General features: G+C 41.7%; 1 protein-coding gene across 2 annotated transcripts; it reads right to left on the reverse strand.

Annotated features, from left to right (window-relative positions):
* Positions 1 to 20,497: 20,497 nt before the first annotated feature.
* Positions 20,498 to 41,960, reverse strand: LOC134344276 (transmembrane protein 106B-like). 2 transcript variants are annotated; one of them, XM_063043784.1, is made up of 8 exons: positions 41,791 to 41,960; positions 37,433 to 37,639; positions 34,428 to 34,491; positions 30,969 to 31,128; positions 28,521 to 28,661; positions 28,153 to 28,202; positions 24,176 to 24,229; positions 20,498 to 22,894 (listed from the first exon to the last, which is right to left on the reverse strand). In XM_063043784.1, exons 2-8 carry the CDS (start codon positions 37,626 to 37,628, stop codon positions 22,768 to 22,770), a joined length of 792 nt encoding a protein of 263 aa, XP_062899854.1. In that variant the 5' UTR covers positions 37,629 to 37,639; positions 41,791 to 41,960; the 3' UTR covers positions 20,498 to 22,767. The 2 variants fall into 2 exon arrangements, with proteins under 2 accessions (XP_062899854.1, XP_062899853.1); XM_063043783.1 differs by having other exon boundaries at positions 37,433 to 37,691.
* Positions 41,961 to 72,089: the final 30,129 nt, after the last annotated feature.

Consider the following 72,089-nt stretch of genomic DNA (forward strand, 5'->3'; position numbering starts at 1 on the left):
GTAATAGAAGATCAATGGAATCTGGTCTCCTCTTGCCTGCCTTTTTCCAAATGTAACTCAGCAGATGAGTTGTACAATCTTAGCCATAAATGAGATACTCTAAAATAAAGTTCTCTAAAAATAGTACAAGGGCAGTCTGAGCATTTTGGGAATTGTGTGATTACACTCCAGTGAGCTTTAGAGCTGCTTGGTGAACAGCCCCTTAAATGCCATAGTGCTTCAAATGACATCATAATGTATATCTCAATGGGCTGTGCTGCTTCAGTTTTCTGGGACTGGACCTGGGAGCTCCAATTTATGCCAAGAAGACTTCAGACACACTTTCATTATCAAATGAGAACTTTACATGAGCTTCAGACGCTGAGAAAAACAGATGTGATAGCATGGGTCCTGACGAAAAGTGCTATTTTGACCAAGGTCATGATTTTACCTGGAAATGATCACCAAGATGGGTTACTCAGACAGAACAATTTTGTATCACAGAGTATTGAAAGACCATGCTGTGTGATCTGATTGTAGCAACTATGCCACAAGTGATTTGACTTCAAATAATCTGGAGTGAGGTTTAAATGGCTGTCTGAGTACTTCTGAAAGCAGTAAGGTAATGCATTGGCAATATACTTACCGATCAGGAGATGGTTTTAGAAACCAAGTTTCTGCTAAAGTTAAGCTAAGATAGGACATGTGTGCTTGTTAGACCAAGCTAGTCCATGAACTGCGTATGTGTCCCTCAAGGATATAGACAGCCAGCTTCCACAGGCATTAGCACTGGCAGTGTGCTGAAAGGAAATTGGAGTTCAGAGGAATCACAAATGGATTCAATTAGGGATGAATAAAGGGGGGGGGAGGGTGGAATTAATTGCAAAAGAACAGGGCCAATTGAGAAAGCACAATTCAGAAATGTATATCAGTAAAAGACTACGTGGTAGGCATTGAGGAGGAGGAGGGACAGTAAAGGTAATGGAAGTAGCTGAGGATAATAAAAGAAAAATATATGGGTGGGGCATCTCACTGAAACCAATTGAATATTGAAAGGCTTCAACAGAGTGGATGTGGAAAGCATGTTTCCTATTGTGGGGGAGTCTAAGACCAGAGGATACAGCCTCAAAATAGAGAGATATTCATTTAGAACAGAGATGAGCCGGAGTATCTTTAGCCAGAATGATAAATCTGTGGAATTTGTTGCCACAGGCAGCTGTGGAGGCCAAGTCATTGGGTATATTTAAGTCAGAGGTTGATTGATTCTTGATTTTACAGGGCATGAAGGGATATGGGGAGAACGCAAGAGACTGGAGATGAGAGGGAAATGGATCAGCCATGATGAAATGGTGGAGTGGATTTGATGGGCCATATGGCCTAATTCTGCTCCTATATCTTATAGTCTTGTGATCTTAAAAAGCTAGTGAGAACATGAATGTGACCACCTTAAAAATAATTTCTTGGTGAGAGCAGAGGGGCAGTTTCTGGAAATGAGGCTAAAATATAGCATTGTGAACTGGAGTGGAGGCAAAGATATCTTGTTTTTAATATTTGACATTAATCTGAATTGCATCAGATGAGGACATAATTACATTTCTTCACATGCCTTCTTCTACAAACCAGATGGCAAATCTGCTGCAATTATTGAACAAAAAAAAACTAATCAATTCTATTGTACAAATTATTTTTCTCATTGGGTAGTATTCATACTAGATGACCTTGTAGGCAATTTTTGGAGAGTAATAACATTGACTTCATTATTTAGAGCAAGCTATATACCCTTCATTCTTCATGAGACATGACATTTGCTGACCACAAACTCAAATAGTCTTGAAGTGGGCCTTCCTTAAGTATTAAGACAGTAAGGGCTAGAAATTGTTTAATTACATTTTAGTAGTATTAAAACTATGTTTTTAGTTACCCTAATGATTTTATGTGATATTCATTTTAAGATTCTGTTGCTGCTAACTCCTACCAAATTTCATTGATTTATTTACTGCTCGGTTAGGAAAATCACCCAGACTCCATCATTAAGAAAACAATAATTCACTTAAAGATTAATATATTCAAAACTGTGAAGTCTTTGTAGCTTTCTCATTAGATCTGTTGCAAATTCTGTTAGCCGTAATCATCTATTAGCAGAACTTAATACATTAATAGTAGCAAAGCAGCTAGGACAATGCTATTACATCTCGGGGTGTTCTAGAGTTTGGAGTCAATTCCAGCACCATTCTGTAAGTGGTCTCTGTACATTTTCCCCATGAAATGCTTGGGTTTTCCCAAGATTCTCCGGTTTCCTCCCACAGTCTGAGGACATACCAGGTAGGTTAAATGGTCACAAACACAAGAAAATCTGCAGCTGCTGAAAATCCAGAGCAACTCATGCAAACTGCTTGAGGAACTCAGAAGATCAGGCAGCATCTGTAGAAAAAGAGTAAACAGTCTGAGACCCTTCATTGGGTTAATTGGTCATTGCAAATTGCCCTGTGATTGGGTTAGGGTTGCTGGGTAGTGTGATTCAAAGGACTGGAAGGACCTACTCGCGCTGTATCGCTAAATAAATTAATTAAAAGAAACATACATATAGTTAGTTACTGGAGAAGGTTGCTGTTAAATGAATGAACGAACAAATGATGGAACTGATTTGTAAGTGTCCACCCAAGGTGTTGAATGGATCGGGATAGCGCTGAGAGGAAAGCAGATGAAATCTTGTTATTGAAATAGTGGAGTTGGGTGACCTTTCAAAATGCAGCAAAACTCTGAGAAGTAACCGATATCGGGAACAGCAGCAAACAGGCATCACTTCTGAGGCTGTGATTTTGTGACTATATCCTCAACCTTTAATGGCAATGTGATAGGATCTTTTAAGAGACTCCTGGGCAGGTATATGGAGCTCAGAAAAATAGAGGGCTATGGGTAACCCTAGGTAATTTCTCAGGTAAGGACATGTTCGGCACAGCTTTGAGGGCCGAAGGGCCTGTATTGTGCTGTAGGTTTTCTATGTTCTATGTTCTAAACTACACAATGAAATTTATATTTGAGGCGATGTGAGGCAACAGATCTTAGGGACACAACATAACAACAATTTCAGTGTTGGATCTTTAAGTAACATGCTTTCAGGAAAGACAGTAAAATATGTTGCTATGCCAGTATGCAAGACCAGCGTAGCTGAAAGTATCACAGCAGCTGAATTTGTGTTGGACACTGCTGATGTCATTTGGGGGCGTTTGTGGAAAGGAAGGGGGTAGAAACCAGAAGAAGGTGGTGATGGGGAAGGAAAGGAGAACAAGTACATGAATGGACAGATTCTTGAAACAGTCACCCACCACCCATTTCTTGGGGTTGAAATTAGCAAGGATCTTAACTGGGCATGCCACATCAATCAGATTACAACCACAGCAAATAAAATGCTGGGTATCCTGAGAAGAAACCTCCACTCCTGTAGTAAATCCGTCAAGGACATGGTATACAAGACACTCGTCCGTCCAAAGCTTGAGTATTGCGTGGCCATATGGGATCCCCATCAAGCTAACAATAAGAAGTCCATTGAAAAAATCCAATGTTGTGCTGCTCGCTTTGTGTTAAACGATTACGGCAGGAAATTCAGTGTCACCAACACACTCTCTAAACTTCAATGGGAACCACTTGAAAACCGACATATTAAACTACGGTTAATTTTCATTTTCAAAGAAGTTCACAACATCACTCCATCAAACATCCAATTTCGTCACAGGGTCAGTTAAACTCGACAGCAAACTGGACCTTACATATTGGAAACTCCTTCATTCAATAAGATTTACTGCCAATACTCCCTCTACCCAAGATCAACAAGAGAGTGGAATCTTCTGCCGCCTGACCGGCGCAGTATTTCCGATATTAACATATTTAAAGATAGACTCAATCAAATCAGTTTAGGGGATCTAGTCAAAAAAGCTTACTTTACAATTTAATTCCCATACCGTTCACACCGCCCGCACGTTATAACAGCCGTCCGGCAGTGCTTGCGCAGTACCAAGCAGAAGCAGAAGCTACAAAATGATAGGTAAAGCCAGGTGGGGAGCAGGTAGCTGGGTGGGAAGGGGGGAATAAAGTGAGAATCTTTCCTTTTATTTCCAATCCTGATGAGGAGTCTCAGCCCAAAACAACAACTATTTATTCCTTTTCATAAATGCTACCTAACCTGCTGAGTTCCTCTAGCATTTTGTACATTACTCAACAAATACATAAGTACATGCAAAACTGCACCACAAGAATGGTCAACTGTACAGCACGTTTTCCAATTGTGCTAATGATTTCTTAGCCTGGGTTTCATTCATGTTGCTGTCAACAAGCTGGGATTTTACAACAATCCAATAGTTTCATGGTTCCTCTTACTGTGGAGGGGTTGAGACTTAAAAGCCAAAGTATAGATCTCCTAAAGCAAGTGGATTGATATAAAAATTGATTGTTCAAAGGTTCAAAGGTCCAATTTAATGTCAGAGAAATGTATACAATATACATCCTGAAATGCTTTTGCTTCGCCAACATCCACGAAAACAGAGAAGTGCCCCAAAGAATGAAGAACAGTTAAACGTGAGAACCCCAAATTCCCCCCAAGCTCCCACCTCCAGCGCATAAGTGACAGCGAGCAACAAAACAAAGCAATGCTTGCTTTTATTTCATTCTGACTGGAATACAAGGAATAGATTTTGCAAATCTACACAATTCCACTTGGACCCTATTTAGAGTCAGCCATTTTGTTTCTCAGCAAACATACCTCAAAAAATATATTCATTTGAAAAATAGGTGTAGTGCAGTTCACAAGAACAGTGCTCGGAGTGAAACTGTGAAATCATGAAGCAAATCTGCAAAACTTAAGAGACAGGATAGTCACACAGCAGTTAGTGCAATCTTGTATTTCAGTAACTTCCCTTCAAACCTGATCTCAGATGAGATGACATATTTAAACTCAGTGGAGTTTGCATGTTCTCCTAAAAACCAAGTTCTTCCCAGGTTCTCTGGTTTCCTACTGTATTCTCATGCTGTGCCGGTTAATTAATTGGCTCTTGCAAAGGATCTCTAGAACAGGCAAAAAAAAAAGTTAGAGGAGGTGATAGATACGCAAGGGAGAATATTTTGCAGTGCTACTGGGAAATGAGGGGAATAGGCCTAGTACTTGAACTGATGGGAAGAGACCTGATGGGCTAAATAGCCTCCCTTTCTGATGCAATAAGTTGTTTTCCTCCTATTTAGGCAAACCCTCAGAATAGAGAAATTGCTTCCACTTTTTTTCTCTGATTGTAGCTGAAGCTAGTGAGGAAACAAACATTTATAGATAAGAAAGGTGGCTACTAGAATAGATGGGTAGGTCATTTGTGAAGTGGTCTGTTTCTTAGGGCCTCTTTCTGGAATCTGGTGGCAGGCATGTAAATAACAAGATCTGCCCAAGATTTACGAGGATGTTTCTGAGACTCAAGGCATTCAGTTATGGAGAAGAGCTGTGCAGGTTGTGTCTTGTTTTTACAATGATGTGCAAGAGAATGAAGGGTGATCTATCAGAGTTTATCAAAATCATGAAGGGTATAGATAGAGTCAATACCTATATAGTCCTTTGCTTAGGCTTGGGGAAATCGAGAACTAGAGGACATCATTTTAAGGAGGGAGGGTACAGTTTTAATAAGAACCTGAGGGGCAACTTCTTCTATTCAGAGGGTGGTGGAATGAGTTGCCAAAGGAAGTGATTGATTAACAACATTTTAAAAAGCTATTTAGACAGGTACATGGATAGAAAAGGAATATGGACCAAATGGGACTCACTTAGATGGGAATTTTGGTCAGTGTTGACCAGTTAGGCCAAAGAGCCCATTTCCACACTGTATGACTAAAAATGCGTGGATATTGCTTTCCATGGAATAAATCAGAACCGGAATAAAGGGGCGCCCACTTAAAACTAAAATCAGGATAATTTCTCCGAAGGCCTATGTCAATGGTGCTGTTTGCCAGAAAAATGCAGGGCAAGCCTTGATATAAGGCCAAGGTAGATATATTTCTAAAAAGGGATTTGAAGGTTGAGAAAAGAGATGAAAAGTGTATTTCAGGACTGTTGGTTCATGCATAATCCTATTGATGGACAGAGCACGTTTGGATTTTGTGGTCTTACAGAAAACAGAATTATATACACCTGGTATCGCAAGGCACTGGAACATTGTAAAAAATCTTTCAAGTTCACTAGGATAGGCATACCAAGGTCAGTCCACACCCAGGCCAAGATTCCAGATATTAATAACCTAGTTACACTTAGCTGTCTACAGTGAGCTACCTACATCATTCACATCCTGATTCTAGCTGGCCTCAATCATAGCAGTACCCAAGAAGAAAGTGGTAACCTGCCTCTGTGACTATCGTCCAGTAGCACTTATATCCACCGTGATGAAGTGTTTCAAGAATCTGGTCATGAAGCCTGAGAAGTGGCCTGGATTCACTCCAATTTGCCACCACAATAGGTCAACAGCAGATGTTCTTCACTCAGCTCTAGAACACTGGGACAACCTCAGGATGTTTTTCATTGATGAAAACATTCAACACTATCATCTCCTTGCAGCTCTTCAAAAAGATCTAAGATCTCGGCTTTGGTACATCCCTTTGCAACTGGATCCTCAATTTCCTCACTGGTAGACCCCAGAAAATATGGATTGGCAAAAATATCTCCTCCACATTCACCATCAGCCCTCATGCACCACAGTCCTCGGCTTCATTCACTTTATACCTATGACTGTGCAGCTAAGTACAGCTTCAATGCTGTATTTAAGGTTATGACTGACACCACCATTGTTGGCACATGAATCAGTGCATAGGAGGGAGATTGAAATTCTGATTGAATGGTGCCACAACCATCACTCATTCACCATCAGCAAGGCTAAAGAGCTGATTATTGAATAAAGGATAAAGATCCAAGGGTCCATGAGCCAGTCCCCATCGAGGGAATGGAGATACAGAGGATTAGTAGCCTTAAATTTCTTATGTTAACAGTGGATTTGTCCTGGGACCAGCAGATAATTAGCCTCACAAAGAGGCACAACACCATCTCTGTTTTCTTAGAAATTTGCATAAATTCAGTATGTCACCAGAAACTCTGACAAACTTCTATAGATGCACAGTGGAGAGTGTCCTAATTGGTTGCATCATGGCCTGGTTTGCAAACACTGATGTCCAGGAACAGAAAAGGACACAGAAAGTGGTGGATTCAGCCAGTCCAACACTGAATATATTTACATGGAGCACTGCCACAAGAAAGCAGCATCCATCATCCAAGGCCCTCAGCATCCAGGCCATGCCCTCTTTTCATGACTACTATCGGGCAAGAGGTACAGAACCCCTGGGTCCCACAACACAATGCTGAGGAACAGTATTACTCCATAACCATCAGGCTCCTGAGCCACTAATCTCAACTATTTCTATAACCTCCAGACTCACTCTTAAGAATTCTTCAAAACTTGCGTCCTCAGTATTATCTTTATTTGCAGTTTGTCTTCTTTTGCACACTGTTTGTCAGTCCTTGTCTTTTTATGTATAGACTTTCATAACATTCTATTGTAATTATTTTTTCCTGTAAATGCCTGCAAGAAGAACCTCAAGGTGGAGTATGGAAACAGATACATACTTAGTTAATAAATTTACTTCGAACACACCAAGAAACAGACACACAAATCAGACTGCTGCCACTTGTCAATAAGTAGTACGAGACCTGGAATGACAGGAGTTCCATGGACAGCCTGAGTAGGAACAATCTAAGCTATGCTCCACTGTCATAGACACTGTCTTGAGTATCTGTACAATAGCAGGAATAAACTCCATTGCATAAACTAGATTGAGATAGAGAACTAATACAACAGCACCATCCACTGGCTGTGCAGAACACAACTGATCACAAAAGTCTGCTGTTATCCTGAATAGCTTGGAATAGAGAGAAAATTTTTAAAAAATCAGTGAAACTCAAAGGTGCATTTAACTCAATTCCTAGGTATTCCAATGGAGGTACAACCAATATCCAGCGAGGTAGATGAACAAGAGTTTCTTACAGTCATATAGTGGAAAGACTGAAGTAAATGTTCTGCGGCAAACGGTATTATTACCCAAATGCTAATTTAATTTTTTATTTCTTCCTGACAACCAACAAGGGACAGAAATAGAGTGGCTTACAACCCCTAAATTATATCAGACCACATTCAGCTTCTAAAAGTGGACCTTGCAACCCCCACTCCACCTCATCAATCAATGCCGTCATCAATTCAGCTGCCATCACTTTTAAATTATACTTTTGGAACAACAAAACCTAGAACAAGCAACAGATTCTTGACCACCGCAACTTTCTACTCTCAGTGACAACTCATCTAAAACCATTATTGAAAGATCTCAACTTATTGTCCCACTTAACCATCATCCCTGATTTAAACAAACCCTGATACTTTTTCCTCAAAATCTCCACAAAAATCTATAATCACTCACTTCATCTTCTCCCAATGATAGCACATCACATACCATCTCTGGGTAAAAGATTGTTCCTGAACTGTATTTAGGATTTGTGTTTATCTTGCAATAATTACATTGAATTTTGCTATCACCAAATTGGCCCCAAAATTTAATAACTATTTTAAAGTATAGGTAAACAACAGGAATTCTGCAGATGCTGGAAATTCAAGCAGAACAAGTGCTACACATGCCCTTACACTTCCTCCCTTACCACCATTCAGGGCCCCAAACAGTCCTTCCAGGTGAGGCAACACTTCACCTGTGAGTCGGCTGGGGTGATATACTGCGTCCGGTGCTCCGAATGTGGCCTTTTATATATTGGCGAGACCCGACGCACACTGGGAGACCGCTTTGCTGAACACCTACGCTCTATCCGCCAGATAAAGCAGGATCTCCCAGTGGCCACACATTTTAATTCCACATCCCATTCCCATTCTGACATGTCTATCCACAGTCTCCTCTACTGTAAAGATGAAGTCACACTCAGGTTGGAGGGACAACACCTTATATTCCGTCTGGGTAGCCTCCAACCTGATGGCATGAACATCGACTTCTCTAACTTCCGCTAATGTCCCACCTCCCCCTCGTACCCCATCTGTTACTTATTCTTATACACACATTCTTTCTCTCACTCTCCTTTTTCTCCCTCTGTCCCTCTGACTATACCCCTTGCCCATCCTCTGGGTTCCCCCGACCCTTGTCTTTCTTCCCAGACCTCCTGCCCCATGATCCTCTCATATCCCTTTTGCCAATCACCTGTCCAGCTCTTGGCTTCATCCCTCCCCCTCCTGTCTGCTCCTATCATTTTGGATCTCCTCCTCCCCCTCCAATTTTCAAATCTCTTACTAACTCTTCCTTCAGTTAGTCCTGACGAAGGGTCTCAGCCTGAAACGTCGACTGTACCTCTTCCTAGAGATGCTGCCTGGCCTGCTGCGTTCACCAGCAACTTTGATTTAAAGTATAGGTACATTGGTCTAATTCACAAGTAGGGCACATACAGTTTCACATGCAATTTTTCCTTGTGACACTTAATACCTTTATACACCAACTTTAAAAAAAATATTTTGGTTGTGATCTAGCATCTAAACAATGCAGGAAAGATCTCAGGGTTACTACATTCATATGTAAGGGGGTTTCAACTTTTATGTTACTGCGGAGGCTAATTAAAATGGCGTCTTTGTTCTGTTAATCTGGGGAATGCGGGTTTCTTGTGTTAAACGCTGAGAAATTTTGTGCTAGCAGTTTGTTTTTGCTTTAGAGTGTGATAAGAGAGTGCTATTAACCAATTGGGATAGTTGTTATGGTTTTGGTTTATTTGAAGATACTGTATGCACGGGGTTTTGGGGCAGAAGGCGGGAGAGCGAGACAGAGGATGGACCAGGTGCTGTGAGTCCGCTAACGGGGTCGGACCCCGAGCGGGACGTTCGGCGAGGAGACGGAGACGGACTCGTCTGGAGCGTCTGGTTAACCACCTTTGTTGGTCCTAGGCGGCCGGTCGAGGTGGTCCAAGGGGGTCGCAGGGTGAAGAAGAAGATAAGTGTGGCACCTTTTATTTTCCTTTTATATTTTATTCTCTTTTAATTATATAGTTCCAGTAATATCTATAAACTGTAAATCATTTAATTGCATCTGGTGTATTGTCTGTTATTTGGGCGGGGTGGGGTACCTCACACAGCATCCACACAAACGAATTACCCAGTTTGCCGGGGCCGAGGCTGTTTCCCTAGACGACAGCGAGCCGAGCGACCCTGAGGGTGGCCGGGGGGGCTACATTGTGGGGGCTCGTCCGGTATTGAGTCTGCTGGTATGCTGTGTGGGTACCCTGTTTAAATCTGTAATGTGTGTCTCTGTGGGTTATTTGCTGGTGATTGCTGTATGCGTGGTGGGTGAGGTCTTTGTTTGAGGTCGGGCTGGCATTGGCGAGTTGGAGGTGGCACTTGGAGCTGCCCATGCGTTTGGGAGAGAGAGGGAAGAGTAGTCTGATTTGTAGGTAGGGTCTGCGAATAAATGTTCTAGCTCTGGCAGGCTCCGTCTGGCACTTGGGATAGTGTCCACCCCAAGAGGGGCGGAGACGTGCAAGACGTGGGCGGAGCGGATCTCTCAGTTGTTAGATGAGTGGCAGGCTCGGTGGAGGGAGAGCGACAGGGATTGGTTGAAAGTTTGAGTAGGCGGGCTGGTGGCGGTGTTAGAGCTGTCAGGTTCACTTACACCATAGTGACAGCTGTCAGTTATTTGAAAGGGGGGGAAAGTTTTCAGTGTGTCTTCTCTGGCGAGGAGGGCCGCTAAATTGCTTGCAGTGCCGGGGGGGATCATTTCAGGGGATCAGTTGTTCAGCTGATCAGAGAGGTGTCGGGAAACTTAGTGGAGGCCCAGTGGGGGAATGGCTTGGGGTCTCTGGGGAAGCACATTCCCAGCAATGTACCAATGAACTTCCGCAAGGAAAAGACCCTATTCCTGAAGGCTTAGAGGGACCAAGCCCCAGGGTGTCACTATGGATAGAGGGAAGCGATGCTAAAGCTATCCTCAACCCCGGGGCACATATCAAGTTGTTGTACAGTTCGTTTTACAACCGGTGTCTGAAGCATTTATCCTTGACAACCGCAAGGGCTCCGGAGACTTTGGGTACTAGTGGCAGTAGTTATCCAGAAGACGATGATTGATTAATGACCCTGGAGTTCATGGGGGCATTGTCTGGGCACCCAGCGTGTCGAGTTGCTTCTGAGGACGTGTGTAGCAGCCTTGAGCCAGGACCGAATTTAAACGAGACCCAGCGGTGGTAAGGCCTGGGGAAAGTAGCTGAGGGTGAAACCCTCTTAGTAGATGCTCCGAACTACCATGAGGGAGGGGAGTTGACCGCTGAAGACACCTCAGTGAGAGAGAGGTCGCGGCAACTGGACCCTGGCACCGTGGAAGATGAAGGCAGCGTGCGTGGGGATGATGCGATGTGGTTTAATGTGCATCTGAGGGGTGGATGTTGCCAGATCCTGAGGAGTGCGGCTGTTGAGCTGAAGATGGCCTTTACTAATTCCCTAGGATTTTTCCGATCCGAAAAGATGCCCAAGGGCATATCCGGAGCCCCTGCATCCTTCCCGCGGGGCATGAGGAAGACCATGGGGGAAGTGAAGGTGTGTGGAGTTTTGACGTATGTGGATGACTGCCTAGAGCTTGGATTCGCCTGGGGGGACTATGAGGTGAGGCGAGTGGCTGAGCCCGGGCGACCGAAGCGAAGTGTCAAATGTGGAGGAGTTTTTGGCCGGAGGAGTTTGTTGCAATGTGAGGAAAATGACCCGACATACCAGTTGACCTTCCTGGTGTTGGGACAGATGGTGGTGGACCGGGGGATGGAAACCCAGGTCGTCAATCTGAATGAGACACAGGGAAGAGAGGGGATTTGCACCACACTGCGGTCATGTACTGATGAATTAATCCAGTGAGAAGAAACAATGACCCACCTTCGAAGGGATCAGCAGAAACTCAAGATGTCGATTCAGAACAGATTGGAAGACTTGCAAGTTGGGGAAGATCAAGGAAGTGGTCTGACTAAGGTCAACAGAAAACCGAGAGCCCTGGGAGGGGAGTTTGACTACACTCCCAAGGAGGTAAAGAAATGGAGGACAGATCTCGGAAAAGGGAGACGGACGCTTGAAAGGAACCTGAAGGTGACTATCACGAGTTTAAATGAAGTGGAAAAACTGAAAGTTGACCTGGAAGACGTCCTCAGGAAGAAACAACCGGAGGCTGAACATTCTTTAACTGCTGCTTTTCAGGTCAGGGTGGAAGAAGCTGGTGGGATAATTGCGTCCCAGATTGAGATGACCAAGAACCCTGAGTCAGAACTGCGGAGGCTGTGGCGAGAGTTGAAGGAGTCCCCGAAGAAGCTGACGTCTCGACTGCAGGAGGCTGAAGGGGTAGCCCCGGCTAAATATTTCAGTTAGGAGAAACTCAAACAGCAACTACCGATCGAAGGAATGAGGAAGGATACAGATTCGAAGGATGATGTGCCGCACATGTGGAACATGCTGCCTTTCGCTAACTTCCCCGTGATTGAGGAAGAGACCTTTGGCCCTTCTCCCACTGAGTCAGGTGTAGTGGGGAGGGCTAGCTGTGGGCAGTCTGAGTTACAGCAGGATCAGGAAGGAGGAGAGGCGGGGCCCTGGACACGGGACAGGGGGCTCCGAGCTGTAGTGGTGGCCTGAGTGAGAGAGGAGTGGGCAAGCAGGCCCGAGGTATCCCTAGTAGTGTCTGAGCCTTTTGGGTTTAGGCGAGGGGGTACAGAGGTCTTGGAGGGTTAAGAAGCTCCCAGATAGGTTGGCCTATGTAGCGCCCGTGGGACGGGAGTAAGGTCCACTGTTTGGGGAGCACTGTCACTGTGTGTATCTGTGTATGTGTGTGTTGTGTGTCTGCAGGACTGGTTGGCAAGTTATTTAGCAGTCATGAGGACATGACTTTATTTGGTGGGGGGAGAGTGTAAGGGGGTTTCGACTTTTATGTTACTGCAGAGGCTAATTAAAATGGCGTCTTTGTTATGTTAATCTGGGGAATGCGACTTTGTTGTGTTAAACGCTGAGAAAGTTTGCGCTAGCAGTTTGTTTTTGCTTTAGAGTGTGATAAGAGAGTGCTATTAACCAATTAGGATAGTTGTTATGGTTTCGGTGTATTTGAAGATACTGTATGCGTGGGGTTTTGGGGCAGAAGGCGGGAGAGCGAGACAGAGGATGGACCAGGTGCGGTGAGTCCGCTAACGGGGTCGGACCCCGAGCAGGACGATCGGTAAGGAGAGGAGACTCGTGTGCAGTGTCTGGTCGACCACCATTGTTAGTCCCAGGCGGCCGGTTGAGGTGGTCCGAGGGGGTCGCAGGGTGAAGAAGAAGGTCCTTGAGCTCCAACGGTTTTTTGTGCACGAAGAGATTGAACTTTGATAAGTGTGGCGCCTTTTATTTTCCTTTTATATTTTATTCTCTTTTAATTATATAGTTCCAGTAATATCTATAAACTGTATATCATTTAATCATATCTGGTGTATTGTCTGTTAGTTGGGCGGGGTGGGGTACATCACGCAGCATCCACACAAACTAATTACCCAGTTTGCCGGGGCCGAGGCTGTTTCCCTAAATGACAGCGAGCTGAGCGACCCTGAGGGTGGCCGGGGGGGGGCTACACATAGTTTGGATTATTCAAGCAATTTTTTTAATTCAATAGATTAACTATGCCAAATGGTAACAAGTCAAATTGCACATGATTTATAATCACTGTTTATTTTCCAGAAAGTACTTGTACTTTAAAATAGTTTATCATGAATTATGCATTTACATATCACGAACAGCAGAGGTCCCTCTTCTAATCCCCGTGGAACACTAGCCCAGCTAGAATAAATCCTATTGACCATTACACTGTCTTCAATAGGCAAGCTAACTCTTAATCCAAATGGCCATACATTTCAATCTTCTGGATAAGTATACTATGGCGCTCTGGGGGCGTGGTCGACAGCTCGCCCCAGCATTCCTAGCAGCCAGCTCCACGTATCGCTTTTGTTTAAAAATGCTTTTGCAGTGTTCGTGTTCAATAGAATTATGGTGAGATGTTCTTCATTTCTTTTAGCTCAGGTTATACAGTTGTTCACTTGTGTGTTTGTGTTCCACTCTGAATGTAACCGAGATGTGTAATGATCACCTCCCCTGTCTGTATGTGACTGAGTTACTTGTCACTGAGCTGTGTCACCCAGCTTATATTGTGCTTGTCGCTATAAAAATGGCAGTTGGGATAAACGAGCTCTTCTCATCTGTCATCATGGACCGAACACTTGCCAGATTGGAGTCAGGAGTGGGATCAGAAATTTAGCCTCCACCCCCATCCCCCACAGTCGTTCCAGCATTGCCCCACACCAGCGCCACACCACAGCCCTGCACAGCCATTGGGAAATACCAAACGGGTGGTGCGTAAGAGAAACACTAGCAGAGACCTCCAGCAGAATTCCTCCATTGTTGCCTCCCCAGATAGGCCATTTGGGTGAAGAGCAAGGCTTATACATGAACTGCATGGTGGAGGGCATCAGATGTTGTGCATTAGTGGACACCAGCTCAACCATCACTATGATCTGGGTGTCCTCCCCAACACAGATCAGCCACCTCCGCCTGGGTGGACAATAACGGCAGTCTAGATGGCTACGATCACCGGCAACTGTGCGACAATGAAAGGGAAGAGTTGGCTGCACTTTGCACTTTGTAGGGAGGAAACATACAGCAGAGTACAAGACATGGCCTGCTGGACATCCGCAACTCCTGTACCGTTGGCCTGCCTGCTGTCCCACTGGGGGGGGGGGCTGTGGGGATGTGCTGGGGTCAACACTCGACCTCCACGCTGAAGCCGTACCTCTCCGACGGGGCAACTGTGGGAAACGAGCAGGCGGGTGCAGCAACAACCTCCACCGGTCCCACGGTGGCCCACTACAGTGCAGCACACCCTGCAGCCACCCAACGCAACACAGAGCAACACACCGAAGCCTGCAACAGAACGGCCTTCTACAGCCCTGTCCACCCCAGTGCTGCTCACCACGTCCCTGTCATCAGCAACCGTATTAGTGCAGCATGATGACATTGGCAGCACCCTCCAGTGAGACCTTCCAGCAGGTGCTGAAGCTGTGGCAGCAGAGCAACAAGGGCTTGTATCAGGACCAGCGGCAGTGGCTGGAAGACCTCTTGGACCAGCACCTTGACAACTTTGCAGCCAGGAACAAGGAGTGCAGACATGTGGGTCTGGTCCAAAAGCACATTAGCACCAGGGTCGACCAGCCCATCTGCCTGTGGCCCCATCGCCTGGCCCTTGCCAAACACCAGGCAGCGGATCAAAGAGAAGGCAGCAGCTAGCATCATCAAGCTGTCCGACAGCCATTGGGCAACCCCAGCAGTGTTGGTCAGGAAATTCTGCATAGACTTTCGCTGCCTCAATGCCGTGACCCAGAAGGACTGCTACCCACTGCCCCGAACTGAACACAGGTTCAACTGGTTCAGCTCTCTCAGTCTCCGCAGCGGCTACTGGCAAGTCCAACTGGCCCCGGAGGTCTGGCCCAGGACTTCCTTCACCATTGGTCAAGGGCTCTGGCACTTTGGTGAATTACGTTTGGCCTGTATAATGTATCAACCACATTTTAGATTATTAGATTAAATTATGAGGACACGCAGTCCTCTTTTATTCTCATTTAATAATGCGTGCATTAAGAAATGATACAATGTTTCTCCAGAATGATCACAGAAACACATGACAAACCGACTGAAAAACTGACAAAAACCAGATAATTATAACATATAGTTACAACAGTGCAAAGCAATACCGTAATTTGATAAAGAACAGACCACGGGCACGGTAAAAAGTCTTAAAGTCTCTCAAAAGTCCCATCATCTCACTCAGACGGTGAACCTCCAGCGCTGCAAACTTGCCGATGCAGCATCCTGGAAGCATCCGACCACAGTCCGACTCCGAGTCCGTCTGAAAACTCTGAGTTGCTGATCAGCTCTCCGACACCGAGCACCATCTCTGGCGAGCGCTTCGACCCTGGCCCTGGCAACAGGCAACAGGCAATAGGCAAAGCCGAGGATTTGGGACCTTCCCCTTTGGAGATTCTTGATCGTACAGCAGCAGTGGCAGCGAAGCCGGCGTTTCAGAAGTTTCTCCAGGTGTTGCTCTGTGCTTCTCAAGGCTGTCTCCATCAAATCAGGATTGTGCACGGTCCCCTAGTGAACACATACGACATCATTCAGAACAGCCGCGCATGCTGCGTCGCGCCGCCATCTTCTCCTCTCATTTGAGAGACTGGTGGAGAGAGTGCTATCTCACATTCCATGGAGCCGCTGTGTCATGTGTTTGGGTGACCTCCTGGTGCACACGACTGTTTTTGATGATGCTCTGTGGAGCCTGGAAGAGGTTTTGGCTGCCATCCACCAGGCAAACATCAATCCCCCAAAATGCTGCCTGCTGCGTGGCCAGGTGACATTCCTGGGCACATGGTTAGTGTGAAAGGAGTGGCAATGGACCCCAAGAGGGAGGCAGTGGTAAAGGAATGGCCCACCCCTCGCAATGTCTCTACGCTTCGCAGTTTCCTGGGGTTAGCATCACACTACTGCCAGTTTATTTAGGACTTTACCACCATCGCCAGTTCCCTGCACCTGCTCACCAAGATGCCCTTTGTCTGGACTGATACCCGTGTTGCCACCTTTAACCAGCTCCGAGCTATGCTCACTCAGGCCACAGTACTGGCATACTAACCCAGCATGCCCCTTCATTGTTGACAAAGACGTCCACAATGGGGAGCTCGGCACAGGGCTGATACAGAATGGGGACCAAGGAGAACATGCTTTGGATTACTTTAGCAGGACCCAGAGCTGCCCTGAACAGAACCACTGTATCACCCGCCAGGTGCTCACAGCCGTTGTCCAGGCCGTCCGCCACTTCCAGCCCAACCTCTTTGGCTGACGGTTCCTGCTTTGCACGGACCATGCATTGTTGACCTGGTTGTTGAGCTTTAATCCATGGGGAAGCTGGCGTGGTGGCTGGAGGTTCTCCAGCACTATGATTTTGAGGTACAAGTGTGCCGGAAGGCACCACAGCAATGCTCACTCCCTCTCTCACTGTCCTGGTGAGGCCACCAAGTGTCGCTACAGTCGACATCTTGAGAAGCACAGCCAGGGGCAAGTGCCGGTGATGGCACTTCAGGTAGCAGCCAGGGGCAATCTCCCCACCATGGACCACCAGCGGCTACACAGTGAGCAGCAGAGTGATCCTATGCTGGCACAGTTGAGGGGAATGGCTGAGCATGGGACAGCAGGTGGAACGGGCAGAGGGAGCTATGCTGGAGATGTGCAATAGGTGGCTGTTCCAGCGGTGGCAGTTTTCTGATGGCGACAGACATTTCCTGCAGCTGGTATTCCTCCAGAGGCTTTGAGCCACAGCAGTGTGATAGGTGCATGGGCTGGTGGGGGCCAACTATTTCTGGATTGACAAGTCATTGGGCAAGCTGCATGAATGCTTCTATTGGCATGGTGCAGGCAGTGCACTGCTGCGACGCTTGCACATCAGGCTGGGCCGCCAATAGTGGGGACCCCAAAGGAGTGTGGAGGGGTGGACATCCTTGGCCTAGTCCCCTGCACTGATACCAGGAACCCCTACGTTCTTGTGGTCCTGGATTACTTCACAAAGTGGCCAGAGGTGTGCGTAGCGCCAGAGCAGAGCATTACCACCACTGCTGAGAGACTTGTGGAGGAGTTGTTTCTGCTGTTTCAGCAACCCCCCCCCCCCCCGAGGAACTCCACAGCCTGTGGGCTGCTGGGTATCACCAAAACACAGGCCACCCCTCTTCACCCGCAGCATAATAGGCTGGTGGAACGTTTTAATTGCGCCCTGGCTATGCAATTCGCCATTCTCATTAGCAAGCATCAGCGCAATTGGTATCACCACCTACCCCAGCATTGTGGGCATACCAGACAGCAGTACAGGAGAGCACCAGGTGTGCCAGCTGTGCTCATGTTCCTCCAGGAACCAAGCTCATTGGTGGATCTGGTGTTTGGCCTTCCTCCCGAGCCATAGATCCCTGGAGGGCTGGGTTAGAATATCTGCAGTACCTCAGGGGGAGCCTGCAGGCTGTTCACTATGTGGCTTGGCAGAACCAAAGGCGCAGCTAGTGGCCATCAAAAATGGGAACAGGACTTTACCGTGAGGGAGAGAGCATGGGTCTACTGCCCCACTAGGAAGGACGGACTATCCCCCAAGCTTAGGAGGGACCAGGAGAGGAGCTTGACCACACCTCCATTGTGGTATACTGGGTGCGACTGCCTGAGCTGCAGAAGGCAGTCATGCTGCATCACAACCGGCCAACACTCTATCAGCCCTTGGCTACCACCGACTCAGCAACGTTGAGGGAAGATGACATTCCGGGTGCCCTGCTTCTTGCCTCACCAAATAGTGCCTCCCCTGGGAGTGTTCCAGACAGCCTGCAGTGCCTCAGGCAGCATCAACCACCACTGGGACTATTGGACTTTGTTGTGGACTCGGGTTGCCAGGGACCGCTGACCCCTCAGGTGGAAACTGTATGGTGCTCCAGGCGCCCCAACTTGCCTAGCAGCCAGTGCTACTTATTGTTCTTCTTTTAAAATGCTTTCGTTGTGTGCGGGTTCAGAGGAGTAGTATTCATGGACCATTCAGAAATCTGAACTCGCTACCATTGAGGACATCTTGAAAAGCTGATGCCTTAAAAAAGCAGTACCTATCACCAAGGACCCCCACCATCTAAGTGTCTTCTCATTACTACCAGAGGTGGTACAGAAGCCTGAAGACACATGTAACATTTTAGGAATAGTTTCTTCCATTCCATCATGAAGTTTCTGAATAATGAACCCCTGAGCAGTACCTATTTTTATTGCATTAAAGAAAAATATTTCTTATGATAATTTAAAGCGTACTCAGTGACCACTTTAAGTACACCTGCTTGTTAATGCAAATAGCTTATCAGCCAATCATGCAGCAGCAACTGAAAGCATAAAAGCATGGTTAAGGTTCAGTTATTGTTCAGACCAAACATCAGAATGGGGAAGAAATGTGATCCAAGTGATTTTGACTGTGGGATGATTGTTGGTGCCACATGGGGTTGTTTGAGTAACCTCAGAAACTGCCGATCTCCTGGGATTTTCACACAATAGTCTCTAGAGTTTACAGAGAAAAGTGCAAAAATCCAAAAACATAATCCTGTTAGTGGGTGAAAATGCCTTGTAATGAGAGAGGTCAGAGGAGAATGGCCAGACGGGTTCAAACTGACAAAGCAATAGTAACTCAAATAACCACAAGTTAAAACAGAGGTGTGCAGAAGCGCATCTCCGAATACACAACCTATTGAATCTTGCATGGGTTACAGCAACAGAGGAAGAGTTCCACCCCTGTACCTAATAAAGTGACCACTGTGCATATTACATATTGCATTGTACTGCTGCTGCAAAACAAATTTCAAAAGTCAGTGATAATAAACGTGATTGATTCTTCTGATCTGATAGCTGAGAGGAAAAAGCTGTTTCTAAAGTCCTGAGTGTGTGTCATCATTCGCCTTTAATGGTAATGAGAAGCAGGTATGGCCCAGATAGTGATGGTGCTTGGTGATGGATGCACTTCCTTCAATCACCTTTATCATCTTCTTGAAATACTCAATCAAGTTAGTAAGGCATGACAAGCCCCTATTGTATAAAAGATTGCCTCAGCACAAGTCAAATTGATAACAATTACAGCAAAACAATCAACACGCACTGACATAATCCTTTAAAACTCTGCAAACTTGCAGCAGATACAGTTTAAAACAGAAATCTGGTAGTTGCTCCCATATTAAGGAGATTCCCTGAAAAGCTTCAGCATCACTCCTGCTAGATCTCACCAGTGCTAAAAATCTGATGGCCAAATAGGGCAATGGAATCACTGACACTTTTGCAAGCCAAAGGCTACAATAGAGGGGAAAATATCCTGACATTATCTTATTTTGTACATCATTCCAGGGATATTACCCATCATTCAGAACTCCAACACCCAAATCTACATGAAAACTGACCTTTTCTGTGCACGTTGATCGATTTATTTAATATCAATGTTGATTCTGCCTTGCACCACATAACTTTGCTTTTCTTGCAACAAAAAAAGCGAGAAATGAAGCTAGGAAGCAATGCTTAAGCAGCAGAGCACAAGATAACAAATAGAAGTAAAAAAATCTTCAGGATTACAATCTTCACTAGAATTACTTATGACAAAAACAACAAAATACTAAAAATGTACTCATCTAGGAAAGAATAGAAACACTGAATCTGTTGTACAAAGTAATAGAACAATGGGGAAACACTAGCACTTTCAAGATACTACGTAGCAACGTCAAAATGTAAAACAGTCAGTTAAGCAGCCTTTGTGGTGGGAGAAGATTTGTAGAAGCTAAATAAGTGGAATGGATGGTTAAATACATTTAAACCATTAAAAGTACCAAATATTGAAAACTAGAATTAAAATGTACAGTCATTACTATGATATTGTATAACAGACGGTATGTTAACTAGCAACTGAACAAAATTTCAAGATAAATACTTTAAAATTTTAATATTAGCAGAAACTCAAATGTTAAAATAGCTTAAACAAATTAACAGTGTGCATCCAGAAACCTATTTTAATGTCTGTAAACTGTTTCACTTTACTATTATAAGCTTGAGTATTAGACAAAGGTGTACAATTATAATTTAATTAATACACAAGTGTCATGTCTGAACATACATACATTACTGTTATGAGTGGTAAAATTCATTTTTGTGCTCTGGTTGGGAAGAAGAGGGGAGATGGAAAGCAAGTAGGGGAACTTTACAATGAAATACAGGCCTCAATATAGCTTGCAACTGTAATACTTCAAAACTGTTTTCATTGGAACAAATGCTTTAAATTGTTTTCATTGTGATAATACACATTGAAATTTGTATATGTCTACATATTAACATTAGAAGAGCAGATAAAAGCCCAAAGACTGTATAGAAATGCTAAGAATAGTAAAGTCCCATTAGGTTTAGTTAAAAACAAACATTAAATCTATACTAAAGACTGATATAATTAGGTGTAATAAAATGCAAAAGCCAATATTAAACGTACACATTACACGCCTTAAAATTTAATAGCAATTCAGGCTGTGAATCAGTCTTTTAAAAACATTTTATTTGGAACAATGGATGCAAAATATAGTTTTCTAAATTCAGAGATCTTAAATGTGTCATGATTGCAAAATTCTGATTTTATATCAAAATAATGTCAAATAGAATGCTTTTCAGACAGCGACACTGGAAAAATTTAGTCTACCTGAATGTAACATTGAAAAGCACAATAAGAAAACTCTAAGGAATCAATGTGTCAGAGCAGAAAGTGCATCAGATGTGCAAGTCATTCAATTACAAACCCACTGAATATTAAACTACTGCAATTTAAGATTTCAATTAACAGTTAAACATTTTCCACATTACAAGTTGAGATTTATCTACTCCAGAAAGGTGGTAACAATAATGAAGTCCAATGGATTTCTTCAAAACAAAGATTACAAACAATCTTCTTTTTGCAAAATTCACCAGAAAATTATCAAAAAAGATTGGAGTTACTCTTAACACTGCAATCAAGCAATACACCATGAGCATTTTCAGTTTTAGCAGAATAAAATTCAGCAATAAATTAGTGGTTACATGGCAGCAATTCAGTAGTTTGAGTTAAATAACCAAGGTATACTGAAATCAGAATTGAGACTGAAATAAACATTTAATCCCTTGATGGTCAGTTTATCCACTTCTCAAAAATTATCTTTGCCTCAAAACATCATTTTTTATCCCCGAACTGCATCTCTAAAGCAAACCAAATTTATAATGTCATTAAGATGGTTGATTTTACGTCTCCGCATCAATAGTTTATTCGCTTATCGGAAGTACCACACGTAACTGCTAAACTTTTGTATTTATTATGATTTGACAGTAACTAAAGTGCATGGTTGCTGATAAATAATTGGAAATTGGTCACTGTTCAAAAAACAGGAAGTGATATTTGTATTCAAATGCTTGATCAGATGCAAGCTAAGAGTATGCCTTCGCTACATCAAAAACTAAATCGCAAAAGGGCATGTTTCAAAAAATACAGAAGTCATTTGGAGCTCTTTGAATTCTTTGTATTTTAAACAGAACTATGCATTGTGTAGTAAATAAAGTGAATGTTGAGGCTCAAATAAAATATCAGTTGGTGTATGATGCTGCCTAATAAAAACTTTTACAACTATTTGTTTAGTGTTAAATATTAGGTGAGGATTGGAATAAACAACACAATTTGAAATGACTAATTAGAAAATTTGTGATCCATACAAGGTGTTTAGTTAATTACTATAAGGTAAATCACATTGTCAACAGCAAGTAGTATCCATCTCCACAGTACATTTAAAAGATAATTTCAATTAGAATTAAAAGTAGAACACTCACACTGAAGTCATCATCTTTACTATTAAAGTCTTAGTGCTTGGATGATAGAAATTAATTCAAAAATGATTCCAGAAAAGCAAAAAAGGTCTTAACATAACTGACCAAGTAGAGATAACCAGTTCCCTTTAACCTGCTCGCATGTACTGGGACAATGTGACCCCAGTTGTAGTTAACTTTAGTCACTTTCAATTATAATTATCTTCATTTCACACAAATGTGAACATCTTGCAAACCCAATATTTGTATTAATATTCCAAGGCCTGTATTTGAGGCATAGTTCTTACTGTACAACATTGAGATTTTCTGATCTTTTGTAGTAAGTGGTGTTCTTCCCACAATCCACGTATTGATACCTTTCAAGTGAAACTTGCTCTGTGTGTCCAAAATAGGATGTTGTAACAGTGGCTCTGGAAGAAATATTTTATCAATTAAATTTATTCCATGCTGCATCAATATCTTAGAACAAATAGTTACCACGTTTCTTTATTTGAAATTAGCTCCTGACAATCATGGAAAAACAAAAATGACAGCCACCAAAACAAGTAATAAAAGAACAAACAAATTAAAAATCGAACATTAGAGATAACCAGCAGATTAGGCATCACTTAAGGAGAGAAAAACATTTTAGATTTTAGAACTGGAAATACAAGAATGCAGGGTCATCCACCTGTAATATTGTGCTGTATCTTACAGGCAGTTAATGTATTTTGCATCTCAACATTTTTACTTTTATACTGTTATTGACCTCCACCATTCGCACTCTTATGACTGATAAGCATTCATCATCTGTCAATATCAGCAGCATTAATGGCACCTCAATAGTTTTGGTTTCTAACATATATTAGATGCATAATAGTTTATTCTCAAGTTTTATTTGAACACTCCCAGCAGCACCAATACAAATTAGTGTATTGCAAAGTAGTAAATAACTCGAGCAGGACTGAAGCGAATGCTATTCCAGATCCCAGGAGGAAACAGCACAGTTTGATCCTGGCATGTTCTCACAGCTACACCTTTGACAAGAACAAGCAGAATGTGCTTCTTTGGAATAGTATGAAACTACATCTTGAAGCATATTTAATTACTTCATGAACTAATTACAAAGGCTAGCTTGACTACTTTTGTTAATGCAAAGTGTCAAACAGAAATAAATTAATCAGTTTAGCCTCCATCAAATCAAAAGCCAAATTGCTAAATCTGAAAATTCAGCATGTACAAGTCTGACAATTGAACTTAGTAGGGAGCAACTATAACATTATCAGAGATTCAGCCTTTAGGGAGATCCAAGAGCTCCTATGGCACTATCTGAACATTCAGCTGGCATTCTGCGTAATATTTACTAAGCAACCAAAAAAACAAATCAGTCATTATGCCCTTTTTACCTTACTGATACTCCAGGACTTAATGATCATAATTTACATGTCACTTCTGCCACCTCACAACTATGGCAACATGTTATTTCTTGAGAAGCACTTAAGGACCCTAAAAGGGTGGATTCTTAATTGAAAGCTCAATTCCAATCTTCACACAAAAATGTCCTTCTCTTCAAATATACGATGTGTATAACGTCTGCTATTTCCCAGATAAAATGAATGTAGTTAAACCCAAAACAATTCCTTTGTTCCCACTTTTATACTCAAAATATAAAGTCATGCAAGCACATGTCAGTGCACACTATTTATACTTACTGCATCAAAATCACAATATTATGTACTTTGATTGATGTCAGCGTGCAGTAGCCACTGTAAAACAATGATAAAACAACCATTTTCAGCTACAAGTTTCATAATACCACATTGTAAATTGCAACAAATAAAGTGTTCACTTTCTAACTGCACTCTTTAGTACTAACTCCATTTACCCAGATTGCATCAGCTTTCAGCCAAGGCTAGAAAGCTTGTTGTGATCCATCAAGATCCAAAAACAAATGAGTATTTTTGCTATAGCATGTGAAATTTAGTTAGATTGGAGAGATATTGTCATTGGATTTATTTTCCTTTACAGCCAGCAAACTGGAAATAAAGAGCATTCCTGACAATCTTTGAACCTATAGACTCTGTAAAACTAGTTCAACACAAACATTGAGAAGTTGGGGTTTGATAAGTACTTCACAAGTATTGAAATATATTTCAGTTGGTGAACATAAACAGTCAAATGCAAATTAATGTTGGTGACTGATTAACTCACTCCAGTTTTACTAGGTGTACAACTTTGATTTGACATGTCACGAAACTATTATTTATGGAGAAATACCAGAGATTATAGATATAATCATAAAACCAATTATCCTGCAAAATGGCGCCAGTGAAACTACTCTCACTGCAACCTGCAGCTTGTAATTTCCCTTTAACATATTTTTGAACCGTCTAAATTAACTAATGATTTCACGAGCTTCTGAATAACTCAGCAGACTTAACTAGCAGGAAGGCAGGTACAACATCTTCAAGCAGATACAGCTACATTGCCATCGTCAGAAGAGAGGGAGGAGGGAAGGGCTCCAAGCCAGATTAAAATTAAGGGCGTAAAACTTTCTCTATGCAGTATCTTGTTAGCAAATGTACAGCCAATGGAGAACCAGAATGAGGACCTCAGGTCAAGGTTGCTTCACTGGAAGAAAATGAAGTATTGCTGTGTTCTATGTTTCATGGAGACAGGGCTCATTCCAGACACACTGGATATATCAATAAGACGCAAGGGCTTCTCCATACACCGGATGGGCTGGACCGCAGATTCGAAGAAGTCAAAAGTGGACGGGGAGGGTCTGTGTTTCATGATAAACACTTTGTGATGCTTGGACATAGCGATCTTATCATACTTACTTCCCCAACCTGGAACATCTAAAGATTAAGTGCCAACTGTTCTACTTACTAATGGAAATTCTACTATGTGATACTGACTGCAGATTATCAAAGGCCAATGTTAAACAAGCACTCGAAGTATTGAGAACAGCCATTAACACACAAGAAAAAGCCTACCCTGACACTTATTCAAATCATTGTTGAGGACTTTAATAAAGCTTGGTTGAAGAAATTTCTGTCCAATTATCATCAACATATCAACTGCAGCACAAGGGGTCCCAACACACTTCACCACTGTACTATGATTAGGAATACCTACTGTTCTGTCATTAGACCTCAATTCTGAAAATCTGTTCATCTGACTGTCCTACTTGTAAAAGGCAGAGGGTACAGAAAAATACTCCACAGACAAGGACAAAGAGGCGGTTGCAGGAAGCAGAGGTTCAGCTACAGGATTGCTTTCAGTCAGTGAACTGGGCCATGTTCAAGTGCTCAGAGGATCGGAATGAAGACCATCACCTAAATGAGCATGTCCTCACAAAATCATTGAAAGTATTCCCCAACCAGAAGCCCTGGGTGAACCATGAGATTCGCAAGGGCCAGATCAGAGTCATTAAAGTCTGACAACTAAGAAAGCTACAAGAGGTCCAAGTACAATTTCCAGAAAGCCATCTCATGGGCGAAATGGCAATTCTGGGCTAAACTTGAATCTGAAAGATGCTTGACAGCTGTGGCAGGGCCTGATCCCCTTCCTGACACTTGTAAACGGAACAACTGCTACACCTGCCTCTACACCTTCTCCCTCACTACCATTCAGGGTATCAAACAGTCCTTCCAGGTGAGGTGACACTTCACCTGCAAGTCCATTGCGGTTATGTACTATGTCTGGTACTCCCGGTGGGGCCTCCTATTTATCAGTGAGAGCCAATGTAGATTGGGAGATGGCTTCGCCGAGCACCTATGCTCCATCCGCCAGAAGTGGGATCTCCCAGTGGCCACCCATTTTAATTCCACTTCCCATTCTGATAAGTCAATCCATGACCTCCTCTACTGTCGCGATGAGGCCACACTCAGGTTGAAGGAACAACACCTGGATAGTCTCCAACCTGATGGCATGAACATCGATTTCTCGATCTTCTGGTAATGCTGCCCCACCCCCTCACCATTCTCTCACCTCATCTCCTTGCCTGCCCATCACCTCCTTCTGATGCTCCTCCTCCTTTCCTCCATGGCCTTCTGTCCTCTATCAGATTCTCCGTTCTCCAGCTCTGTACCTCCTTCACCAATCAACTTCCCAGCCCTTTACTTTATCCCTCCCCTCCCAGTTTCACCTATAGCCTTGTGTTTCTCTCCTCTCCCCCAGCTTTTAAACCTACTCTTTATTTTTCCCCTCCAGTCCTGTCGAAGGGCCTTGGCCAGTAATGCAGTAATGTTGACTGTACTCCTCCCCCCCCCCCCACCTATTGATATTGCCTGGCCTGAGTTCCTCCAGGATTTTGTGTGTCGCTTGGACTTCCAGCATCTGCAGAGTTTCTCTTGTTTGTGACTGAATTATCTCCAAGTCCTTGGCCTCAATACCACCTTGTGCAAAAGGATCCTCGATTTCCTCATTCACAGACCTCAGTCAGTTCAGGTTGGCAACAACGTCTCCTCCACAATTTCCATCAGCACAGGTGCACCACAAGGCTGTGTGTACAAGTCCCTGCTTTACTCGCTTTATGCTTATGACTGAGAGGCTAAGCACGGATCCAATGTCATATTTAAGTTTACTGACACCACTGTTGTTGGCCAAATCAAAGGTGGTGACGAATCAGTATATAGCGGGCAGACTGAAAATCTGGCTGAATGGTTCTGCAACAACAAGCTGCCATTCAATTTCAGCAAGACAAGACGAGAACTGATTATCGACTAGAGGAAGAGGAAAGCAGAGGTCTATGAGCCAGTCCTCATTGGGAGGTAGAGGTAGCAAATTTAAATTCCTCCGTGTTATCATTTTAGAGGTTCTGTGCTGGGACCAGCATGCAAGTGACATTATGAAAATAAAATCACTGCAGTACCTCTACTTTCTTAGAAGTTTTTGAAGATTTAACATGTCATCTAAAACTCTGACAAACTTCTATACTGCAGATGTGTGGTGAAGAGCAAATTGCCTAGTTGTAACTCGGCCTGGTATGGAAACATCAGTGCCACTGAATGGAAAAGCCTACTAAAAGTAGTGGATACAGCCTCGTCCACTACAGGTAAAGCTCTCCCCACCATTGTGCACATCTATAAGGAGCACTGTCACAAAAAAAAGCAACATCCATCAGCAAGGAACCCAACCATCCAGGCCATGCTCTCTACTCACTGCTGCTGTCAGGAAAGAGGTACAGGAACCTCGGGACCCACACTACCAGGTTCAGGAAGAGTTATTATCCCTCAACCATCAGGCTCTTGGACCAGAGGGAATAACTTCCCTCACCCCAATACTGAACTGTTCCCATAATCTATGGACTCACTTTCAAGGACTATTCATCTCATGTTCTCATTAATTATTGCTTTTTTATTTCCTGTGAATGCACGTAAGAAAATAAATCTCAGGGTTGTAAACGGTTGTATACCCGTATTTTGACAATCAATTTCCTTCAAGCTTTGAAATTAAGAACTTGAAAGTTATTCCTACCACCTTCCATAAACTTAGCATGTTGCAGACATATGGGATTTAAACAAAAGTAATCTTACTTACCGATGTGATTTTGCAAGGACTCCACTTTTATTAGTGTTTTAATTATACAGTGCTCATTAAGATTTCAGTTTGATCAGAATCTGAATTGTCAAATAATGTAAATATGTATGGATTTTACTAAATTTTAATGATCATTACTTACTACATGTAGCTCATTTGATCTCCTATTAGAGTATGAACAGAGTAGTCAATCTGTGAAAGACATACAACGCATGCTTACTAAAATACAAGATGCAGTATAAAGCTTATATACTACAAGAACAAATTCTACCATCTCGCCTTCATCATGAGATTACTTCAGATAACAAATCAAATATTGAAAACAGATCTCACTTCAGTAATGAAGTTAACCCACAAAGAAAATTACTTTATACTGTAAACTCCTAATATACATAGCCAAATGATAACAATTCTATCTGTCAACGCTCCTGCATACATCTTACATTCCAAACCAAAATATTTTAAGTAAACTGTCAAAGCTAAAAGGGCCTATTCATTACCAACAATTACCTGCTTCATATCCAGAGGTCCAATTTTGGTAATGTTGCTTATCCGCGTTTTCCCAATAACAGTGTTGGAAAACTGTACTTGAGCACTAATGTTTGCCACACTGACTGAGTAGAGGTTGTTATTAGTGATATTTAGTGTGCTCTGCAAAGAATTAAACAACGTTCAGGAACAAAAGGCAATTTCCTTGCACAGTTATACAAATGCACTTCTAATGTGGTATATTTTTAAATATGTAAACAATGTGCTCAGTAGCAGAAAACTAACATTACGACTTCAGCTTTAATCTCTCATACACTATGAGATACCAAATGCACAGCTTTCATTCACTGTGTTCAGAAGGGAGAGGTGAAGGAGAAACTGAAAGAGGTAGACAATTAAAAATAACAAATAAGTATTGGTACTAATCCAATCTGTAAGCAACAACATTTCATCATACTCACTTAGGCTGATTTTGTAAAGAATGCCATATTTCCAACACAAAATATTTTTTTTTAAAAATCACTCAATTTTTCCGCCAACTCCAGGCCACTGCACACTGCCACATTTTCACACCAGAGCTATCAGTTTTATCACCAAACGTCATCATAAATGCAACTGTATCAAAGACAAACTAATGTCCTTTGTATCTATTGAACACGCCAATCTCCTTCAGTGTTACGCCATCATTCAACCTAGTAGAAATACTTTCACCTGCTTCCAATCTGATCTACCTAAACATAGCTGATCACCTCTAATAGTTTTCCTTCCTATAACCACATCAACCTCTGCAGATGCCTTAACCTACAATGATGAAAACACACCTTAAGCTTGCCCAGCAGGCTGATAATTGGCCCATCTCCTGTCAACACTGAACACTCCAAGCTATCAGACTGCATTTCTAATTTGAAACAAAAGAAATTGCCTTCACTCTTGGTCAATAATATAGTTCAATGACATTGACTAATCTCTCTCACTGAGTGTAAACCAAATTATAATTTGCAACCTCAATGTAACATGTGATCTGGTAATAAGCTTGTAACGGCATTCACACCGTCATCAAAATGGGCCCTCTTCCCCAGCCACTTGTATCATTAAACTTTATTCAGTAAATCAGCTCAAGCTCTACCTTAAAATCTAACATGTTTCTCATCTTTACCAGATCACAATCCCAAACTCAAATGCATTCCCCAAACCTGCTTCTTTCTTTCTCCAAGATGTTCTTTAAAACTTGTCTTAGTCCAAATATTGTTAGTCCCCTGATCCAGTATCACTGGGGCTCATTGGCAAGTTTTGTGTGGTAATGTAATGATCCACTCTGGGATACAAATGAAAGTAATGCAAGAGATAAAAAGCGCTAAAGTAATCTCAAGAATTATGTTACCTAGAACTATAAAAACTGCATATCTATACACCAAACCAATTGCAAAACTTAGCACACAAAACAAAAGACTGTAATAGGACATAACACAATGCTGCAGGAAAAAAGTAATGACAGTTAGCAAACTGTTACAGTAGTATACATTATGGACTTCAGTCATTCTGTGTCAAAGCAAATTTTTAAAAAACAGGGTAGTTATGTTTTGTAACTCTAAAAAATAAAAACTAATTGAAAGGAAAACAAAGGAGTCGGGGATGTTTATCTAATTTCATTTTTACTTTAAGCGAGGCATGTACACGTCATGATAGTGTCATGATTATGCAATTAACATTTATACATATGGCATAATGATTTAAACAATTGCTTAAACAATATTTCCAATATGACTAAAATTTCTAAATACACAACAGTAGTAAGCACTTGGAATGAGCTGCCAAAGTGGACAAGTGCAACACTTAAAGGGCATTTGGATATGGACTTGGAGAAGAGCTTAGAGGACAATGGGCTGAACACAAGCAACCGGGACTAGTATGGAGTTAGACTAGTATTTCCAGCTTCTTTGTTTTTTTTCAATTAGTTTTTGTTTCGGAGTTACAAAACATAACAACTGCTCTGTGTTTGTGCTGTATTACCCTGACCATATCAGAATCCTATCAACCCAAGTCTAAGAGCAACATTAAAAGAATAGAATTATTGCAATTAATAAAATAATTTCTTATAATAAATACAAAAAGGAAACAGTACATTGCAACTGTGTGCATTAAAAAAAAATCAACTGCAATACTTGTAACCAGTAAATAGATAGACTATACCCTATTAACCAGGCCACAATGAAGAGCTTAAGAGGGGAAAAATTCTACATCAGACATCTGCATAATAGAATTACTCAAAAGAAATAGACAAGTTCAAGTACAATCAATAACAAGAGGATTTTTCCTTGAAATTGTTTGAATGAGAGATGGTAATTATTTCAATGGCATAACTTTATTAACTTTACAAAAAAAATACCTCCAGCTTTTAAGGATAAATTAAGGTGTTTAAATCAATTTAATGGGTCAAGGTTTACTGTAATACTGAGATAAGCTACTTACTGTGATGTTGAGATATACTACCCGATTGCCTTGGTCATAGCTGACGTAAATGGACTTTACACCGACATAACTCACATCAATAGATCGTGGAAACAGGAAAAAAACAGCTTGGCCAGAAAGCAGCAAGCAGAGTATCACTGATGAGGTTACATACAACTTCCTGAAACAAAAAACAAGAATTTAATCACTAAAAAAAAGCATAGTATGTTCATCAATAATTGGATCACATCATGCAAAAGCTTAACAATACAAATACTTCGTTGAAGCAACGGCAGTATACATTCTCATCATCCTAACCAGCACTCGTTTGTTGATTGGGTTTCTCTCAGACCACATTCACTTATCTACTTAGTAAATTTCATTCCAATGGAAACAAATATCTAGAATTTGCAGTGACAACAACCTAACACCAAATCCCACATTTTGCTTAGATTCTTCGTCACCAGAGTTAATTCTATTGTCTTTCAAAACAATGTCAAAAACCCACAAAAAGTTAAAATTAAAATAATAAAAACCAATATATTTAGCATTCTATTTGTAAATGAAGTTAAGGTACTCAGTTATTGATTGGGTTTTTTGATGGCCTCAATCCCTCCTAAAAATTTTTTTGCCAACAGTATTTACTGAACAGTCTTTTTATTTAAATATTAAAAAGCCTAGTACATCAAATCTTTCCTGATGCATCAATGGTGTCAAGGCACAAGTTAGTTAACTTTCAATCAGCACTTTAAAAACCTAGCAACTTTTCATCAAATAATTGTGAAGTATTAAGATAAATTAGCTGCAAAACTCAAAAGGTGCGGGGGGGGGGGAGGGAGAAAGTAGTAACAGGAGACAGAGAGGAACTAATTAAAAAAGATAAAGCAAAGCTTATTTTCCTAAACAACTCAAAGGTCAGCCTGAACTTACTGATGGGACCTTTTGCTAAACCAAATTACCAAAGCTCAGCATTTAACAGCTTTGATCACAATTCTACAAGTGTCCATTTCTCGAAACAAGAGGATACACATAGTGAATAGAGGATTGCAAGGGCATGAGAACTTTAAGGGACTCCTGCAATCTGCCATGGAAAAGTCATTGTTCCACAACTGCTACTACATAATGGTAAAGATCCACTCCCTAAATCACACTGTACACGTCAATCTTCAATGTATACAAACTCCAAGAAAATGCAACGGCAGGGGTTGTGAGGTGGGGGGGGGGGGAAGCACTAACCACTACACTATATATGGGTGTGATTTCATCTCTTCATTATCACCCCTCATCATTATTCCAATTAAGTTATTATTCAATTGACTATGAAGACCCAGAAGGCATAAAAGCCTAGCATGCCTTTGGAAGAATTGCCATTTCAAAAATGCAATTCCATTTGTAGGGTAATTATTCAAACAAATGGCATAGGGAATCCAGACGCTACTAAACTTAAGCTAGTCAATACTAGAATACTCATTCTAATCAGTATTCCAAAAGAAAACACAACTCAACCATCCAGAGCAATGTCTTGCAACCTCAAAACAAATATGAAACCTTGCAGGAACTATTATAATGTGACACCCAGTCACACAAGATGGGAAATTTGGCCAAATCCAAAAGACAAGATCTCAAAGCACTGCTTAAAAAGTGAAGAATTAACTGCATTGCTAGGCAAAATGATTCATTCATTATGAAGGAGTAAGAAATAAGCATTACTGTAAAGAATTACAATTTACATAACAGGTGTAATTTAATTTTCATCCATTTTTGTGGCTATCCCATTTCTTCTCATCAGCCTTAATATGAATATTATCACAATATGTTATCACACATAATTAGAGTGCCTTCATTCTAATCCAAGCGCCAAGGCATTTCCAAGTAGACGGAAGAAAAGATTCAAGTGTATGCTCAGCGCCTCCATGAGGTACAATATTATATCCTTAATGACTCTTGGGATTTCCTGGCCTATGATCATTCAAAGTGGAGAAAGAGCATTCACAGTGATACTGAAAATCTGAAGTCCAATCAGGAGCCCCGAGAAGTGCAGAAGGACACCACTCACAAGCAAGCCCTATGCCCACTCCCATCAAGCACCTTCTGCTCATTTCCTGAAGATTCTTTGCTTCTCGCATTGGATTCAGAGGGGACCAATGCAGCTAAGAAAACCAGAGTGGAAGCAAGCCAGCCTCCAATGTGAAGGATTGCCCATTAAGAGCCTTTCGATGTCTTGTATAACATCAGTCTTTTTTTTTAAATCTTGCATTTTGTGTTCATTCCCTTCTCCTTCAATTACTCTTCAAAACATAGCTCACTAATCACGTTTGGAGTAACCTTACATGTTCCCATTACCCATTCAACTAGCAAAACAGCAGGCCTCTACACCGAAGAGCCACCAAAAAGGAAAGATCGCACAAAATTTAAGAAACGCAGTTGGTCTCGTAATATCAATTAAGGAAAGGGGTATTTCACATCACCTTCGGATTTGTGATGCCTTACAATTGATAATTTTATTTCATAATTATCATTTAAAGGAGGATTCCAATTTTAGGATGAAAAAGAACCTTTATTTTTCTATAAACAAAGTCTCAACTCAAAAATATAAGTGTTTCTCAGTGGAAGTACCATGTCATTGTTTCTCAGTGGAAGTACCTTGTACTGCATGTCCAATAAGCTCATTACATTAATAATTGTTGTTCCAAATATTGAGAGTGGTAGAATTACTACTACTGATAATACAGGTCTCAAAAATATTCAGTTGAATTTAGAATTATCAAGACATAACACATGCAACTTTGTCACAGAAAATGCAAGGAAGCACCTCCACATTTCATTTAATAACACATTGTAATTTCTGCACCAAACATTGCAGCGATTTCTTCAATTTCTAAATATTTGAAGGAAAATTACTCTTATGGGAAGCATCTGAACATCTTCAAGAAGTGCTGCCTCAAGAAGGCAGCATCCAACACTAAAGACCCTCACCATCTCAGATATGCCCCCTTCTCATTACTATCAGGGAGGTAAAGGAGCATGAATACTCTCACTGAATGATTCAGCAATGGCTTCTTCCCCTCCACCATTACATTTCTGAATGGTCCACGAATCCATGAACACTAACCCATTTTTCACATTTTTGCAGAATTTATTGTAATTTTATTTCCATGCACTGCTGCCACAAAACAGGTGCCATAAGACCTGATGATCAAATAATTCACAATTACAAATGGATTGATTCAACATGAAATTGGTTTCATGGCCACTCCATTCCCATCACAGAATGTGTTGCTTGATTACTATCCAGGAAGCTTAATGGGAAATTGATTAGTGTTTTCTTGACAGAAACATAAATATGAAGTACTTAAGAGTCAAAGCATAGTATTTTTCTTAAATGATGGAACTTCTAAGTTCACAATAGAACTACACAAATCTATTTTGGCATGTATTGATGCAACTGTTACCATTCCTTAAAATGTCAATGCAACCTACGTTCGCCTGGGTCTTAGCCTTTGATCACTGTAAGGAATTAATGCCACAAGCTGGTTTTCTTGACCTAAAATGGAGAAATGAAAACATTTAATATTGGCTAGTAAACAGATCCACTTGATCTTCTCAAAACCAAAAGGATTGTTCCAAAGAAATGGTTTTAAAAAAAACACAAAATTTCCACAAAATTTGCTGATATTTTCACATGGGAGTACTGTCCAATACTCCTTTTCACCTCAACTAAGAAATTTTAAGGTTTTTTTTGAAAAAATAACACAAACAATCCATGTCCTAAGTGTACAAGAACTTCCCATACAGTACAACATGTTCAGCAGTATGGATATTGTTTTGACTACTGAACATTATTCTATTAATACATCACTTCAAAATGCTATCTAGGAGAATAATAGTTTCCAATGAGCACAGTGAGTGGACAGCAGCTGGTGATTGGAGCCCTGGTAAGCCAGATGCTGAATCATCAAATATCAGTCCTCTTAGGTTTTTACTGTACCACCCTTATACTGCTAACTGATACCCTCAGAGTACTCAGGAGACAGGATAATAAATAGTGTTAATATTATTCACAGTTCAAACAGTTTTATGTATTAAAAAAAGTTCTTGATTATAGAGGGAACCCAAAGCACCTCCCCAAAAAGCAAAATTCTTAACGTAGTACCAAGCACCTAATTTCTAATCAACTTGTTTTATCAGCTGCTACACAAGGGACCTGGATCTGTGTTTGTATGTGACAGAGAAACTAGTTCCACTGTAATTACTGTGAAACCAAAATATGCTTGCAACACTGTGTGTCCGACAGAGTGATCAGCAGCACTGGGGCTCCACAGGGGACTGTCTTGTCTCCCTTTCTCTTCACCATTTACACCTTGGACTTCAACTACTGTACAGAGTCTTGTCATCTTCAGAAGTCTTCTGATGACTCTGCCGTAGTTGGATGCATCAGCAAGGGAGATGAGGCTGAGTACAGGGCTATGGTAGGAAACTTTGTCACATGGTGTGAGCAGAATTATCTGCAGCTTAATGTGAAAAAGACTAAGGAGCTGGTGGTAGACCTGAGGAGGGCTAAGGCACCGGTGACCCGTTTCTATCCAGGGGGTCAGTGTGGACATGGTGGAGGATTACAAATACCTGGGGATATGAATTGACAATAAACTGGACTGGTCAAAGAACACTGAGGCTGTCTACAAGGAGGGTCAGAGCCGTCTCTATTTCCTGAGGAGACTGAGGTCCTTCAACATCCGTCGGACAATGCTGAGGATGTTCTACGAGTCTGTGGTGGCCAGTGCGATCATGTTTGCTGTTGTGTGCTCGGGCAGCAGGCTGAGGGTGGCAGACACCAACAGAATCAACAAACTCAATCGTAAGGTCAGTGATGTTGTGGGGATGGAACTGGACTCTCTGATGGTGGTGTCTGAAAAGAGGATGCTGTCCAAGTTGCATGCCATCCTGGACAATGTCTCCCACCCACTACATAATGTACTGGTTGGGCACAGGAGCACATTCAGCCAGAGACTCATTCCACAAGATGCAACACACAGCGTCATAGGAAGTCATTCCTGCCTGTGGCCATCAAACTTTGCAACTCCTCCCTTGGAGGGTCAGACACCCTGGGCCAATAGGCTGGTCCTGGACTTACTTCCTGGCATAATTTACATATTACTATTTAATTATTTACAGTTTTATTACTATTTAATTATTTATGATGTAACTGTAACGAAACCCAATTTCCCCCGGGATCAATAAAGTATGACTATGACTATAACTCGAATGCTTGAACCAAGATGATATGGAACAACCAATCAAACAAACACCTAATCAAAAGAAGATTAACAATGCAGAGTAAGAAAGCAGAAAGATCAAGTGAATTCCAGAAGTTAGGGCCTTGACAGCCCAGAAATAGATGCCAATACTGGAGCAATTCAATTGAGAATGCTCCAAAACGGGATTAATAACATGCCACACAATTGGCTGGTTAGCAACATTGAAGTAAATAGAATTTAAAAACTTAAAAATCAGCGGTAGCAGAAATAAGAAAATGAGGTTAAAAAATTGGTGATGAATGGTTATTTTATTCAGACTGCAGGGTGACCTACAGTGATGTTTCCCAAAACTTAATACTAGAATCATCTGTTAATTGCTCAGACATGTGAACATACAGGGAAAATTCTCCAAATCTGCAGATGATGCACAAGACTTAGAAGCATGGCAAAACAAAGTGGCCAGCGAAATTGAAAGGTAATCATATTCTGGGTGCAAAAGCAGACGGGGAGGCAACAGTTTATTAGCGAGTTGAAAAATGATACACCTTACGAAAACAAACAAAATAGTGTACACTACAAAATGATTCTGTTCCAAGGATTGAGTAGGAACTGATAGGTCAACTGTCTTTATGTTCATCAACCTCTGGAAGTAGCAAGACATGTTGACAGTGTGATTAGCAAAACATTTGATGAGCTAGGATTCATAAACACACACAGACTACTGAAGCAAGGAGATTACACTGATCTTGTGAAAAATGCTAGTTAGGCCACAACCATAACATTGCATTCAATATAGTTTAATGTAAATACGAGGTGGCTGTGGTAAAGAAATGATTACTAGATTAGTTGTGAAAATTCTAATCTCTACAAGGCAAGGTGAGATTTAGGAGGAACCAGACAGGCATCTTCACCCCCCCCCCCCCGCAACCCAACCCAGAGGGTAGTCCATATATGGAATGAGCTGCTGAGGAAATGGTTGCAGCAGATAGATTAACAAAAGCCAAATGCATGTAGGCAATAAGACAAGCTGAGGTGGGCACCTTAAGTCAGCATGGACCAGATGGGCCAAAGGGCCTGTTTCTCTGCTGTAAGATAAGAATCTACTACTTAATTGGTAACTTGCATGTACTGATACATAGTGGCTATCCAGTAGAACTAATATACTTGTTGCACTGTATGTAGTTAAAGCAAGTCTCCAAATTAGCAATGAAAATATTCAGAAATAATCACCTCTTGGAATTCTTCCTGTTCCTTGACATGTTGGACAGGTAACACTGTCTCGACCAGTGAATTCCACATATGGAAACTGGGAAATATCCCCATTTCTAGAGTCCTCACTGTGATTGGATGAGATCTCCAATTTGCTGGATTCACCACTTTCACTGATAGGTTTGCGCAGGGATAGACGTGACAGGTTTTTCCCCATGCTTCAATCACCTGGAGGAAAGATTAAATATGGGAACTCGAACATGGGACACAGAACATCCACCTTCAAAAGAGAACAAACAGCTTAGATGGAAAAAGAAAAACAGTGCAAGTCTAAACACAAAAATCTAAGACTTGTTCCAAAACATTAATTTAACCCAAGTACAGACTAACGAAAGTGTAACCCAAAATGTTAACTTCCATCTCAAGTTCACACCTCAACTGAGTACTTTAGCATTTTGTTTCTCTTTCACACTTGAAGAATCGTCTCCTATATTTTGTACCTGTTCAAGGTAGACAGAATTGAGAAATGCCCTAATACCAGCAGACTAATTTGTTGCTGATTTCAGCCAAGGTTTTATACAGAAAATACAGAATCACAGAATAGTACATGCTCTTGAATTGTGAATTATTACCAGAGACAGATATTTAACATGTTCAAATTGTCCATGATAATATGTGCACCAAAACATTTCAAACAAAAATAATGAGAAAAGCAAAAATAGGAATAAAATGATCAAAGTCTAAAGTCAAGCATTTTAAATGTAGCTGCTAAAGAAAATCCAGAGTCTAAGACTGCAAAGAGATATCAGGCAAATTTTCAAGTAAATATATGAACTACCCAAATGTAGCCAGCAATATATTTTATCATTACATGGTGACTGAAGGAAATAATATTCTACCAGACTATGAACTACATTTAAAAATTGAGCTACTTCTAAGACAATAGCAACATTGTCTGCTAATTAGTGCATACCCAAGTTCAACTGCAAATTCCAATATATTCTTCAATATTGAACCAAAAAATTTGTCACATTCAGAAGCATCCTTTCTCTTCTATCACTGGAATCATTGTACAAATGATTCTAGTGATGGGAGAAGGGATGAATATGCAGGATATGGAAAACACACAGATTACCTTAGTTTAGTAGGGATTAGTTCAGTTGGGCATTTGATTAGTAAATTGATTAGTTTAGCACAGCACTGTGGGCTGTACTGTGCTATGTTTTATGTAAACCTCTGAGCTAGATTTAATGATTATTCTTTAGAAACTTGAAGTTTGTTAAATATCTAGGAGAGGAAAACATACAAAATTCAATGCAAAGTTTAAAAATTCAAGGGGGAGACTTCTGAATTTCTAAACAAAAGCTCAATGCAGTCATAAGCCTGAAACACAGCTTCAGCAAGTGACAACAGTACAAATTATTCAAAGTTGAAGAAAATTCAACTGGATTCTCTCTTCCTTGGTTCAGTCTCTTCCTGTGACACTTCTCATGCTCTTGATCTCAACAACTTTCAATTCCCTGGCCCTGATCGCCTCATTTTCACTCTGGATCTCTAGTCCCTATACATTTCTATCGCCCATCAAGAAAGCTTAAAGCTCTCCACTTCCTTGTCATCAAAAGATCCACTTGAGTTCCTTTCCACCATCACCCTTCTCCATCTTGTAGAAGTGGTCATCAGCAATTTTTCCTTCAGCTCCAGACTCAAGAGGTAGCCATGGGCACGTGCATGGGCCCCAGCTTTGCCTGCCTTTTGTTGGCTACGGAGAACAGTCCATCTTCTAAGTCTTCCCTGTAGTGCTTCCTAACTCATTTTGTGCTACACTGTTGACTGCATTAATGCTACGTCTTCACACACCCATGCTGAGCTCATCAATTTTGCCTCCAACTTCCGCCCTGCCCTTAAATAGACTTGGTCCATAGCCAATGTCTTTCTCCCCTTTCTTGGTCTGTCTCCACCTCTAAAGATAAACTCTCTACCAACAACTTTTGTAAAGTTACAGATTCCCATGGCTATATTGACTATACCCATTCCCACTGTCTACTGTAAAAATTATATTCCATTTCTCAGTTCCTTCATCTCCACAACTATTCCCAGGTCGAGGCTTTCCTTTCTACGATATCAAATGTCCTCCTCCTTCAAAGAACAGGGTTTCCCTTCCTCCACCATTGATGCTGCCCTCACCAACATCTCCTCTATTTCCTGAATGTCTGCACTCACCCTATCTTCTCTCCACCTTAACAGGGATAGAGTTCCTCTTATCCTCACCTACCACCCCATGAGCCGCTGCATCATTCCACCAAACCCATCTTTACTTCCTCCCCTCCACAGAGATTTCTCTCTGTGATTCCCTGGTTCATTCATCTGTCCCCAGTAATTTACCTCCTGGCACATATCCCTGCAAATGTGAGAAATGAAATAACATACCTGTCCATTCACCTCCTCCCTCACCTCCATTCAGGGCCCCAAAAAGTCCTTCCAGGTAAGACAACACTTCACCTGCAAATCTGTTTGGGTTGTCTATTGTGTCCAGTACTCCTGAATGCACCTTCAATGCACATTGGTGAGACCCGATGTAAACTGGGGGACTACTATGTCGAACACTTCCACTCCATCCACCAAAAGCAGTATTTCCCAGTGGCCAACCATTTTACTTCCTACCCCCATTCTGCAATTGTGCCACCAAGAGGCCACCCTCACAGTGGAGGAGCAATACCTCAAATTCTGTCTGGGAAGCCTCCAAACTGATGGTATGCACATCAATTTCTCCTTCCCATAATTGTTTTCCTATTCCCTCCCTTCTCTTCTATTCTCAACTCTGGCCTGTTACATCTTCTCCTCATCTGCCTATCACCTCCCCGGTGTCTCCTTTCTTTTCTCCCATGGTCCACTCTCTTTTCTATCAGATTCCCTCTTTTCCAGTCCTTTGCTTTCCCACTCATCTAGCTTCACCTTCGAGCTCGTCCTCCTTCCCCTCTCCCCACCTTTTTATTCTGACACCTTCCCCATTCCCCTTCCCAGTTCTAAAAAAGGGTCTCGGCCTAAAATGTCAACTATTTATCCATTTTCATACATGGTGTCTGACCTGCTGAGTTCCTCCAGCACTTTGTGGGTTGCTCTGGATAGCAAAGTGTTTGTATTTAATGTTAAATCAATACTAGAAACAAGATGAAATGACTAAAATTTCCTAATGATCACACAGCATGGAAGAGCAAATTAAATAAGCTAATGGAGTAGGTACAAAAAAAATCAGAGATATTAACCAAAAAATTCAGAGTAAAGAGGAATAAATTCTTTAATTCAAACAACTGCAAAGCCATTTCTGATCAATTGCAGAATTAGGTAATTCGCACAGACTAACCATCTAGAATGAGACCAATTGGTTAGTTCATAACTACATAACAATGTAAGCTCTTTTTTAAAAAAATGTGAATAATGAATTATTCTGCTCGAAGGAAGCAACTTTAGTTACATGTCACGTGATTCTTGAATTCATTTAGAAACCGATTAACAGTTTTTAAATCCAACTAAATTCGACCGAACAGTAGAACAATTTCACCTGTGGGTCGCCAAAGTTTCGCGACTAAATTTGAAAACTGCAAACTTTTATTACCTTGACAAACGGTTTACACACAGCTTTCGTTCAAATACAATGAACAAAATTAACACACTGATAAGATTAACACACAAGCTGTTATTAATGCATCTCTAGGAGATTCCACCTTTATACGAAGTGAAGAATTAGTAACCAGTATTGAAATCCCTGCAACGCTTGCGGATCGAAACCGTATACCTGTCTAATCAATGGCAGCCTGTGGTTCCCATAATTGCTACATCAGGCAACTTAAGTCACACAAAACCAGAGGAAGAAAGTCTTCCATGGTCACCACGATCGCCCAAGTGAATCCCCCCCCCCTTTCTCGTTGCAAAACACGTGCTATCTGCTAGTTTCACCTTCCTAGAAAAAAATCTTCATAGAGTTACAAGCTATATTAGTGCGTGAAAACGTTAACTTGTATGTTGAACCTCTAAAATCTGAATTAACAGGAAATTATTTTCCGCCAGGATTTAGAAGATATAATCCGTACAGAGAAGTCACGACCCTTAGATAGACTAGCTTCACAGTACACACGTCGAACGAAGTGTCAGCATCTGTGGCGTACTGACAGGAAGGCCATGGTAGAGACTCCACACGTTTACTCACGCTGCCTCAGGTGCGGAGGATAAGCCGCTGCCGGCGGCGGCACCCACTAATCCAGACTCTAGGTTTGCACCTCTCAACTCGAGCCTCAGGCCGTGCACCTTCACCGGGACAGCCGGTGGGGCCGGCCAAAACTGGGAGTCGCCGCCAGCGCGTCCGTCAAACAATGTAAACTTACCACCTCACTCCGGATTTACCGATAACCGAAACTGTGTTCTGACGCTTTTCTAGCGGAGTCACGTCTAACGTCGCGCTATGTTCGTTATTTACAAAAAAAATAACAAGATGGACTGACCGAACCCCGTGTTTACCATTTTTTTTGCACGCCGCGCAAGCGCACAGGCACCGACTCCGTGATGACACGCAGACCCATTGGATGACGTCACAGCGCTTCCCTGCGGTTGCGGCAGGTGCTTACTGCGTTCAGTTTTAATTTTTGATTTCCGGAATGATTTCTTCTGCTGAGTTGCAAAAATAAGTATTTCTTACCCTTTTGTACCCAAGTAGATTGAAAGGTAATGTAGATTTCAAGTTGAGGATAGTTTGTCAAAGTTCAAAATTAGTATATGTCACCATATACAACCCTAAGGTTCATTTTCCTGCGGGGATACTCAGCGATTCTATAGAGTAGTAACTATAACAGGATCAATGAAAGATCAGCTAGAGTGCTGAAAACAACAAACTGAAAATGAAAATACAAATAAATAGTAGTAAAAAACAAGAACATGAGAGTCCTTAAAGCGGGAACATCTTTAAGGACTTTGTGGGAACATCTCAATGGATGGGCAAGTGAGTGTAGTTATCCTCATTGTTTAAAAGCCTGATGGTTGTGGGGGTTAGTAACTATTCCTGAACCTGGTGAGTTGTGAAACTCTTGTACGTTCTACCTGATGGCAGCAGTGAGAAAAGAGCATGGCCTGGGTGGTGAGGATTTCTGATGACGGATGCTGCATGTAGTTGTGCTCAGTGGTTGAAGGGCTTGACTTGTGATGTACTGGGGCAAATTCGCTACCTTTCGTAGGATATTTTGTTCAAAGGCATTGATGTTTCCATACCAAGCTGTGATACAGCCTAATTAACAATAGGAATAATCAACTGTTTTGTTTAATTCATTCCTTAGGATGTAGTTATTTCTTTGAAAGATCACATTGTACCACAGTAGTGAGGATGCCCTGTAGATACCCGTATTGTCAGTATCTGAAGTCTGCTGTCATTCAACCCAACACCCAAAGGAATTTGGTTAGGGATTGCTTAAAAGTGAGAAAATATTTGGGATGGTATTGGAGGCTGAGAGCACATAAAAGGAGCAAAAGGAATGGATTAGTCAACAAATTTTCCATGCATATACTACTTCAGCCACTACCTGCCCATTAGCCACCTTAGAATAGACAAAATTGAAGTTGAAGCAAGGCACATAATATGATCAAGATTCTGCTTAAGAACATAACAGAAGCAGCTAATTGAGCCTGACCACCACTCACTACTATCATGGCTAATCTGTCTGAAGTTTCACCCCTCACCTGCACCAGCTCTTCAGAGCCCTAAATTCCTCAATCTTCCATAAAGCATTTAAGACCATCATTCCCACAATCCTGATTGAGAAGTTGCAGAATCTGGGCTTCTGTACCTCCCTCTGCAATTGGATCCTCAACTTCCTAACCGGAAGACCACAATCTGTACAGATTGGTGATAACATATCCTCCTCACTGACGATCAACACTGGTACACCTCAGGCATGTGTGCTTAGCCCACTGCTCTACTCTCTATATACATGACTGTGTGGCTAGGCAGAGCTCAAACACCATCTACAAATTTGCTGATGATACAACCACTGTTGGTAGAATCTCAGATGATGATGAGAGGGCATAGAGGAGTGAGGTATACCAACTAGTGGAGTGGTGCCGCAGCAACAACCTGGTACTCAACGTCAGTAAGACGAAAGAGCTGATTATGGACTTCTGGAAGTGTAAGATGAAGGAACACATACCAATCCTCGTAGAGGGATCAGAAGTGGAGAGAGTGAGCAGTTTCAAGTTCCTGGGTGTCAAGGTCTCCGAGGATCGAACCTGGTCCCAACATATCGATACAGTTATAAAGAAGGCAAAGAAGGCTATACTTTATTAGGAGTTTGAAGAAATTTGGTATGTCAGCAAATACACTCAAAAACTTCTGCAGATGTACCGTGGAGAGCATTCTGACAGGCTGCATCACTGTCTGGTATGGGTGGGGGGGGGCACGACTGCACAGGATCGAAAGAAGCTGCAGAGGGTTGTAAATTTAGTCAGCTCCATCTTGAGTACTAGCCTACAAAGTACCCAGGACATTTTCAAGGAGCAGTGTCTCAGAAAGGCAGCATCCATTATTAAGGACCTCCAGCACCCAGGGCATGCCCTTTTCTCACTGTTACCATCAGGTATGAGGTACAGAAGCCTGAAGGCACACACCCAGAGATTCAGGAACAGCTTCTTCCCCTCTGCCATCCGATTCTTAAATGGACATTGAACCTTTGGACACTACCTCACTTTTTTTTAATATATAGTTTTTCTGTTTTTTGGATGATTTTTAATCTGTTCAATATACATATTATTTTTTTTTCTATATTATGTATTGCATTGAACTGCTGCTGCTAAGTTAACAAATTTCACGTCACATGCTGGTGATAATAAGTCTGATTCTGATTCTCAACTCATCTTCTTTAAATAACTCCAGTGGCAAGAATCTGTTTTCAGAGATCAACAAGCGATTGAAATAACAGATCTGAGCTCAGTCCTGGCTGAAGCGATTCTGCGGTTTTGAGGAAACACAATGCTGGTGGCTGTGTTAGGAAACGTTCCACTTACACAACACAATCCCACCCAATAACTAATTCACCATCGATGTTCTGCTTTCCACAGTATGTAATCATAAAGATCAAATTGATCTATTGTAAATGTTGGACATGCCAATAGATTCCATGCCTTAAATGATTTAATTAAAAACTATTTAGATTTCTGGTCAACTCCATTTCCTCTTGTTCTCATTTTTCTATATTGTTCCAACTGAGTTCAATACAAGTTCAAGAAATAGTTTTTTTAAATTTGATTGCCCACTTTATCACCTTTTCGTTATAACACTAAATCACTAATTCTAATTAATGTTTTTGATCTGCTTATTTATACAACCTTAGATCCATTGTCTGTTTTGTGCCATTTCTATACCTCATTATGATTTCTTAAAATCATTCTTCAGTCAGGAAGATGACTGGAGCAGCTAGGTGGGGAATACAGGTAATACAAAGGGATGGGGACTTAGTGCTGTGATGGGTTGAGTTGCTAACAGGGAGCATCACCCCTCCTCCAGGTGATTGACTAGAATTGATGTGGGGAGAACTACATTAACAATGTAAAGTTAAAAAGAAGATGGACCTCATACTTCCCAGCCACAGTCCAGGGTGGATTAACCAGTATCGAAATGGGCTTCAACCCTTCATTTAAGATCTTGCTCAGCATGGAAGGCTGATGAAATTTCTCACAGGTGATATCAAAACAAGTATAGAACATAGAACATACAGACATAGAAAACCTACAGCACAATACAGGCCTTTCGGCCTACAAAGCTGTGCCAAACATGTCCCTACCTTAGAACTACCTAGGCTTTACCCATAGCTCTCTATTTTACTAAGCTCCATGTAAAAGACCCTATCGTTTCGGCTTCCGCTGCCACTACCGCCACCGGCAGCCCAGGACCAATATCCTGGCAGGGAGATTAGCGAGGGCTACTGAGGTGACTTTAAACTAGAATGGTTGGGGGGTGGGAATCAAATTAAAGAGGCCAGGCGAGAGGATGTTAGTTCACAACAGGGGGATGGGAACCAGTGCAGAGAGACAGAGGGGTGTAAAATGAGGGTAGAAGCAAAAAGTAGTAAGGTGAAAAGTAAAAGTGGCAGGCCGACAAATCCAGGGCAGGCATCAAAAAGGGCCACTTTTCAACATAATTGTATAAGGGCTAAGAGAGTTGTAAAAGCGCACCTGAAGGCTTTGTGTGTCAATGCAAGGAGCATTCGTAACAAGGTGGATGAATTAAAAGTGCAGATTGTTATTAATGAATATGATATAGTTGGGATCACAGAGACATGGCTCCAGGGTGACCAAGGATGGGAGCTCAACATTCAGGGATATTCAATATTCAGGAGGGATAGACATGAAAGAAAAGGAGGTGGGGTGGTGTTGCTGGTTAGAGAGGAGATTAACGCAATAGAAAGGAAGGACATAAGCCAGGAGGATGTGGAATCGATATGGGTAGAGCTGCATAACACTAAGGGGCAGAAAACGCTGGTGGGAGTTGTGTACAGGCCACCTAACAGTAGTAGTGAGGTTGGGGATGGTATTAAACAGGAAATTAGAAATGTGTGCAATAAAGAAACAGCAGTTATAATGGGTGACTTCAATCTACATGTAGATTGGGTGAACCAAATTGGTAAGGGTGCTGAGGAAGAGGATTTCTTGGAATGTATGCGGGATGGCTTTTTGAACCAACATGTCGAGGAACCAACAAGAGAGAAGGCTATTCTAGACTGGGTATTGAGCAATGAGGAAGGGTTAATTAGCAATCTTGTCGTGAGAGGCCCCTTGGGTAAGAGTGACCATAATATGGTGGAATTCTTCATTAAGATGGAGAGTGACATAGTTAGTTCAGAAACAAAGGTTCTGAACTTAAAGAAGGGTAACTTTGAAGGTGTGAGACGTGAATTAGCTAAGATAGACTGGCAAATGACACTTAAAGGATTGATGGTGGATATGCAATGGCAAGCATTTAAAGATTGCATGGATGAACTACAACAATTGTTCATCCCAGTTTGGCAAAAGAATAAATCAAGGAAGGTAGTGCACCCGTGGCTGACAAGAGAAATTAGGGATAGTATCAATTCCAAAGAAGAAGCATACAATTTAGCCAGAAAAAGTGGCTCACCTGAGGACTGGAAGAAATTCAGAGTTCAGCAGAGGTGGACAAAGGGCTTAATTAGGAAGGGGAAAAAAGATTATGAGAGAAAACTGGCAGGGAACATAAAAACTGACTGTAAAAGCTTTTATAGATATGTGAAAAGAAAAAGATTGGTTAAGACAAATATAGGTCCCCTACAGACAGAAACAGTTGAATTGATTATGGGGAGCAAGGACATGGCAGACCAATTGAATAACTACTTTGATTCTGTCTTCACTAAGGAGGACATAAATAATCTTCCGGAAATAGTAGGGGACAGAGGGTCCAGTGAGATGGAGGAACTGAGGGAAATACATGTTAGTAGGGAAGTGGTGTTAGGTAAATTGAAGGGATTAAAGGCAGATAAATCCCTAGGGCTAGATGGTCTGCATCCCAGAGTGCTTAAGGAAGTAGCCCAAGAAATAGTGGATGCATTAGTGATAATTTTTCAAAACTCTTTAGATTCTGGACTAGCTCCTGAGGATTGGAGGGTGGCTAATGTAACTCCACTTTTTAAAAAAGGAGGGAGAGAGAAACCAGGGAATTATAGACCGGTTAGCCTAGCATTGGTGGTGGGGAAACTGCTAGAGTCAGTTATCAAAGATGTGATAACAGCACATTTGGAAAGCGGTGAAATCATCGGACAAAGTCAGATGGGATTTGTGAAAGGAAAATCATATCTGACGAATCTCATATAATTTTTTGAGGATGTAACTAGTAGAGTGGATAGGGGAGAACCAGTGGATGTGGTATATTTGGATTTTCAAAAGGCTTTTGGCAAGGTCCCACACAGGAGATTAGTGTGCAAACAAAGCACACGGTCTTGGGGGTAAGGTATTAATGTGGATAGACAATTGGTTGGCAGACAGGAAGCAAAGAGTGGGAATAAACGGGACCTTTTCAGAATGGCAGGCAGTGACTAGTGGGGTACCGCAAGGCTCAGTGCTGGGACCCCAGTTGTTTACAATATATATTAATGACTTGGATGAGGGAATTAAATGCAGCATCTCCAAGTTTGCGGATGACACGAAGCTGGGCGGCAGTGTTAGCTGTGAGGAGGATGCTAAGAGGATGCAGGGTGACTTGGATAGGTTAGGTGAGTGGGCAAATTCATGGCAGATGCAATTTAATGTGGATAAATGTGAAGTTATCCACTTTGGTGGTAAAAACAGGAAAACAGATTATTATCTGAATGGTGGCCGATTAGGAAAAGGGGAGGTGCAACGAGACCTGGGTGTCATTATACACCAGTCATTGATAGTGGGCATGCAGGTACAGCAGGCGGTGAAAAAGGTGAATGGTATGCTGGCATTTATAGCGAGAGGATTCGAGTACAGGAGCAGGGAGGTACTACTGCAGTTGTACAAGGCCTTGGTGAGACCACACCTGGAGTATTGTGTGCAGTTTTGGTCCCCTAATCTGAGGAAAGACATCTTTGCCATAGAGGGAGTACAAAGAAGGTTCACCAGATTGATTCCTGGGATGGCAGGACTTTCATATGAAGAAAGACTGGATGAACTAGGCTTGTACTCGTTGGAATTTAGAAGATTGAGGGGGGATCGGATTGAAATGTATAAAATCCTAAAGGGATTGGACAGGCTAGATGCAGGAAGATTGTTCCCGATGTTGGGGAAGTCCAGAACGAGGGGTCACAGTTTGAGGATAAAGGGGAAGCCTTTTAGGACTGAGATTAGGAAAAACTTCTTCACACAGCGAGTGGTGAATCTGTGGAATTCTCTGCCACAGGAAACAGTTGAGGCTAGTTCATTGGCTATATTTAAGAGGGAGTTAGATATGGCCCTTGTGACTAAAGGGATCAGTGGGTATGGAGGGAAGGCTGGTGCAGGGTTCTGAGTTGGATGATCAGCCATGATCATACTGAATGGCGGTGCAGGCTCGAAGGGCCGAATGGCCTACTCCTGCACCTATTTTCTATGTTTCTATGTTTCCACGTACTCACCATTCTCTGCGTAAAAAACTTACCCCTGTCATCTCCTCCGTACCTACTCCCAAGCACCTTAAAACTATGCCCTCTCATGTTAGCCACTTCAGCCCTGGGGAAAAGCCTCTGACTATCCACACGATCAATGCCTCTCATTATCTTGTACACCTCTATCAGGTCACCTCTCATCCTCTGTCACTCCAAGGAGAAAAGGCCGAGTTCACTCAACCTATTCTCATAAGGCATGCTCCCCAATCCAGGCAACATCCTTGTATTGCACATTGATGTTAATTACTGCACTTAATAAAATATATTGCATGCTCTCAAGTAATAGCTTCATTTCAAGAAGAAAGTGCTTCATTAATTCTGGATTTTCATGGCAATTCAATAAGTTTTAAATTTTTAGGACCAAATCAAAATATAAAAGATAGATATTCCAAAACACATCTTGTTCCTTAAAACATCAAAAATCTAATAACATTGTCTTCTGCTCAGTCTTTCTATAGAATTGAAGTTTCAGAATCCCGTATTGATGACTCACTGTTAATATATAGATGCTTATTTATACTCTTACCTCCTCTGCCTTCAGACTACCTGCTGTCTAGCTACAATACAGCTCATAAAATTGTTCTAAATTCCATTATTTAGGTAGTCTAAGGGATATAAAACTGCAATGACTTACACTAATACAGCTGCCAAACAAGCATGTAAGCACTCCCAAGGGATGTTTGAAATTGAATAGATTGATTTGACCTATTGATTGGTTTCTATCATTTTGAATGACCTGTTAAGTAGGACCCAATGTTGAAACAATCACAGTAAGAAACCCACACAATGTTGTCTGAGTATTCTATGCAGCCTGCAGAAATAGATAACAGGAGCCAATTTCAAAAGTTTGGAAGTCAAATTGGATACACAAGACCTTTTTTCCATGGGCTACACAGTTTCTTCCGACACCCAGATACAAGATAGGAAACTCGTATTTGTACAATTAGAAGGGCAGCACTATCATTCCCCATTATTAGCAATGACAAACAAAGGGCATCTTTTACTGACACCTGAAGTAATATTAGACTGGTTGCATTTGCAAATAATGGTCTAATACTTCTAGCAGGCTCTGGGTGCAACATTTCTGTCACAACCACGGATTCAGCAGCGCAGCAGATTCGGCAATTGCGCTCGTGAATATGCACATGACAGCCAATTATTATTTCATTGTGATAGTATTTAACTCCATTCATTCCATCATAATATTTGTTGAGACTTGAACCCAGGACTTAGCTACACTTCGTTATCTGCATTCCGCCTTGCCTGAGAAATTGGACTGTTGAGCCAACTGAATCTGAAAACTAGCGGTATTCATTTAATTCTTAGTTGCTCTTTTCAGCTGCAGTGTAGGCTTCGTTTTCCATTTGAGAGTTTTAGTTAATGGCCCTGTTTGGCCTAGCGTTTATTGTTTTCTTTCCCTTTAACACTGTTCGCATTGAAGTCTGTGATCTATCAACCTGCTTCAGTGTCTCTCATTCTGCACTTGGGCCATGTCCGAACCACGGTGACAATTTCAGAGTGATATGGGAAATGTGAACATTAATCAAAATGAAGGCATTTAAAATTCTTGGGTTTGCACTTAATCTTTTGTGGGTGACAAATGATGTTATTCTGATTGGAATAACCAAATTTAACTCCATAAGTTTGCTATGAGTGTAAATACAAAATCCAATGGATAATCCATCATTAAATAATTCCAGCAATAAATCCCTAAGGAAGATGGCAGAGTTTGTCATCAAAACGTCCGTTATAATCAATACCTGTACCTGGCTGGAAGCCCAAGAAGAGTTTATTTGTGATAAATAGCTATTTAAGACAGAACAATATTTTTTTCAGTTCCTAATTTAAGTGTGACTTGTTCTTCCCCTTAGCATCTTTTCTCTCTTCTTTTCTCTTAGGCCTACCCAGCAGTCAAATTATTAATGCACGTCAGAAAAAACTTTTTAACATCCTGTCTTTGTGTGCAAGGAAGAACATTTTACTTTGTTGGATATCCGATAAGGCCCCTGGACTTTACGCCAACCACAAAGTCCATGGTTAATCATGGAATATATTCCTTTGGACCTTTTAACATGCATGGTACACTCAAAAATGAATAGTTTTCATAAAACATGGCAACTTTTCTACAATATGTATATGTAAACCTTTCTGCTATACTAATAAGGGCTTTTGTACAGGATGTGGTGGTGATGTCTATACTTTGATGGAAGTGTCTTGATAGCTGATATGTGTGAGGGGAAGAAATGTAATTGTACCTGGAAGTGGAAGGTTTTGTTATGCTGAGCAAAAAAAAAAAAAAAAAGTATGACTATTTTATATGCCAATAAGGCAGATTCCATTTCATCCAGTGCAATCCTTGTCCTAGATCATGATCATAATGAATAGGCGCAGAATTAGGCCATCTGCCCCAATGAGTCTGCTCCGCCATTCAGCCATGGTTGATTTATTTTCTCTCTCAACCTCGTTTTCATGCCTTCTCCCCATAACTTTTGGTGCTCTTTCTCATTAAATACCTATCAACCTTCACTTGAAATATACCCTAATGCCTTGGCCTCCACAACCATCTGTGGCAATGAATTCCACAGAATCACTACCTCCAAGTTAAAGAAATCCCTCCTAATCTCTGTTTTGAAAGGATGTCCTTCCATTCTGAGGCTGTGCCTTGTGGTTCACTATTGAAGCATCCTTTGCATGTTCACTCCATCTAGATCTTTCAATATTTGATAGGTTTCAATGAGATTCCCCCTCATTCTTCCAATCTGAAGTGAGTACAGGCCCAAAGCCATCAAATGCTTCTCAGAAATTAACCCTTTCAGTCCCAGAATCATTCTCATAAATCTCTTCTGGGCCTTTTCCAATGCCGGTGCATTCTTGATCGTAGAACAGTACAGCACAGGAACAGACCCTTCGGCCCACAATGTTGTGCTGAACCAAATAAATTAATAATCAAATAGCTAACTAAACAAATCCCTTAGACCGACACAATATCCAGATCCTTCCATTTCCCTCATATTCATGTGCCCATCAAACAACTCTTAGGTGTCCCTAATGTATCCACCTCTACCACCACCCCAGGCAGTGTATTTCAGGCACCAACCACTCTCCGTGTGAAAAAACTTGCCTCTCACATCTCCTTTGAAATTATCCCCCCGACAGCATCCTGAAAAACCTCTTCTTCACTGTCTCCAAAACTAAGACATCCTTCCTATAATGGGACGCCCAGAACTGCATGCTAGACTACAGATTTTACTGCAGAACCTGGTCCCCTGTACCTCTCTCTGCAATTGGATCCTCAGCTTCCTAACCAGAAGACCACAGTCTGTGTGGATTGGTGATAACATATCCTCCTCGCTGACGATCAACACTGGCAGACCTCAAGGGTGTGTACTTAGCCCACTGCTCTACTCTTTATATACCCATGAGTGTGTGGCTAGGCAAAGCTCAAATACCGTCTATACATTTGCTGAAGATACAGCCATTGTTGGTAGAATCTCAGGCAGTGACGAGAGGGCGTATAGTAGTGAGATATGCCAACTAGTGAAGTGGTGCCACAGCAACAACCTGGCACTCAACGTCAGTCAGACGAAAGAGCTGATTGCGAACTTCAGGAAGGGTAAGATGAAGGAACACATACTAATCCTCATAGAGGGATCAGAATGGAGAGAGTGAGCAGCTTCAAGTTCCTGGTGTCAAGATCACTGAGGATCTAACCTGGTCCCAACATATCGAAGTAGTTATAAAGAAGGCAAGACAGCGGCTATACTTTATTAGGAGTTTGAAGTGATGTCAACAAATACACTCAAAAACTTCTATAGTTGTACTGTGGAGAGCATTCTGACAGGCTGCACCACTGTCTGGTATGGAGGGGCTACTGCACAGGACCGAAAGAAGCTGCAGAAGGTTGTAAATCTCGTCAGCTCCATCTTGGGTACTAGCCTACAAAGTACCCAGGACACCTTTGGGGAGCAGTGTCTCAGAAAGGCAGCGTCCATTATTAAGGACCTCCAGCACCCAGGGCATGCCCTTTTCCCACTGTTACCATCAGGTATAAGGTACAGAAGCCTGAAGGCACACACTCAGTGATTCAGGAACAGCTTCTTCCCCTCTGCCATCCGATTCCTAAATGGACATTGAATCTCTGGACACTACTTCACTTTTTAAAAATTTACATTATCTCTGTTTTTGCACCTTTTTTAAATCTATTCAATATACATAATTGATTTACTTGTTTATTTATTACCATTATTTTTATTTTATTTATTATTATTATTTTTTTCTCTCTCCACTAGATTATTTATGGCATTGAACTGCTGCTGCTAAGTTAACAAATTTCACATCACATGCCAGCGGTAATAAACTTGATTGGTGTGGCCTAACTAGGGGTTTATAAAGTTTCCTGACTTTTGAAATCAATGCCTCAACTAGTAAACACAAACATGCCATATGCCTTCTTAACCACCCTATCAACCTCTGTAGCCATTTTCAGAGAGCTATGAACTTGGACTCGAAGATCCCTCTGCTCATCCACACTGTTAATGGTTTTGCCCCTAACAGTGGACTCTCTCTTTACATTTGACCTACCAAGATGCAACACTTCACATTTGACTGGGTTAAACTCCAACTGCATTTCTCTGCCCATATCTGTAACTGATTATATCGCACAGTGTTCTTTGCCATCTACATTATCCACAACACCTCCAATCTTCGCATCACCTGCATACTTGCTAATGCATTCGTTGGCGGGGGGCAGGGCAGCTGCATGGCCTTGGTCGCAACAAGGACTAGGCCTCATGCCTCAGTGTTGCCTATATACAGCTGAAAGGAGAGGGGATTTGGAGCCGGTGGGCTCCACCTGAGGCAGTGTGGCATGGCATCCAAGCTGGAGTTGGTGCTGCGCCCCAGTGTTCGCTCATCAGAAGTCAAGCCGTATTGTGTTCGACTGCAGATTTCTGCAATATTCATGGATACAGGGTCCTGGACTACATACTTTTTGTGGACTGTATTTTACTGCGATCCTATACGTCCCTATCTATCTCATGTGCTTTGTGCTGCGTGTGATTTTTGGTACTAAGTTTTGCACCTTGGCCCTGGAGGAACACTTTCGTTCAGCTGTATTCATGCGTATTCTTGTATGGTTGAATGACTACTAAACTTTCAAAAGTTTGGAAGTAAAATGGGACATGCAAAACCTGTTTTCCATGGGCTATCTGCAGGTATATTTTCATCCAGTTTATTTACTGTATACACATCACAAACAGCAAAGTTCCCAGTACAGATCTCTGAGAAACATCACTGATCACAGACCCCCAGCTAGGAGAAGTCCCTTTGACCACTATCCTCTGTCCTCTGTGGGCAAGGCAGTTCCGAATCCAGACAGCCAATTCACCATTGATTCCATGCATCTTAATTCTCTGGATGAGCGTCGCATGAGGGACCTTGTCCCACACCATACTAAAATCGATGTACATAATATTCACAATCACTCTTGTAACCTTATCAAAGAACTCAGTCAAGTTCAAAAAGACTCAACAAGATATGACTTGCCCTGTACAAAGCCATGATAACTCTGCATAATTAGGCCATAGTCTTCCAAATGCTCATAAATCCCATCCCTAAGAATTTTCTCCAGTAACTTCTCTGCCAATGCTGTGAGACTCACCAGTCTGCAGTCTCCTGAATTTCCCCTGGTTCCCTTCTTGAATAATGGAGCAACATTAGCTATTCACCAGTCCTCTGGGACCTTGCCTGTGGCTAGGGAGGACACAAAGATACAAACTTCTGACCTTTACCATAGCCTTAGTCAGGAATAGGAACAGACGGTATTTTTGTTCATTTATTTAGAGATGCCGCATGGAACGGGCTCTTCCGGCCAGCTGAGACATGCCACCCAGCAACCCACCGATTTAACTACGAACCTAACCACAGAACAATTTTCAATGACCAATTAACCTACTAACTGGCAACACACATCAAAGTTGCTGGTGAACACAGCAGGCCAGGCAGCATCTCTAGGAAGAGGTACAGTCGACGTTTCGGGCCGAGACCCTTCGTCAGGACTAACTGAAGGAAGAGTTAGTAAGACATTTTAAAGTGGGAGGGGGAGGGGGAGATCCAAAATGATATGAGAAGACAGGAGGGGGAGGGATGGAGCCAAGAGCTGGACAGGTGATTGGCAAAAGGGATATGAGAGAATCATGGTTCAGGAGGCCCAGGGAGAAGGAAAGGGGGGAAGGGGGGAAAAACCCAGAGGATGGGCAAGGGGTATAGTCAGAGGGACAGAGGGAGAAAAAGGAGAGAGAGAGAAAGAATGTGTGTATATAAATAAATAACAGATGGGGTACGAGGGGGAGTTGGGGCATTAGCAGAAGTTAGAGAAGTCAATGTTCATGCCATCAGGTTGGAGGCTACCCAGACGGAATATAAGGCGTTGTTCCTCCAACCTGAGTGTGGCTTCATCTTTACAGTAGAGGAGGCCGTGGATAGACGTATCAGAATGGGAATGGGATGTGGAATTAAAATGTGTGGCCACTGGGAGATCCTGCTTTCTCTGGGGCGGACAGAGCGTCCTCATGTTTATGTTTTTAAAGAACCTACTAACTGGCACGTCTTTGGACTGTGGGAGGAACTGGAGCATCCTGAGGAAGCCCATGTGCACACAGGAAGAACATACAAATTTTCTTACAAAGGACACCAGAATTGAACTCCAAGCTGTTATAGCATAGTCCTAACCACTGCACTACTGTGGAATTGTGGGACAGTGAGTTATTATGCTATTTGGCAGGAACCTGGAATTATTTATTGGGAACAGATGCACTCTGGGAAATGTACACAGAAACGTGGAGGTTGTTTATGGAGCATTTGCATCGAATTCTGGATAGGTTTGTCCCAATGAGAAGGGACAATGATGATAGGGTGAAAGAACCATGGTTGACAAGAGATATGGAGGGGCCAGGAAGGAGCTTAAGAAGGGACATGAGAAGCTAGAAAGGGACATGAGAAAGCCTTGGTGAGTAGGATTAAGGAAAACCCAATGTCTGTGAAGAACACAAGGATGACTATAGTGAAGGTATAACCAATCAGGGGTAAAAGAGGAAACATGCCTGGAGTTGGATTGGTGGAGTTCCTAATGAATATTTTGCTTCAGTTTTCACCAGTGAGAGGGACCGTCATGTGTGTGAAGATGGTGTCAAACAGGCTGACATGCTGAAACATTTTAGGATTAAGAAAGAGGATATGCTGGAACTTTTGAAAAGCATTAGGATAGATAAATCCCCAAGTCCAGCAAAGATTATACCCCAGGTTACTGCAGGAAATGAGGGAAGAGGTTGCTGCTCCTATGATGATGATCTCTGCTTTCTCACTGTCCACAGGAGTAGTACCAGAAAATTTGAGGGTGGCAAATGTTATTCCTTTGACACCTGAGTTCCTTCATTATTTAATGTTCAACTGGAGAGTATTCCATTACGCTCCTAATTTATGCTTGTGTGTACATGGTGGAAATCCTTTGGGTGTCAGAGATGAGAGATTTGGGGAGCAATGATCTGGGTGCAGGTTGATGGGTCTGGGCAGAATAGTCATAGTCATAGTCATACTTTATTGATCCCGGGGGAAATTGGTTTTTGTTACAGTTGCACCATAAATAATTAAATAGTAATAAAACCATAAATAATTAAATAGTAATATGTATATTATGCCAGGAAATAAGTCCAGGACCAGCCTATTGGCTCAGGGTGTCTGACCCTCCAAGGGAGGAGTTGTAAAGTTTGATGGCCACAGGCAGGAATGACTTCCTATGACGCTCTGTGCTGCATCTCGGTGGAATGAGTCTCTGGCTGAATGTACTCCTGTGCCCAACCAGTCCATTATGTAGTGGATGGGAGGCATTCTCCAAGACGGCATGCAACTTGGACAGCATCCTCTTTGCAGACACCACCGTCAGAGAGTAATAACTTGGCATGGATGAAATGGGCCAAATTATTCAACCAAGTCTGGCCAGTCTGCTCCGACTTCTCTCATTAATAAGGCATTTTCACCCACAGAACTGCCACTGACTGGACGCTTTCTTTTGAGCTTTTTTTTTGCACCATTTTCTGTAAACGCTAGGGACTGTTTTGTGTGCAATTCCCAGGAGATAAGCAGTTTCTGAGATACTCTAACCACCCTGTCTGGCATCAACAATCATTCCACGGTACAGGTCACTAAGATCACATTTCTTCTCTATTCTGATGTTTTGTCTGAACAGCAACTGAAGTTCTTCTTCTTATTCTTCTGCTTCTTGTAAAGTTTAATGGCGATTGGCAGACCAACATAAGGTGCATTACCTCCACCTACTGAGGTGGAGGGTGAAGCAAAGAGACAGGAAGTCTAACTACTTTAGAACCCCACCCCCCAAAAAAACCAAAAATCTCAGGTTATATCAAAAAGTCTAATGCTTTTTCAGAAAGTCAAATACACAATTATATACATTACAATGGCAGTGATATCCCAACAAACTATCCATGTTAACCTGTGTCTGTCCTAAAGATCTCACTTTAGCAATTAAAAGTTTCCTTTGCACCTCATAGGATCTGCATTTAAACAATATATGCTGCACCATTTCTTGACAAATGCATTCCCTACAGATGTCTGTATCATGCATATTAATTCTCAACAAGGAATTATTTAACTATGTCCAACACATAAACACGTAAGTATAACTTTGTCCCTTTTTTTATACCCATCTCCCAGTTGAGTTCCTCCCATCCTCTGAATTTTATATACAGTAAATGCCATACTTTCTTTTCATAATCACAACTTTGTTGCTGCTGTGATGCTGAAGTTCCCCAACCATATTGCAGCCACCACCCTGCGACCAGACATTAGTGTCTGAGTCTACTAAGCAAGTGGTGCTGCTGGAGCTGACAGTCCCATGGGAAGATCGCTTGGAAGAGGCCTTTGAAAGGAAGCTCTCCAAGTACGCAGGACTGGTCAGCAACTGTCAGCAGGCTGGATGGAGAGCGAGGTGTCTCCCAGTGGAGGTTGGTTGTAGGGTATTCATAGCCCATTCTTTAGCTAGAGCCTTCAGCATTTTGGGCATCGAGGGAGAGGGGAAGAGGAGAGCCATCCACAGTACCACCGATGCGGCAGAGAGGGCCTCAAGATGGCTGTGGCTCAAAAGAGGGGAGCTATGAAGTAGTTAGCCATCTGGACACAAGCTGGGGTCTGATCAGCCCCGGCTGGGTCATCTGGAGGAGGGTGTATGATGTTGAAAGACCCGAAACACCAGATGATTCCAGGAACATCACTGAAGATGTGTCCAGAAGCATCAATAGATGTATGTACACAGCAATAGACTTTTGAATTATGGCTTTCACCTCCCCTTTATACAAAGGCACCATCATATTTACATCCTTAATTTTAAGTGATTGCTTAGTTAAAATGTCAGTCACCTTGTTTCCTTCAACCCCAAAATGGACAGGGACCCATAGGAAATAGGTACACAAGCCTAGACCCTGTAACCTCAACAGAGATTGTCCAAACTCAAGAAGAATGTCTGACCCACAATTTGAAATACCTGTTTTAATAGATGTCAAAACCAAGAATGAATCAAAGCACAGAAGTACACAAGCAAGGTGTACTTCATTGACCAATTCCAAGGCTAAAATGATAGCAGACATCTCAGACATGAATACTGATACTTTTCTTAATAGTCACCTGAAACTTCGGCATACAAACAAAGACACCTGAACGATCTGTCACCAGGATCTTTTGAACTATCTGTATAGACACACTATGTAAGAAACCTTAACATCTGCCTTGTGCATATTGCTGAACTACCTGTGCCACTGGTAAACAATCACTCCTCATCTTGATCTTTCCGTGAAGGCTTAAATCAACCACGGGCCAAGGGAAAAACTATGGTGGAGTAACATATTCATTAGAAAGTGGTATTCCTGTCCTAAGTTGTATCTTCCCACCATATAAAAAACCTTGAATCCAATTGAACATTCTACCACCTATTTCCATCTTTTCAAGTTTAAGCAGTAACCCTTTTGTCCGTAACATATAAGTTTTTTTTTTCTACACCAAACAAAACTGCTACCACTGATTCTTTATTAACTTGGTCGTTACAAATATTAGATTTCAGACTGAACAGGGTCCAGATCAGATTTCAATCTTAACATCAAGTCCGTGGGCATTCTCCCTTTATGAAATTCAGATTGGTATACAGCTTATTTTCCACAAAATCATAAAAGTTTTTCTATAGACATTCATTCCATTATTTTAGGTTGATAGATTCTTGATTGGTCAGGACATGAAGGGATAAAGGGAGAAGGCAGAATCTGGGGCTGAGTGGAAAAATGGATCAGCCATGATGAAATGGCAGAGCAGACTCAATGAGCTAAATGGCCAAACTCAATGGCCCCTATATCTTAAGTTCTTATGGTCTTAAACACCTGAACCTCTTGACCATGTCTTCATGATTTTATGCATTGAGTTGCTGCCACATGATTAGCAGATTAGATATTTTCATTAATGAACTGGTGTACAGTTGTACCTAATAAAGTGGCCACTGAATGTAAGTGAGTCATTTGCTGCAGAACCCTTTGCTTCTGACTTGTTTTTATAGTCATAGCTTGGAATTCCTGGAGTAACGTCCTGGGGTTAGGACAAATGACACCCCAACCACAATAACCATCTTCCTTTGTGCAGGGTATCACTTCAAGTACTGGTGTATTTTTTTGCTTTGCTGCCCATTGACCTTGTGATTGTTTATTGTGCCTTGATACGAAACCCAGTCAAATGTTGCTTTAGTGTCAAGTTTGCTTTCATCTCATCTCTTTGGTCTAACTTTGGACCAAGGGGAGTGATGTTAATCCTGGCACTGGTGAGCAGGTTATTGCTGAGGAAGCAGTAACTGCTTGATAACATTATCAACAGCCGTTCCAATTACTGATCCATTCACTACTTTCAAATCCTTATTGTTAAATATTAATCTTAATATCAATATATGGGTCAAAATGATTAATAATATGTGGATGGACTTCACTAATTACATAAACCTTGTTGGCTTCACTTCAATAATGCAAAAACAAAATAAGTATCAATTACTCAGCTGCAACAAAAGTAATTTTATTCTGCATAGAGTCTGAAATGATAACCTACATATACTATGGGTTTCCTTCTCTGTGGCATCTTATCTATAATTATTGATGTTCTCTTGTGTCTTGGAAATTTATTGCATTTTTGAACAGCATTTCATATTAGTTTTGTATTTGTCATGGTGACTGTAAATGTCATTCCTTTGTGTCTTCAATCCTGTTATAATGACAAACAGATGTTATTCATCTCTAAGTTGATTGAAATATGATCTCGGCTCAGATTGAATGAACGCTGAATGCCAAATCAGTTCAAACATAAACGATACATCTTGTATCTTAACAACTTTTAGTGTCATTAAGATGGCGCCAATAAGTGGTGACTCTTTGCATACAGCTCTGATGGGAATCATGAAATATTAGAGCTGAAATCTGCAGTCACTGCCATGGGTACTTCAGTGAACAGCATTGTTTAAAGATGTTTAAAAAATCTATTGATTCTCAAAATCAGCAGGTTCTGGACTGCAGATTCAGGTCGTGAGTGCAAATCCCCTTTAAGGAATCAAAATCAGAATCAGGTTTATTATCAGCAGCACGTGATGTGAAATTTGTTATCTTAGCACCAGCAGTTCAATGCAATACAAAATATAGAAGGAAAAAAAAACAAAATAAAATAATAATAATAATAAATAAGTAAATCAATTACAGTATATGTATATTGAAAGGATTAAAAATTGTGCAAAAAAACAGAAATACTATATGTTTAAAAAGTGAGGTAGTGTCCAAGGGTTCAATGTCCATTTAGGAATTGGATGACAGAGGGAAAGAAGCTGTTCCTAAATCGCTAAGTGCGTGCCTTCAGGCTTCTGTACTTCCTATCTGATGGTAACAGTGAGAAAAGGGTATGCCCTGGGTGCTGTAGGTCCTTAATAGTGGATGCTGCCTTTCCGAGACACCGCTCATTGAAGATGACCTAGTACTTTGTAGGCTAGTAACCAAGATGGAGCCAACTAAATAACCCTCTGCAGCTTCTTTCAGTCCTGTGCAGTAACCCCTCCAAACCAGACAGTGATGCAGCCTGTCAGAATGCTCTCCACGGTACATCTATAGAAGTTTTTGAGTTTATTTGTTGACATACCAAATCTGTTCAAACTCCTAATAAAGTATAACTGCTGTCTTGTCTTCTTTACAACTGCATCAATATGTTGGGACTAGATTAAATCCTCAGAGATCTTGACACCCAGGAACTTGAAACTGCTCACTCTGTCCATTTCTGATCCCTCTATGAGGATTAGTATGTGTTGCTTCATCTTACCCTTCTGGAAGTCCACAATCAATTCTTTTGTCTTACTGACATTGAGTGCCAGGTTATTGCTGCGGCCACCACTCCACTAGTTGGCATATCTCACTCCTGTACACACTCTCGTCACCACCTGAGATTCTACCAACAATGGTTGTATCGTCAGCAAATGTATAGATGGTATTTGAGTTATGCCTAGCCATACAGTCATGTGTATAGAGAGAGTAGAGCAATGGGCTAAGGACACATCCCTGAGGTGCACCAGTGTTGATTGTCAGCGAGGAGGATATGTTATTACCAATCTGCACAGATTGTGGTCTTTCGGTTAGGAAGTTGAGGATCCAATTGCAGAGGGAGGTACAGAGGCCCAGGTTCTGCAACTTCTCAGTCAGGATTGTGGGAATGATGGTATTAAATGCTGAGCTATAGTCGATGAGCAGCATTCTGACATAGGTGATTGTGTTGTCCAGATGGTCTAAAGCCGTGTGGAGAGCCATTGAGATTGCACCTGCCGTTGACCTATTGTGGTGATAGGCAAATTGCAATTGTTCCAGGTCCTTGCTGAGGCAGGAGTTCAGTCTAGTCATGGTCAATGTCTCAAACCATTTCCTCACTGTCGATGTGAGTGCTAACCGGTGATAGTCATTAAGGCAGTTCACATTATTCTCCTTAAGCACTGGTATAATTTTTGCCTTTTTGAAGCAAGTCAGAACTTCCGTCCGTAGCGGCAAGAGGCTGAAAATGTCCTTTAATACTCCCGCTAGATGGTTGGCACTGGTATTCAGAGCCTAACCAGGTAACCCATCGGGGCCTTCTGTCTTACGAGCGTTCACTCTCTTTAAACACAGCCTAACATTGGCCTCTGAGACAGAGATCACAGGGTCATCAGGAGAGGCAGGGATCTTCACAGCTGTAGTTGTGTTCTCCCTTTCAAAGCGGGCATAGAAGGCGTTGAGTTCATCTGGTAGTGAAGCATCGCTGCTATTTATGCTATTGGGTTTCGCTCTGTAAGAAGTAATATCTTGCAAACCCTGCTAGAGTTGTCGTGCATCCAATGTCGCCTCCAACCTCATTCAAAATTGTCTCTTCACCCTTGATACAGCCCTTTGCAAATCATGCCTGGTTTTCTGGTCCAGGCATAGGTCACCAGACTTGAATGAAACAGAAGCGGGAATGGCATGCTGGTTTACAGGTACAATGGAAACACTAAGGGCTTAGGCTCCCACTCCCAACTATCCTATTGGCGAATGTACAGTCTCTGGGAAATAAAATTGAAGACCTCAGAGCAAGATTGCAGTTCTAGAAGGACTTCAGGGACTGCTGTTTACATTGCTTTACGGAAACTTCGCTGTTATGCCCCATTTCAGATGCAGCGTCACCATTCTTCACAAAGACAGGAGAACTCAGTCTTTTAAAGGTAGAATTGGTGGAGAATGCTTCATGATTAACTCATCATGGTGTACAGACGTGTCCATTCTGTCTCAGTCCTGTTCACCCAACCTGGAAGATCTCACAGACAAATATCATCCTTCTTGTCTGCCAAGGAAGTTTTCTGCCATCATCATACTAGTGGTGTACATTCCAGTTCAGGCCAATGTCAGGCAGGCACTGGAGGAGCTGACCATTGTAATTAGCATGCATGAAACTGCACACACTGATGCCTTCCCTATCATTGCAGGGGATTTCAACCAGGCCAGCTTGAAGAAGTTTGAGAACTACAACCAACATATCACCTGTGGAACCAGAGGAGCCAAAGCACTTGACTACTGTTATACCACTGTGATGGACTAATTTATTATAATAAAATAGACAGCAACAGCACAAATAAGCTACACAAAATACTACGTAGTAAGTCACAAAGATTTCCACAAAGGCTTCAGGGCTCATGATTCTTAGCCAGCACTTGATTGTCACTGTTGGTGGGGAAACTCTGAATTATAACTCACTCATGCAATCACCCCTGGGTCTCAGGCACCATTTGCGATTTCTGGTCCCTGGTGGAAGTCCAACAGAACTAAGGAAGGCATCTCTATATGCTTATGAGCTTCACAAGGTAGAGAGACCCAGAAAGAGATAAACTCTTTGACCATTTGTTCACATGCCATTAACTCAGCCTGCTTTCTTTCATTCAAACAATCCATGTGTTCATTAACACGGTGTTCAGCATACCCCTATAAATCAATTAGACTTTGTAGTGGTCACTCCTCAACCATTAGTCCACCAATGTTTTGGACATAACATTCCTCGAGACTCAGAAAAGAACATTAATATTATGTATAAACAATAAGCCTGAATCCAAAAAAGAATTCATCAAGCCAACTTGACAGACATGAAGAAAGAATTCATCAACCTCGCTCTCAAAGTGACCAACAAACATTCTTATGTTAATGGTACCTGAGACTAAGAAAGAATCCAACTGCAGGCATTAGCAGATCTGCAGTGTTTACCTTGTACAACAGACACTCTGCAAACATTACTCACTAACAGATATATAGACTCCACATGCTAAGGGTTCAGAAAGAGTTAATTTGCCATTTAAATTGCCAATGTTTTACTAAATTTGATATGACATAACCACCATCAAGAAAGATTACCATACCATCCAATATTCACACTTTGGAAAATCCAATCACCTGGCTGTACTTCTATTCCCTGCACATAGGCAGAGATTAAAGACTACAGTGAGGACCAAGAACGTAGGGTCAAGAGAGGCAGAGGAGTGCTTGCAGGACTGCATTGAGTTAGTGGACTGGATAATATTCAGGGACTGATCTTCAAATCTGAATGAATATGTCACAGTTGTCACCGACTTCAACAAGACCTGTGTGGATGAGTGTGTGCCTTCAAGAACATACTGAACATACACAAAAATAAAATCTATGGATAAACCAGGAGATTTGTAGTATACTGAGGACTCAATCTGTAGCATTCAAGAATGGTAATCCAGAACTGTACGAGAAATCCAGACATGACCAATGGAAGACTACAGTCGATGATACTGATTCTGACTTTGATTCTGTAATCTATAGCCAAGCACATACTGAGCTGGGTATGAACTGCCAATACTGAACTCCTCTCTGTAATGGACTACATTTTTTGGTGCAGCATTAGAGTATTAGGTTTACTTTTAATAATTTGAATTTGATTGTTGGGACCGTTTCTTTTTATGCTGTATGTCAATGATTTAGACAAGGGAATAGGTAGCTTTGTTGCCAAGTTTGCAGATGATATGAAGATTGGCGGAGAGGCAGGTACTGTTGAGGAAACAGGAAGGCTGCAGAGGACTTAGACATATTAGGAAAATGGGCAAGAAAGTGGCAAATGAAATACAGTGTTGGAAAATGTATGGTCATGTACTTTAGTAGAAGAAATAAATGTGCAAACTATTTCCTAAATGGGGAGGAAATCCAAAAATCTGAGTTGCAAATGGACTTGGGAGTCCTGGTGCAGAACGCCCTAAAGATTAACTTACAGGTAGTGTCGGTGTGAGGAAGATAAATGCAATGTTAGTATTCATTTCAAGAAGTCTAAAATCTAAGAGCAGGGATGTGATGCTAAGGCTTTATAAGGCATTGATGAGTCTTCACCTTGACTATTGTGAACAGTTTTGGGCTCCTTTTCCAAGAAAAGGTGTGCTGGCATTGGAGCAGTTGCAGAGGAGGTTCACAAGGATGATTTCAGAAATGAAAGGGTTATCATATGAGGAACATTTGATCGTTCTAGGCCTGTCCTCTCTGGAATTTAGATGGACAAAGGGGGATGTCATTGTAATGTTTCGAATGTTGGAAGGCCTAGATAGAGGAGATGTGGAAAGGATTTTTCCCATGGTGTGGGAGTCTAGGATAAGAGGGCATAGTCTCAGGATAGAGGGGCGTCCATTTTCAACAAGGTGCGAAGAAATTTCTTTAGTTAGAGGGTCGTGAATTTGTGGAATTTGTTACCACAGGCAGCTGTGGAGGCCAGGTCATTGGGTGTAGATTGATAAGTTCTTGATTGGCCATGGCATCAAAGGTCACGGGGAGAAGGCCGGGGAGTGGAGCTGAGGTTGGAAATAAGAAAGGATCAGCCATGATTGAACGGCGGACCAGACTTGATGGGCGAAATGACCTAATTCTGCTCCTATGTCTTGTAGTCTTCTGGTCTTTATAGTGTTATGATCTAAATTACAACAACAATAGGGCTCACTTAATGAGTAAATTTGAGACTTCAGTTTGACACAGAGATTGAATAAATAAAGAATAACAATCACCTTGTAGCCACTCTATTTCCACACTGCTGAAAATGTTTACCTATAACAACCGTGGCAAATTAAAACTTTTCTCTTATGTACCTCTCAGGTTCAGTAATGGTAATCCCTTCTTTAACATGAAAATGTTCTTCTCTAAATGAATAAATTGTAGATAAATGGAAAGAAGATGATACTGTGGGTCAGATAGGTAGATCCTCTGTGTACATGTTGCTCTGCTGTGAGAGCATCCCTTCATGTAATAATACATTAAAAATATTTCATCAATATTCTTCACAATGTGCATTAGATTGGCTGACTGGCAGGAGGCAAACAGTGGGAATAAAGGGTGTTTTCTGATTGGCTGCTGGTGTCTACCTGTGTTCCACAGGGTCAGTATTGAGACCACTTCTTTTCACATCAATGATTCTGCTTCTATAACTTATTGTTTTTGCATGCTGTAGTTTAGAACAACAGAGAACCAAGTACAGGACAGCACTGTATGGCCCCTTGGCCACGATGTTTTGCCAATGGATATAAACCTACTCCACAATCAATCTAACCTTTCCCTCCTAAACAGTCCACAACCTTCAATTTTTATTACAATAACTTAACGAATCTCTTTTTTTTTTGCAGAACTGTCATCTTTCAAGAAGTCTTTGGGTGTATTTAAAGCAAAGGTTGTTAGGTTCTTGATTAGTAAGGGCATCAATAGTTGCAGGAAGAAGGCAGGAGAATGATGTTGAGATGGATAATAAATAAACCATGGTGGAATGGCAGAGCAGACTGAATGGGATGAATGCTCTAATTCTACACCTCAGTTTAATGGTCTTTTGGTCTCATTTTCAAGTTAAGATTACACTTTAATAGCATTTTCTTAGTTTTCTAAAATAATCTGTGTAACTTGGCTGTTCGGTTTGGTTTGTGTTGCTTTTCACAGCAGTAAAACTCAACCATTGAAAACATTTGATGCCTTGCCTGTTGAACATCACTGAACCAATTATAATACTAGTTTATCCAGAGTGCATCTTATGAAACAACATACATCAAAGTTGCTGGTGAACGCAGCAGGCCAAGCAGCATCTATAGGAAGAGGCGCAGTCGACGTTTCAGGCCGAGACCCTTCGTCAGGACTAACTGGAGGAAGAGTGAGTAAGGGATTTGAAAGCTGGAGGGGGAGGGGGAGATGCAAAATGATAGGAGAAGACAGGAGGGGGAGGGATAGAGCCGAGAGCTGGACAGGTGATAGGCAAAAGGGGATACGAGAGGATCATGGGACAGGAGGTCCGGGAAGAAAGACAAGGGGGGGGGTGTGACCCAGAGGATGGGCAAGAGGTATATTCAGAGGGACAGAGGGAGAAAAAGGAGAGTGAGAGAAAGAATGTGTGCATAAAAATGAGTAACAGATGGGGTACCAGGGGGAGGTGGGGCCTTAGCGGAAGTTAGAGAAGTCGACGTTCATGCCATCAGGTTGGAGGCTACCCAGACGGAATATAAGGTGTTGTTCCTCCAACCTGAGTGTGGCTTCATCTTCTTAGCGGAAGTTAGAGAAGTCGATGTTCATGCCATCAGGTTGGAGGCTATCCAGACGGAATATAAGGTGTTGTTCCTCCAACCTGAGTGTGGCTTCATCTTTACACAACTCCCTTGTCCATTCGTCCCCCCCATCCCTCCCCACTGATCTCCCTCCTGGCACTTATCCATGTAAGCGGAACAAGTGCTACACATGCCCTTACACTTCCTCCCTTACCACCATTCAGGGCCCCAAACAGTCCTTCCAGGTGAGGCATCACTTCACCTGTGAGTCGACTGGGGTGATATACTGCGTCCGGTGCTCCCGATGTGGCCTTTTATATATTGGTGAGACCCGACGCAGACTGGGAGACCGCTTTGCTGAACATCTACGCTCTGTCCGCCAGAGAAAGCAGGATCTCCCAGTGGCCACACATTTTAATTCCACATCCCATTCCCATTCTGACATGTCTATCCACTGCCTCCTCTACTGTAAAGATGAAGCCGCACTCAGGTTGGAGGAACAACACCTTATATTCCGTCTGGGTAGCCTCCAACCTGATGGCATGAACATCGACTTCTCTAACTTCCGCTAAGAAGATGAAGCCACACTCAGGTTGGAGGAACAACACCTTATTTTCCATCTGGGTAGCCTCCAACCTGATGGCATGAACATCGACTTCTCTAACTTCCGCTAAGGCCCCACCTCCCCCTGGTACCCCATCTGTTACTCATTTTTATGCACACATTCTTTCTCTCACTCTCCTTTTTCTCCCTCTGTCCCTCTGAATATACCTCTTGCCCATCCTCTGGGTCACACCCCCCCCTTGTCTTTCTTCCCGGACCTCCTGTCCCATGATCCTCTCGTATCCCCTTTTGCCTATCACCTGTCCAGCTCTCGGCTCCATCCCTCCCCCTCCTGTCTTCTCCTATCATTTTGCATCTCCCCCTCCCCCTCCAGCTTTCAAATCCCTTACTCACTCTTCCTTCAGTTAGTCCTGACGAAGGGTCTCGGCCTGAAACGTCGACTGCGCCTCTTCCTATAGATGCTGCTTGGCCTGCTGCGTTCACCAGCAACTTTGATGTATGTTGCTTGAATTTCCAGCATCTGCAGAATTCCTGTTGTGTGCATCTTATGAATTTGATATATACAGTACAGTACAGATCTCTGCAATCCAAGCTGTATCTGTGGGAATGTACTGTACAGTACCCACAGGGGGAGCTCTTACAAAAATAACACTGATGTGTTTTAGAACTCAGTTCATCAAATTTTAAGGACAAAAACTTGGATATCAGATTTGTTTTTAGCAGACTTATTTTATTAAATATGAAAAACATTTTTGAAAAATTAATCTAGCAATTGCCATTGTCTATGGAGTCACAGAATGACACTTCATAGAAATAGGCTCCTTGACTCACAAAGTTTTAACCCACCATCTGCCTATCATTTATCAATTTTGGCAAATTGTTTTGCACAACTAACACTGCTTAATAAATAATGAGCTATTGATTATTTACAAAAAGATATTCAGATCCATACATATTGTTTACTTGGATTTTATGATTTGATGTGCCTAGACTACTAACTTAAATTGATTGACTTAACTAAAAAAATGGGACACTTCAACTTTGCAGCTATTCAGTTGAAACACTGATCTAAATACTGTATGCTCTGCACATAAACCTGTTTACTTCAGATTTCAGTGTAACCATATTTAAGACGATCTCAAAGTTTTAAGGATGATCGATATTAATAAGTTGATGAAAGCCATCAAAAGGATATAATGGTATTTAAGTATGCTCAGTTAATCAAGTAGCATCGACCAGACCCGTGGGGGGGGTGGGGGGGGGTTGCGGAGGAAGAAGCTGGAAGAAATATATGGGGCGAATATAGAGTGAACAGGCTATAAGAGGTAGTGGCAGAAGCAGTGACAGCAGTGGTGTTTAGAAGGCTTTTAGATAGACACATGAATATGCAGGAAATAGTGGGAAATGGATCAAATGCAAGCAGTAGAGATTTTGTTTAATTTGGCATCGTGTGTTGTGTCGCCATTATGGCTCGAAGTGCCTGTACCATTGCTGCACTGTTTTATGTCTTATATTCTATAACAGTACTTTCCATAGATGGGCAAGAAAGACAGAAGATATTTATTGCACCCATGTGGCTTTAAGTGTCTCACATGCAAGTGCTCATATTTATACTTACCACAGATGCTTCCTTTCATTAAAAATGCAGTTCTTTCTTGATTGTACATTGCTGCCTGTGCATAAATCTGTGATATGCTGAGAACTGTCATGATGCTTTATAATTTATCCAACTACGTTCTTTAGAATAAGTGCCAAGAACTCCATTGAGATGTACATGTATTGCGCTACTTCGGTCTGACCAACACAATCACAGAGATACAACAGAAATAGTTTAAATCTTGGTGACTCACTGCCTGTTTCATCATGACTTGCCTACAATAGATGCATCACAATAGAATACTTAATCACCATGGTATGGCATTGTAGAAAAACAAGAGTTCACTCACGACTTAGATTCATTCCAAAAATAATGTTCAACTTTGAAAAGAAACAGGAACAATTGTTTTACTAAAGTGAATTTATATTTCATTGTGTACTTAATATATTAATAATGTTAGAGTAATATTGTAAATATATTATTTGATTAAGCATGCTTTGTTGTTTATATAATTTGTTATGGGTTATATATAAGACATATGTGAAAGACATATGTCACGTGGCCACCAAGTCTCATTCTGTTCATCAGGGGTCCCCAACCTTTCTCGCACTGCGGACCGGTTTCAAATTGGCAATATTCTTGTGGACCGGCCGACTGGGGTGGGGGGGGGAGATGGTTGCCAACGGACAAGAGTAGCAGTCAAATACGTTGTGTTTACCCAGAGAAAGACTACAATGACCATGAAGCCTTGCGCGGGCACCAGTGCGCATGTGTGACTTGCGCATGCGTGCACCTGCCGATTATTTTTCTACAAATCGTTTTTGGTGATTCTGTTCGGTGTGGGAAGGGGGGTGTTAATCACGACCGGAATATCGGTGATAAGTGGCTAATACACTCAATTTCATTTCTAAAAGGGGTAATCTAACAAATTTAATATTAAACACACGGCGCATATTTTCCTCTCATGAATATAATGATGAGTCAGTTATCGGGGAGGACAGGGGAGCTTGAACTAAGTGTTGAACAAACTTCCAGTAAAAGTGGCAGAAGCAGGTTCGGTATTATCATTTAAAGTTAAATTAGATAGTATATGGACAGGAAAGGAATGAAGGGTTATGGGCTGAGTGCAGGTTGGTGGGACGAGGTGAGAGTAGTGTTTGGCACGGACTGGAAGAGCGGAGATGGCCTGTTTCCGTGCTGTAATTATTATATGGTTATATAAGTCAATAACATCATAACATTTTAAGTAACATTTGGATATTAAATACACAGCGCATATTTTCCTCGTATGAACATATAAAATCATTGCAACGCACCAATATCGCTGAATCAGTGGGAGCCCTGGGCTTGTTTTCCTGCAACAAGACGGTCCTATCGAGGGGTGATGGGAGACAGCGATACTCGAAGGGGGTTCCTTATGTCCAGTCTATTCCACAATTTAGTTTTTGTTACGTTCATCGCAGAGATATGTTGGAAATGGAAGCAACGTTTTCAGTGCTTTCGTGGCTGTCTCAGGATATTTAGCCTTGACTTTGAAATCCGGAATGCCGGCAGAGATGTTATGTCCAACATGCTTTTCAGCCCGCCATCATTTGCAAGCTCAAGGAGTTGATCTCCTTCCCACGCTGACATGGATAACACGCGGGTAATGACCTCGCGTGCGTTCAAGTTCAACAGTGAGCATGACAGGGAATGAGGCAAGGTGCAGCTGACTCATATCGCCAAATCACATCGTTTCCTCGCGGCCCGGTAGCGCATGCTCTACGGCTCGGTACCAGTCCGCGGCCCGGTGGTTGGGGACCACTGCTGTACATGCACACCTCACTTTAAGTAAAAGCTAAGTTAAATACATTATTCCCTGCTCCATGTTTTTATTTCTATTAGTTTTATGTTTAGGAGTTACAAAATGTAACAGTGGCGATGAGAAGGTTTTAAACAAACCTGAGAAAATTATCTGCCTGTTGAAGCACAGTGAGATGTCAAGAAAAAAATAGCAGCACTGTGAGAAATGTTTGAGTAAAAAAAAATTGAGCAGCACGTGCTTCTTTGGGAAGGGACAGACACAGTCAAGTTTTTAAAAAGGCAGAAAATGGATAATTTCATGGGTTCATAAACAATGAGTACTGCGTGATAATCATCATAAATTTTAAAGAGCAGAAATGGCAGGCTGCATCAGAAAGATAGACATAATTGATTGCACAGGAGATAAATGGTTATTATATACTGATCAAATTGAGCAGTATTTTGAAGTGAAACAAATAACCAATGAAAAGTGAGGTCCACTTTTGCTGACTGCAAGAGGTGGAAGAGCATATCATTTGCTTGAACATTTAACTGCATCAACCAAACCAGCCGAAATGAACGTTGCTGTATCAGGAAAGTAATACAAGAATACTTAGAACCAAAACTATTGTTGATTGCTGAGTGCTTTAGATTTCATAAGCAGAATCAAAAGGAAGGGGAGTCCATTTCAGTGTAGGTGACTGAAGCATTGAGATTGTCTGAGCATTGTCAGTCAAGTAATGGGCTTAAAAATACACTGAGGTTATTTAGTTTGTGGAATCTTACAAGAAAGTATTCAAAAATGACTCATAACTGAAGCACAACTCACATTTAAAAGAGCACTGGAAATCACTGTGTCAATGAAAACAGCAGAGACACAATTGAGTTGCAGTCAAGAATGAAAATAAGCAGGAATAAAATTGCATCACTAAACAGAAACCAGTCTGCTCAAAACATTGTGTTAACATTGTAGCAGGGGCTCTCAAGCATCAGATCATTGTAGGTTTAAAGGTGAAACCAGAAAATGCAACAAAATATGACACTTACAAAGACCATATCAGGCAGAGAAAAATAAATGAACTACACAGTGAAAAGATAAAGATAAAAAAGTCGTTGTAGTTTCAAAAAGAGCACTAATCTGCATGCTGCTAAAGAAAAATCTGATAATGATGAGAGTGACTCAGGGGCACGGAACTCAGCAGCCTTAAGACTTACAATGAGAAAACTACTATAGCCAAAAAATATAACTTGAACCAGAAGTGAATGGCAGATGAATTAAAATGAAATTGGACGCCAGCTCCGCTATTTCAATTAGTCCACACAATGAGTTTCAAAGATAAAAACATGGAGCGAAGACTAACATGTCTAACTTCACTTTTACTTTAAGAAAGGTGCGCATGCATATCTTGTGATGGAGTAATGATGTATGCCATCAAATGTTGTATG

This window comes from Mobula hypostoma, chromosome 3 (assembly GCF_963921235.1).
Source record: "Mobula hypostoma chromosome 3, sMobHyp1.1, whole genome shotgun sequence".
NCBI classification, from domain to species: domain Eukaryota; kingdom Metazoa; phylum Chordata; class Chondrichthyes; order Myliobatiformes; family Myliobatidae; genus Mobula; species Mobula hypostoma.

Coding starts and splice junctions, on each gene's coding strand:
- LOC134344276 (XM_063043784.1), bottom strand. CDS start 37,628: ATGGGGAAAAACCTGTCACGTCTATCCCTGCGCAAACCTATCAGTGAA. Junction 28,662..30,968: donor TAGTATATCTCAACATCACA/GTAAGTAGCTTA, acceptor AATTCTTTGCAG/AGCACACTAAATATCACTAA. Junction 22,895..24,175: donor AATATTGTGATTTTGATGCA/GTAAGTATAAAT, acceptor TATTTCTTCCAG/AGCCACTGTTACAACATCCT.